Genomic DNA, 72,089 nt, shown 5'->3' on the forward strand with positions numbered 1-72,089 from the left:
ATGATGACCACAGAAAAGGTGGCCAAAGACCATGGAGGGTGAGCTGCAAGTGGACCAAGCCTGCCAATAGGACTTTGGGAACAGGTCCCGTGGATCTGGTACTATGCTGCTTCATTTTCTCCCAAGTGGGTCCGTGTTTGGAGGCTAGAAATAACATGTTTTAACAACTCAAAATTTCTTATTGGGTTGGGGCATTATCAATGCCAGTTACAGTCCATATTCTTTTTATCTGCCCATCCTGTAAAAGGCATCCAAGCTCATGGATTCCTTGTAGTTGTCTGAACATTTCCGTGGTCAGAGTTCCTTCTTTACTCCAAAAGATCCTTTACAATTAGAAATATATGCCATTCTCTTGGGACCTCTTAATGGCTATTATCTAAAATTCTCTTGATGATACAGTTACACACTTGAATATTGGAATAGCACAAACATTTTTCAGACTAGAGTTTCTAGTCTGTACTTCTGGACAATGAGCAGCCAGATTAGACTCCTAATTCCTAAGCCTACCACTGGGCAGGATGGCAAGTGGTCACTATCAGAGAAGCACAGCAGCACCACACCAGATACAGAATAACTGAAGATCAAAACTCAAATGAGTAATTAAGTTGCCTCAGTTTGCCAGTAAATCTGAGAACAGACCAACTTTGATGAGATATAGATTAGAGCAGGTAGAAACTGATTTTGTCACACTCTGGCAGCTTAAGCCCCTGATCTTTCCCTCAACTTCCGCCCCATATCAGGGAGCTAGTCATGCCATTGGGCGTTTCATGCCAGTATTTCTCAAACTAGGGCCTGTGGACATTTTCTCTGGGTTCATGAGATTCTGATATCGTTTTTTTAATTTGTTTTCATATTGATAAAAATATAATCAATATTTATCTTGCGGGTCAACGGAATGACCAACTCAACCCACAGAATTTCTATGTCCACATGTAGATTTGTGTTTATGACAGCATAAGGGTCAAATAGAATTGCTTTAATTCTCCCAGACTAGTGAAAACTGAGTGTGATGGACCTCAACACGATCATTGACAAGTGAAGAACAAATGACCTCACAGCATCCTGTAGAAATAAAGGTGTCATGATATTTAGGATAGAGGAAGATAGCAGACACACTAAGTCATCATGTGGCATGCAGCACATTCAGCAGAGCCATGGCCAACTCACACGAACCTGTGCCATAGCCCCAGGACCATATCCACATGGCAAGAAATGATTTTGTTTTAGCAAACCAACATCACTGGTCATATTAATCTGAATTCTATTGATTTTGTGGATTTGTTTGTATTTTATAAATTCATGAAAGCTTGTCTAAGCTTTTATGTTAAATGTTAATGTTTATATAGTTTTGCTTATACTTAAATTTATACGTGTGTTATGTTTTTAAGATTATACTTAGTTTAGCATCTGTGTATATTTAAGTTAATTATGATAATAAAATTATTTGTCAGCATTGTTTTCTTTTAAAAAGAGAATATACATCATTCAAGCCGGAAACACTATTTATTATTCTCTGAATATTACATCATTAATTTCTCTAACACAGTGGCACTTGCCCCCTGTTGGTGAATGGGTGTGTTTAATGTATTCTAATGGTTAGACTAACTTCTTTACTTTGCTATGGCCTCCTTGTTCGTAATCCATGCTCCTGAAGAATGCTGAAATGATTAGTAGTGTTAAATAGGAATAGAACATAAAGTCCTAGAAGGTTCTGAAGGCAAGTCCTCAAGGGCTAGCATTTTGTCAGAAGGAAGAAGCAGAAACCCAGCATCAGATCTGGGGAAGACTTAGTTGTACCCAGGCAGCAGGACAGTCCAATGCTCATCCCTGGGGTATCTTGATCTCCTCCCACCATTACCATTAAAAACAGGCCTGGAGGACTCAGCCTGCAGCTGAAAATCCACTGGCCCCAGGTGTGAAGTGGCAAAGGCTGAGAGGCAGGACCCAGACTGCTGAATTCACAGATTGATTGCTGGCCACAGAGTAAACAAATTATTTTAGATATAATTAAGTGTAGACAATAAAACACCGAGGCCATCCCAATAAAACATCACATTACGTCTGACTTGGGCTATACAAAAGAAGAGAAGCAAGATCCCATTAGAAGAAATAGTTGACATATTAGAGATTTACCCTTAAGCCCCATCCATGGCCCTTTAAATGTGGCCAGTCTGCACATGGACAGCACTGGGATCTGAGGAGGGGATGCCACCTGGGACAGAGTGACTATCAAGGTCAGTAATGCTCGCTCTGGGCCACTGCCTAGAACAGTTCCTGCCTATCCTGAAGCAAATACCCACAAAAATCCAAGAGGGCTATATGAACGAAGGAGGTAGAGAAGCTTTTACATGCAGACACAGTTGGTTTATATTAAATACATACACATACTTTTTAATCCCACAAAGAAATATGCTTTCTGCCATTTTTCTTGAAACACACAACCCCTTTGGGGCTATCTTTCATGTGTTTTCATTGTTACTGAAGACATGGATACAGACAAATACTTTTCTATCATAAGAGAAACAATAGTGCAAGGGTGCTGCAAAGGATAAGGGACACACAGTTTAAAGTCAACAGATGGTGTGCTGAACTCAACAGCACTCGCTCTGAAAATCCCAGGCCCTGCTCAGGCCTGCTGAAGCCACTGTATATGCCTTGCTAAGGCAAACATCAGTTCAGCTCAGCATTAATTCCAGGCAACTACAAAGGGAGCAGAGAATGAAATGATGTTCAAAGGCCATTTATCCTTCAGATTTGGGCCAACCATTCTCCAGTGTAACCAGTTTGCTGCTGGGCATCTTTTTCTGTAATACATTAGTTAACAACCTATATCAGATAATAGAAGTAGATTCCCAATGCAGAATACCATTACGTGTCTGGGTATGCATAATGAGGCCATTTCCACATCTTGGCCAACAGCCCACACTAACACAGCTCTGCTGACGTGAGTATAACAAATTCTATTAAATGAAAAACCCAACATAATGGCAGCTATTAATACCTTCTAATATTAATAGGCAGCATGAATCTCATGTAATAGAATGTGTCCATTTACCAAGCACTTTGTTTCACAGCTCTTCCCAATTTCTTCAAGTGCCCTCCCACCACCCTGATCACTATCTGCTGGACACTTTCTATTTGTCATAATTACCAAGGTGGGGGCTGGAGGGGCCACCAATGCACTAACAGTACATAAAAAGTAACTTCAATTGGGACTCTAAAGCTCTCTTATTCTCTCAGCTATATCCACCCCAAGAGGAGAATGAACACAGGAGACATCCTCTTTAGTATAACACACTCTTGTTATCCTTCAGATCTCAGCTTTGGTAGCACTTCCATCAGGAAGACTGATCTGCCTGTCTCCTCCACCTCAGTAACAACAACAACAACCAGATTAAGTGTGCTCCAACAAGGTTCTCCAGGACTGTTGGTTTTTCCGTATTTGCCATCACCTCTTGCGGTCTTCTTGTTAGCGGGGTCCTGGCATCTCTCCAACCAAAGCATAGAAAACATTCAATAAATATTGAGTAAGTGGACAAATGATTGAATAGATTTTTAGATGGATTAATGCATAGGTAGATGGGAGGATGGGTGGATGGGTGGATGGGTGGATGGGTGGATGGATGGATGGATGGATGGATCGATGGATGGGTGGGTGGGTGGGTGGGAGAGTGGGTGGGTGGATGGATGGATGGATAGATGGGTAGATGAATGTTCTTTGCTTTTGTTAGAGGTTCTATCTAAGGAAAGGAGTGTTCTCAGGTATGATGGTTTAAGGGCAATCTTGCCACAAGATGGCGCTCATAATTTTCTTAACATGGGTTTTATAGACAATTTTCACGTCAAATTTTAAATTGTCTTAGAATCATTATATATGTTTCACAGCTAATGTAACTTATTTAGTATACTGTCCATGTTTCATGTTCCAACACATTTCACACAGTAACCAACATGTACTTTCCTCCTGGAACATCAAAATGACCCTGCAGCATTTTGCTGTGATGTTGGGTGGGTTGCTTTGGGGCTCTGTGCAGAGTGCAGAGAACAACGTTAGTCCCTTGATAGTACAGGGAATCAAGGCATTGTTCTTCCACCACACCATCTCCAACAACAGAGTCAGCAGAAAAGTAAAACCTCGACTTGAGATAGCCATTAACCTTTGAAAACATGAATCTTGCCTTGATAAAATAATAATCTCTTACATTTACACAGTGTTTTATGCCACACAAAGCAATTTTGCATCACCAAAAAACAGTTTTTGAGTACTTGAGAACATGCCAGTCACTTTGGATTTATTAACCACATTTAACCTTCATGCCAACCCTATGAATTATGTCTTAATATCTCCCATCTTACAGATAATAAAGTGAAGGTTCAGAGAAGGGATGTGACTCACTAGAATTACCTAGGTGGTAAGTGGCAGAGGTATAGTTCGGACTCACGTTTTATTTTTAACTCTACATTAATTTGCTTCCCATTATTTGCAGTGACTTAAACTATTTCAGTGTCAAGGAGACAGTGTTAGACAATAAGGAGGAAAGGAAACTTCCACGTATAACTTCCTGTGTTTATGTGCATATATTTATGTGCACATGCATATATATACACACACACACACACACACTCATCAGCTCTATAAAGGGAGTAATAATTACCATTTTCAAGTAATCACAACATGCTAGGCACAATGCCAAAAGGTTCTTTTACACATCATTTCATTTTATCCCTACCTACTTCTGTGAGAAAGATCATTATCCCCATTTTACAGATGTGAAAATTATAGCACAGAGAGATTAAATGGCTTACATTATGTCACCGAGGAGCTAAGCACCAGGGCTGAAATTCAAGTTCAACTCCACCTGACTTCAAAGCTTCAGTCCTTTCTGTGGCACCACAAGATGTTGCCAGAGGCCACCTGAGTATGGGTAAGGGGTAACAGGAATTCTGGGAAGGATTCCTGGAGCTGCTCTCTTTCTGCTCTTATCAAACTGCCTATAATCACCAAACCTTCCTCTGAGCCCTCACATGTTCTGCTCCTCTGCTGGAAATGCCCTTCCCTACAGGGTCTGCCTGGAAAGCGCCTACCACCTTTGAGCCCCAGCTCAAGTGCCACTTCTCCTATGGTGCCTCCGCTGATAGCCCCCCACCAAATGTACACATACATCCTCATGCCATATCCATTGTCCTTCCTCTAAATCTCACCCTCTTCCCCTATACACACACATACACTCATCTTGTCAGTCTTTATAGAATCCTAAATATCCCAATGCATGGTGTCAACCATGAACGGCCTGAGATTTTTATCTGTCTGTAAGCTAACAAATTGGCCTGCCACAGAATCACAGGTCCTCACAGAAGGTGCAGATGACGTCTTCACTCTCTATCTCTGGCACCTTTAACGATGGCCTGCTCATAGGAGGGGCTCTGTCCATGATTGCTGAGTAACTGAGGGAGTGAGTTCAAAGGAAGTCCAAATGGTTGATGGTACATAGCTATGGATAGACAGGCTGTTGGCAGATCTGTGTGGAGTGAAGGAAAGAGCTGTGAAAACAAAGGCATGAGCAGTGGCAGCAGGTGGAGTCTGGGAGGAGGCAGGTTCCCCTCCATGGACTAGCTATTAAGGCTGTGTCTATTTGTAAGTACTTAAGTCTCAAGCTAGAAAATTTGAGAATTAAGTCTAGCACAGTGGCACATACCTGTAATGCTAATTACTTGGGAGACTGAGGCAGGAGGATCCCTTGAGCCCAGGAGCTTGAGACAAGGCTAGGCAACATAGTAAGACAGATAAAAGAAAGAAAGAAAAGAAAAAGAAAGAACAAAGGGGAAGGGAGAAGGGGGAAGGGGGAAGGGGGAAAGGGAAAGGGGGAAGGGGGAAGGGGGAAAGGGGAAGGGGAAAGGGGAAAGGGGAAGGGAAAGGAAATGGAAAAGGAAAGAAAAGAAAATTCAGTAATCTCTCTCTCTCTCTCTCTCTCTCTCTCTCTCTCTCTCTCGCTCTCGCTCTCGCTCTCGCTCTCGCTCTCGCTTTCGCTGTCTCTCTCTCTTGCCCGGACTGCAGTGCTGTGGTGTTATCACGGTGCACTGGAGCCTCAAATTCCTGGGCTCAAGCAGTCCTTCCACTTCAGCCTCCCAAGTAGCTGAGACTACAAGTGTGTGCCACGACACCAGCCTAGTTTTTATATTATTTGTAGAGACAGTTTTGCTATGTTGCCCAGGCTGGTCTCAAACTCCAGGTTTCAAGCAATCCTCCCACCTTGGCCTCCCAAAGCACTGGGATTACAGGCATGAGCCACTGTACCTGCCTCTCTTTTTTCTTTTATTTTATTAACAAACACTTACACGTGGCACTTACTTTGTGCCAAGCACTGGCTTGAAAAACTTTACGTATATTAACATATATGTTACATCTATGTTCATCTTCCCAGCCTCTGTGACTGCTGCAGGGAACTGAGTTGAACGTGGCAAGAACGACACCCCCTGACTTCAGGGTAAACACCTTGACTAGTCTGAAGCAGGCTGCAGAAAGTCCACATAGAGAGAGAGGGCTGTCTCTTGTTCTGGCCCCCAGCTGCTTGAGTGTTCCCAGGCCTGGGCCAGACTGACAGGAAGGCTGCAAGATGACCCCAGCCCCCATTAAAACCAAGAGAGGGCCTAACCGAACCATCTACTCCTAGGTTTGAGAGAAAAGTAACTGTTTGGAAGCCACCGCTCTGGTGTGACTTGCTATGCTGCACTAGATGACTGATACAGGCTTGGGTTCCCTTTGAGATGAGTGCTGTTCTCAGCCCCAGAGTCCAAGTCCCTAACCACTACACTAAGGTGCCTCTAGTTAAGCCCATAAAATGAAACCAACTAGATAATCCCATCACACACCAGATCTCCAAGTTGCAACCACCTCTACTAATGATTCCTGCGTGTTTCAAAAATGTCTGCTAATCTTTTGTTGTTTTGTTCATTGTGCTTGGCTCCAGTTAACAATAACTCTAGGGTTGCAGCACTTTCAGGTCTTCCAAAGTGTGCACACAAACAAGCTTAAGTGAAGCCTGGAAAGACCTCTAATGCCCACAGCAAAACAAAAATGAAAACAGACGAGGGCCCGCTCTTCAGCTATTTACCTTGACCAGTGGTAAGAAGTCTAAACAACAAAAATGCTATTTGTTAATGTGGAGTACAGCTATACCACAGAACTTTATTTAAAACATAATTTGGGCCAGGCGCAGTGGCTCACACCTGTAATCCCAGCACTTTGGGAGGCCGAGGTGGGTGGATCACTTGAGGTCAGGAGTTCAAGACCAGCCTGGCCAACATGGTAAATGCCTGTCTCCACTGAAAATGCAAAAATTAGCTGGGTGTGGTGGCGCACACCTGTAGTCCCAGCTACTCGGGAGGCTGAGGCAGGAGAATGGCTTGAACCTGGGAGGTGGAGGTTGCTGTGAGCCGAGATCGCACCACTGCACTCCAGCCTGGGCGATAGAGTAAGACTCAATCTCAATAAAATAAAATTAAAATTAAAACAAAAAATAAAACACACTTCGGAGGGAAAGAAATATACCTGACAAGTAGTTTCTCTAGATCAGGGGTGAGCAAACTATGGCCTATGGGCCAAATCCAACTGGCCACTTGAGTTTGTAAATAAAGCCTTATTAGAACACAGCTATATCCACTCACTCATATGTTGCCAGTGGCAACAGCAGAGTTGAGTCGTTGTGAGAGGCTGTGTAGGCCACAAACCCAAAAAGATTTACTCTTTACAGAAAAAACTTTGTCAAATCCTGCTTTAGGTAGAGAAATTTTGCTCCTTTTTAATGTTTTAAATGTCTCTCAAATCATTCACCCCTTTCCCTCATTCTTGTTTTTAAATGTTTAATTATGAGATATTTCAAACATACAGAAAATACAACTAAATAGTAAATACCTTGCTTATGTACCCATCACTGACATTAAACGGATGTTAACACTTGCCATATTTGTTTCAACTCAACTTTTAAAAAAATGAAAAATATACAGCTAAAGTATCCCCATCTCTTTTTCTTCCCTGTTTCTCCAGAGGTTATCATTTCTTAAAGTTGGAGTGTTTCCTTCCTATTCATGTTTTTGCACATCACTACAAACCTATACAATTTGCTATAGGCTTGTACAGTTTTTCTATAAATACTATCATATCACATGTGTCTTTTGGCCACATTTTTCCACTCAGTATTATGTTTTTGAGATTTATAATTTTTGACACATGTATATCTAGTTCATTCACTTTCATTTCACATGACATTGCATTTTATGAATAAACCACAGCTTACATTAACAGTTATGTAACAACATGATGAGAGACAATTTGGTTATTTCCACCTTTTCTCTATTATCCACAGTGCTACATTCAACATCTTTGTGTACATCTCCTCGTGCACAAATATATGAGTTTCTCTAGGGCATGTTCCTTTGAGGACTAGCTGGTCAACAGGTGGGAATATGATAAATTATCTTCCATTTACCCTTCCAGAGTCCACTTTCCACTCATTCCCATCTGGCTCTGGGCCCCTAGAGTGGAATAGTGTGGGCTAACCAGCCGGCTCCCTTGCCTTCTGTCCCTTTGTGTTGAGCCAATGCAAAAGACCAATGCTAAGCTGGAAGTGGAGGAAAGTGTGATCAGGGTACTTATTTCCCCAGTTCCCTCCCCATGGGATCAGCACAGGCTGGCGAGGCCCCACTACTGAGGGTCACAGCCCTCTCTGTCTCCAGGTTCCAGGAACTGCTCCGGCAGTTTTGCCCTTCAGGCCTAAGGATGGTCAGGTCCCACTGATACTAATTTCTGGGTACTGCCCCATCCCTTGTGCTTTTCCTGTACCTTGTCCATATCTTTCTAAATAGTCCTATTATTAAACTGCCTTCAAATTATCAAATTTGAGGGTGCCATCTGATTCTGTCAGAGCCCTAGCTGACACGACGCGCATCCTTAACTTTATAGTCTTTGTAAACTGCTCCCCAAAAGACCTGTATCAACCTGTACCCCCACACATTTGTATATGAGTTCCTATTTCTTCACATTTTCTCCAAAACTTGGTGTGATTTGATTTATAACTTTTTCCAATGAGGCTGGGCAGGAGCATCTTTTAATATATTTATTGTTCGTTTGTAAATTGCTCATATTGTTTGCCTGATTTTCAGGCTTTTTCTTTTTCTTCATAATGTAAATGAGTCCTTTAGGTATACTGAACTCTCATTCTTGTTTGACTGGAAAGAAATCTCCTAATCTGGGTCTGGTCATTTCCCTTGATTTATGGTGGTGGCTTTCAATTTGAAGGTTGTCAACATTGTCAATCTTTCGCTGATTTTGCTTTTTATAACTTAAAGTCTTTCCTAACTTATTGCCATAAACATAATCTCTTATACTTTCTTCCAAAAGTTGCATAGTTTTGCTTTTCATCTTTAGCCTATCTGGAATATATTTTATTCCAGGTATTAGGTGAAAGGTAGGAATATAATTTTATTTTTTCCATACAGATAGCCATTAGATTATTGATTAGCCCTCCCTATCTTCACTAATTCATAAGGCCCCTTTGCCATATTTTAAGACTCCATATATACAACGGGGTTGTTTCTGGGCTCTGTTATTTTGTTCTATTAGTCTACTTGTCTATCCCTCTCCCAGTCACACTGCCTTTATGAAAAGACTGGAAGTATCCCATCGCTTTCCCCCAAATCTGCTTCTTCTTCAAAATTATCTTAGGTGTACTTTCTCATGTGCATTTTAGGTTGTAGATGTGTGGTGTTATTTCTGAGGTCTATGTTCTGCTCCATCATCTCAGTCCCAAAACTCCTCAAACTTACAAGCAACTTCAGCAAAGTCTCAGGATACAAAATCAATATGCAAAATCACAAGCATTCCTTTACACCAACAGTGGACAAGCAGAGAGTCAAATCATGAATGAACTCCCATTTATAATCTCTACAAAGAGAATTAAATACCTAGGAATACAGCTCTAGCATGCCACCATTATGGTTTTGCACAGATTCATCTAAGCCACATAGGCAAAGCGTGACCACAGTCTAACCTAAATCCACAGTCTAACCTAAATCTTTGCAGAGCACCCTGCCATCCTCCCAAGAACATAGCATGGCAGACAAATACTCCCTATTTTGCAAGAGGTTGTCATGAGTCAGTTTCTTATCTGCCTGCCTAGTTCTGGGGAAGCATGAGCTTTCAACTTTAATCATCCCCCACCCTGCTAGAGAACAGCCACACGTTATAAAACTGCTTATCTATAGTCTAGAAGTGGTTCCCCCATAACAGAGCAACCTACTGCTCACATCATCTGTCATCGGGACCCTTTCATTTTGGTGTCATCTTGGGGACAAGGTACATAGGGAGCTGACACCATACTGATTGTGCTTTTGCTATCTATGTCAGTAGTAAACTGTAGGTTTGTTTTGTCTTTATCCACCAAATCTATGACTGGGTGATAAACCCTCATAACTACTGCAGTAGTCAATAATGCTTAGAAGCTGCTTGACTCATTGGAATGATGTTGCTAATAATATTCTTCATGATTTTTAAAGTTAAAATCCCATTTTCCTTCTAAAATATATTTGAGACTTAGCTCTTGTTTTTCTAATAAAAATCTTATTAGAGGTACATCTATCTGATTAGCTTTTTCAAATAACCAGCTTTAGTTTTATAGATATTCTCTTTGTTTGTTTACAATACATTTTCAGGTCTTTATTATGTGGTTTTTTTTTAGATTTATTTAGTTCATTTTCAAATTTCTAGGAGTGGACACTTAACTCATTACTTTTCAATCTTCCTCTCTCTAATATTTGGTAAATTTTATTTCCTCTAAGTACTGTTTCACTTGCATCTCATACGTCTAGTGAGTTGTAGAGTTTTGTTTTGTTGTTTATTTTGTTTTGGTCATTCAGTTCTAAAAACATTTCTCATCTCAATAATTATTTTTTCTTTGAGTCATAAATTATTTGGAATTTCTTAAGTTTACATATGCATGGAGGATTGGCTGGTTATCTTTTCATTAAAGATGCCTAACTTTATTAAATTGGAGACAGACAATATAGCTATTTGATCATGAGTCTTCACTTTGTGGCTTAGTGTGTGGTCACATTTTAGAACTGTTCCAGTTATTCTTGAAAAGAATTTGTATTCTTAAATTATTATGTTTAAAGTTCTGTATATTTCCATTGAATTAAGCTCGTTAATTTTGTTCTTCAAATCTCCTATATCCATATTAAATTTTGCCTATTTGGTCTACCAATACTGAGAAGAATGTTAGCCTCCCATTATGATTACAAGCTTGTCAATTCTGTCCTATGATTCTACTAGTGTTGCTCTGTGTATTTTAAGGCTGCATAAAAATTCATAATTATTTTAGCTTCCTGCTTTATTTTTTTTATCATTTAATAACCCTATTTTTACTTAACAAAAATAAAACCTGTATTATCTTACTAACATATCTATACTATAGTTTTCTTACAGTTGGTATTTTCATTGTATATATTTTCTTTTTTTAATTTTCCATTTTCATTTTTTTCTTTATTTTCATCATTCTCAGTTCCTATGCTTTTGGCTTTTGAAATAACTTCCCTAAACAGTATTTTGTTTTGTAGCCAGCTTGAGAGCTCCTGGTGTGTTTTTTTGTGGGGTTTTTTTTTTTTTTTTTTTTTTTTTTTTTGAGACAAAGTCTTGCTCTGTCACCCAGGCTGGAGTTCTGTAGCAGGATCTCAGCTCACTACGACCTCTGCCTCACGGATTCAAGCAATTCTCCCTGCCTCGGCCTCCTGAGTAGCTGGGATTATAGGTGTGTGCCATCACACCCAGCTAATTTTTGTATTTTTAGTAGAGACAGGGTTTCACCATGTTGGCCAGGCTGGTCTCGAACTCCTGACCTCAGGTGATCCACCCACCTCAGCCTCCCAAAGTGCTGGGATTAGACATGAGCCACCGTGCCCAGCCAAGAGCTTCTGTTTTTTAAGTGGTGAGTTTGTTTCATTTGTAATTATTTCATTTATTGATATATTTGTGTTTGTTTCTACCTTCTTATTTTATGACTTCTACTTACGATAGTTTTTCTTGTTTTCTTTTTTCCTGCCTGCCATTGGATTGAGTTTTATTTATTCCCTTTCTTTCTACCCTCTATTGATTTGTAAGGCCTACCATCTATCAGTTCTTACAGTGGTTACACTTAATTTTTGAACATGCATACTTATTTTTAACAATATCTAAGTTATATATATATATATTTATATCTATATAGTTTTCTGCTCTTACTAATAACAGTATATTTTGATTTTACTTTTGCTCATTATTTATGTTATTACTGTTCAGTATTATTTGTATACCTTAGGAATTAGTTGTTATTTTTCTTATTTTATACAGTAAGGAGGGATGTATCCTTTGTATATACCCAAAACTGTAATGATTTATTTGCTTATTGTCATTTTTCTGCAGCCCATTTCTTCCTTTTAGGTTTGTTTTCATTTTTTTCTGAAATGTGCTCTTGACTAGTTCTTTAAGGAAGGGTCAGTTAGTGGTAATTTATAGTCTTCATCTAAAAATGCTTTTACTTAACCTTCACTCTTGAGTGATAATGGAACAGAATTCTCAGTTGACAGTTATTTTCCCTCAGCTCTTGAAAATAGTCTTTCATTGTCTTCTAGAATCTATTGTTGCAGTTAAGAAGACTGTCGTCAATCTAGTGTCCTTTTATTAGCAATTTGTCTTTTTTCTCTCGTTGCTGTTATGATTTTCTTTTTGTTCTCGGAGCTCTGCAGCCCCTCTAATATAAGGCTTTTTTGCAGTAAGTTTCAGGATTCATGGCATTTCTGAATCTGCAGTTCCTTGCCTTTTGTCAGCTCTAGAAAAGTATCAGCTAATACCTCTTTAACTCTTTAAATATTGTCTCTACCCCGTTCTCTGTATTCTGTGCATTTGAATTTGGAACTTCATACACACAAACATACATGCACACACACATGCATGTGCATACACACAGGCATGTTTATATGAAACTCATATGTTTACTCTCTGGTATATGTGCGCACGCACACGCACACACATATTTTTCCATACTTCTGTCTCTCTGTCCTGCTTTTTGGGAATTTCCTCAGATCTTGCTTCCATTTCACTGATTTGGTCTTCAACTGTATTTGCTGTTTAACAAATTCAATGAGTTTTTAAATTTCCAATGATTATAGTTTTATCTAAACATTATATTTGTTGGCCGGGTGAGGTGGCTCACGCCTGTAATCCCAGCACTTTGGGAGGCTGAGGTGGGCGGATCACAAGGTCAAGAGATCAAGACTATCCTGGCTAACATGGTGAAACCCCGTCTCTACTAAAAATACATAAATTAGCTGGGCATGGTGGCGCATGCCTGTAGTACCAGCTACTCAGGAGGCTGAGGCAGGAGAATCACTGGAACCCAGGAGGCGGAGGCTGCGGTGAGCTGAGATTGCTCTGCTGCATGCCAGATTTGCTAATAGAATTGAGTCCTAACTATTCCTGCAGCACTATTCTATGCTCTATTCTATTAGATTTGCTAATAGAATGAGACTCCATCTCAAACACAAAACAAAAAAATTATATTTGTTATTTTAAATTTGCTCATTCTTTTATCTTGATAATGTTAAAAATCCTTATTATATATTCTTTTTCATATTGATTTTTGGTGTCTTAAACTCTTAGATATCTAATTATCCCTTTTATTACATCTCCTGACTTTTATTCAGGATGGATCATTTCTTTGTTTATTTTGTAATTTTTATGGTGAGATAACATATTGTTTCATGCCAGGGTCTCAATTCTGGCAAGGTCTCAATTCTAACAGTCTGCCTTAAGCAAGGTCAAGACTGTCCTCTCAGCCTACTGTGGATGTTATAACCAAAATTAGCAAGACTAGTAACACATGCACATGCACACGCACACACACCCCAGGTACAACCTCAGCTCTGTATTTACTGCTTTTGTTTGCGGTTCCCTCTTCACTTTGGGCCTCTAGGGGATCTCCTTTTTCTTGAAAACTCAGCTATTCATTCTGAGTGGTTATTATTATACCTTACCTAGCATGTCTAGGTGTTTTTATGTGGAAAGTTGTATGCATTCTTAATCTACCATCTTGCTGGAACCAGAGGTCATACTGAACTTACTGACATGTCACATGTAATATTTTTTAACTATTGTGAAGTCAAAATTGGGTCATTAATGAGCAGATAAATGGTGGGGATACATCAGTGTATAAGTCATGAAATTACACATGTGAACTTCAGCATGGTTTCACAGAAATATCGTAGCCCTTCAAGTTCCATAGACATTGCTTTGAATTTTAGCTCTGCAAAATGTAATACCTATGTGGTCTTAGGTAACTTAGGATCTCTAAAACTCAATATTTTCACTGCAAAATTGATCACTAGTGATGCCAAACCTAAAAACATGTATTGAGATCTATTTGGAATAAAAATATTTCAAAATTGTATTACACACTTACACGCCTTCTTCCAAAGAATAAAAATTACTTTAGCTTGTCTTAGACACTCAGTCATTGCTTCCAGCCTGAGCAACCATGCTGAGAAGGGAAGAGAGGAACATGTGTCAGGACCAGTGTGGTCTGTTGGTCTTCTACCCATACACAGGATGCCACCAATACAAAAGGGCTAGATGACAAGTGACATGAGTCTGCCATGCTATGTGCCAGGGCAGACTCGCAGTTAGCATCTCCTCTCAAGATCCTCATACTTAGAAAAAAAGTCAACCATGGAAATATAAGAACAAGTACAAAGCAGGTTCTGCCAAGACCTTTCTATATATCCTCTCAAGAATTTTCACAACAGTCCTGAGAAAATTATATTATGCCCATTTTACATATTAGGAAACTGAGTTTCACTAAAAGTTATATGATCACAATAATCAAGGAAGCCAAAAATGAGATCTTCTTAACCATTCCACCACCCCTCCTCCTTCAGCCAATTAGGCTCTCCCTCCTTTGCACTCCCAGAACGCTTTGTGTTTGCCCGATGTAGCACTTACCACACTCAACTCAGTTTTTGGTTTACAGTCTATCCCTGCCCTTAGAGCTTCTTGAGGGCACTAACTGTCTTGTATTCATCGTTTAATCCCAAGCCTCTGGACAAGCTGACTCTAACAAAGATTTGCTAAATGAAACTCAGACCTCCCATCTCCAAATCCAGTATTCTTCCCTCTGTCCCACACTACTTCCTGGTCATTATCACAGAAAGCACCAGAGCCCACCTGGAATAGCCTCATGCCCATTTGCATCTGAATCCATGACTCTCTCCCAAGGTCAGGAAATAGACAAGGCTTTTTCCCTGGGTAGCAGGAACTAAAGCCAGATCCATTGCTGCATCCGTCTCCAGGCTGGGCACAGAGTCTGGCATGGGGCTGGGCACCTCTTAGGGGATCAGAAAGCCTGGGTGATTGAAATTGATTGGACTTTTGATTTGAGGAGCCTCAGACACAGAACAGTGCTGACTCGGGGAATCACAGCTCCCGCAATGACTCATATATCAGGACCTCTTTAATGGGAAATTATGGAAATGTGCTGCCTGGAGCTGTCTTAATTAAGAACGACCTGATCTTGATTGCAGCGTCTGAGTGAACTCCCTTCCCCTCTCCTTTTCTCCTTGATACCAAGAAGCAGAATTTGGCTGCCTTTGACAAGGCTTTCCTTCTCCCAGTCATGCTGCTGACAGGCTGTGGTTGGTGACAGTTGAGCTAGTTGGGGGTGGCAGCCCTTCAGCCAGCATGAGGCTCCCTAATGGACAACATCAATCAGTGAGTAATAGAGATCTCACAGCCTCTGTCCTGTCCCAGGTCTCAGGAAAGGCTGGGGCTAAGTCTGGGAACAGGCAAAAGGTAATCGGGTTGGATGTTTTTCTGGCATCCATTCTCCCCACCTCTGTCCCAAAACTAGTTTATCCTGGAGACTATATTCCAACTAGAAAATAAAGATAGACTCCCTTTACCGCCTATCACCTCTGAGCTCCAGCCCCCAACCTAAGGGCAAGCTGGGCCTGAGCCCCCAAGGGAAGGAAGGGTATAGCCATTCTCTCTCCATGCTCATGGGCATCCTATTAACCCATTAATGCCAAAGGTTGCAATTTTTTTGAAGTACAGACATGTGTGAAAAATCAGACCTTGGCAATGACCTTGAGCAGTAGGATATAAATAACTCCCACATGTTTAGCTTTCCAATAATGGAACACCAGGCATAAATGGGTTTAATATACTCAGGATCCAAAAAGATGACTGGGCTCCAGAAAGGTTTAGCTTCTCAAGTCAAGATTCTAAACCCCAGCCCAGAGCCAGATACAACCTGACAATTTCCTGTCAGCCCAGATTCCCTCATTCAGACCATCCCTGGATTCCCCATCACCATACTCTATCCACGTGCCACAGCCTCATTCAGCAACCATTTGCTCATGTGTGTGAGGTCCTGACGCTCTGTGGCTCCATGTCCTTCTCCCCTCCCTCTCCAAACACATACACACACTTATAATTTTGAAGTCGAGTATTTATTGAACTGATAAAAGAGTTTTCAAAGAAGCTTTACCACCATGTGTGACTCATTTTTAGTTGGTGGCTTTAGGTTTCTCTTGTCCCCAGCTTCGTAATTAATAAAGCACAAACAAACATTTAAATCATTTGGGAGCTCACTATTTAAATGCTCTAAGAGTGAGCGTCATGTAATGATACAACCATTCCTTAAATCATCTGTGAGCAAAATCTCCTTAAACAGGAAGACCCTGGGACAGATGTCCCGTTTGAATGAATAGAGCTGTTAAACCTCACCTGACAGGACACGATGGGGGATAGTGTGTATCTACTCTCCTTTATATAGCAGCTGCCCTAACTGGCTCACAAGGGCTATCAGAAACTTTAATCCTAGAAAACACCCCTTTTACCTGAGGCTTGGTTCTGCTTCTCCTACCTAACCCTTTCCACTGGCTTCGTGTTACCCAGGTAAGTAATTATCAGAGTGGTTCCCAAACCAGCATCATCAGCATCACTGGGAACATAAAAGAAAGGCAAAATCTCAAGCCTCACCCAAGACCTACAAACCAGAAACCCTAAAAGTAAGGAGGGCCGGCAATCTGTGTTTTAAGCAGCCTTCCGAGAGACTCTAATGAGAAAAGCTTGAGAACCACTCTCCTACAGAGATGCAGCTTCACAAGACCTGCAAGGCCCTCCACAAAGACGCTGCTAGCCCACAGGAGCCCTTGTGTAAATTACAGAGTCTCCTCTGGGAGGATGTGACCACAAGCACACACTTGTCACACAGAGTCAGAGCTGTATTTTAGCCCCACTCGCCCCCTTGGCTGGGCACCCTCATAAAGTAAACAGCCCACACAGTGAGACATAGCAGCCCTGCCCCTAGGAACAGACTCTCTGACCCAAGCCTTCACCACTGGCCTCCTCATCCCCTATGTTCCAGCCACTGCAGACATTTTGCAGTTTCCTGCACACATCATGGTACTTCCTGCCTCTTGCATGCTTTTGCCCAAGCTAGTCTCTCTACCTAGAATTCTCTCTCCCTTCCCCATTTTTCTACCTAGAAAACTCCTGCAACCTTTAAGACTCAGCTTGGTTGTCTCCTCTTCCAAGAAATAATTGCTGACTGCAGGAGAGTCTGATTCCACTCCTCTCAGCTCCCTCACTGCGCTGTGTTCGCCTCTCACATTGCCCTTACCTTGCTGCATTTTAATTGTTTGTTTCCTTGCCTCTGTCCTCCTCAAGGGCAGGATCTGTGTCTGATTCACCTTTTATCACAGTATCAACACAGTGCCTGGCATATTCACACCGTGACAAAATCTACTGAATGTCAGTTCTGTACCAGGCTCTCTGTACCAGAAATACAGTGAAGATCACACCAGACAGATCGACCTCATGGAGGTAATTCACAGTTAAGGGAATGGTGGAAAGGGAGGGAAGGAAGAAACGAAGAAGCAAGACCTGTGCAGAAGTGGCAGGACATAATTGCTTTTCTGGTGATTTGGAATGATTTAGAAGCTGCCTCAAAAATTTGATAACTTCCTCCAGCTCTGGGAGGATGAATTCATTTTCTGTAAGGTCCTCTCCAGATACAGTCACAAAGCCAAAAGAATCAAGACCAGTCCAAAGTAGAAAAAAATTCTCTAATCAGGAGGCCTGTCCTCCTATGGAGCCTGGCTGAGTACCAGCTATTGAAGGGCCACCTTGCCATCCAGAGTGTTCGGTGCCTTCCCACAGGGGCTACCGCCAGGATAGTGAAGAGGGACAAGACCAGATTTGAAGTCTTGATGCCTCACCTCCTGCAATTAAAGCTCAACTCACTTTGTCAAGACTCAAATCAGATTGTCATGACCCTCCTCGATTGGCAGCTAATCTAATAATAAGGCGTGAATTGCAAGTTTCTGTTCACTGCAGTAATGTAATAATGGGGGCTCTAGTTGAAGCCATTTGACTTCTAGACTAATTTCTACATCCAGTGAGCAATGGCAATTAATAAAATAGGCATTCAGTTTATACACAGGAAAGATGACTTTTCTCAAAAATAAAAGAGCAGGTTTGGAGGTGGGAGGAAAAGTGATAGGGAACAGGCTGTTGCAATCACCCAGGAGAGAGATGATGAAGCCTGCACAAGGGGAGAGGCAGTGGATGGAGAGGTCATTCTAGAAGGACATAGATGTTTGGGATATAGAACTGTTTGTAGGAGAAAGAGAATAAGAGGAAACAGGAGGGAGGTGAAGGGGTCTGGTCTGGATTCTGAAGGTGCTACAGGAATAGCTAGGACAGATTTGCTATTAGAATCAATTTTTGAGCACACTCCCCAGTCTAAGCCCCGGTTTACATGCACACACACAGACAGAGGCCTACTAACCCACAGACTCACATACAAACCCAGAGAAGGCATAAAATTGCACATACAAACTCATCCCAGGACAAATGGGGACTCATTGACAGATGTGCATAAACATATTCACTCACTTAAAACTAGAGTTTTGAAATAATTATTCAGAAAATGAACACAAAAATACTTTAGTGTCAATTATAGGCATAGTTTATTTTATTGGGCTTTGCTTTAGTTACTTGACATATATTGTGATTTTACAAATCAAAGGTCTGTGGCAAGTCTATTGGTGCCATTTCTCTAACAGCATGTGTTCACTTCATGTCTCTGTGCCACATTTGGGTAATTCTTGTAATATTTCAAATGTTTTCATTATGATTATGTCTGTTATGGTGATCTGTGATCCGTGATCTTCGATGTTACTGTAATTGTTTGGGGACACTATGAACCATGCCCATATAAGATGATGAACTTAATTGGTAAATGTCATGTGGGTTCTGACTGCTCCACTAACCAATTGTTTTCCTGTCTCTCTCCCTCTCCTTGGTCCTTCCTATTCCCTGAAACACAACAATATTGATATTAAGCCAATTAGTAATCCTACAATGGACTCTATGTGTTCAAGTGAAAAGAAGAGTTGCATGTCTCTCACTTTAAATCAAAAGCTAGAAACGATTAAGCTTAGTGAGGAAGGCATGTTGAAATTTGAGATAGGCCGAAAGCTGGGCCTCTTCTGCCAAACAGGTAGCAACATTGTAAATACAAAGGATACATTCTTAAAGGAAATTGAAAGTGCTACTCCAGTGAACACACAAATGATAAGAAAGCCTTATTGCTGATATAGAAAAGTTTGAGTGGTCTGGATAGAAAATCAAACTAGCCACCACATACCCTGCAGCCAAAGCCAAATCCAGAGCAAAGCCCTAACTCTCCTCAATTCTATGAAGGCTGAGAGAAGTAAGGAAGCTACGGAAGAAAAGTTTGAAGCTAGCAGAGCTAGCTTCACATGTCTCTTGAGGTTTAAGGAAAGAAGCCATCTCCATAACATGAAAGTACAAAGTGAAGCAGCACGTGCTGATGGCAAAGGTGAAGCAAGTTACCCAGAAGATCTAGCTAAACAACAGGTTTTCAATGTAGATGAAACAGACAGGAAAAGATGCCATCTAGGACTTTCATGGCTAGAGACAGTCAATGCCTGGCTTCAAAGCTTAAAAGGACAGGCCAGCTCTCTTATTAGGGACTAATGCAGCTGTTAACTTTAAGTTGAAGCCAAAGCTCATTTACCATTCTGAAAATCCTAGTGCCCTTAGGAATTATGCTAAATCCTCATAGATGTAAAAAAGTAGAACTCTGTTTATTAGACACTGGGAAGAACAGGGAGGAAGGGAGGATATAGAGAGGCTGGTTAATGGATATGAAATTACAGCTAGATAGGAGGAGTTCTAGTGTCTATAGCACTGTAGTGTAAATATGGTTAACAATAATTTAGTGTATATGTTCAAATGCTAGAAGAGAGGATTTTGAATGTTCACAACACAAAGAAATGACAGATGTTTGAGGTGGTGGATATGCTAATTACCCTGATTTGGTCACTGCACATTGTGTGCATGTATCAAAATATCACTTTGTGTCCTATAAATATTTACAAGTATCATGTGTCAATTAAAAAAAAAAAAGAAACCGTTCATGAAAAAAAAGTTATGCTGAATCTATTCTGCCTGTGCTCTATAAATGGAAAAACAGAGCCTGATGATAGCATATCTATTTATGGCACGATTTACTGAATATTTTAAGCCCACTGTTGAGACCTACTACACAGAAGAAAAGATCTCTTTGAAAATATTCCTGCTCATTAACAATACACCTGACTACCCAAGAGCTCTGAGGGAGATGTACAAAAAGAAAGAGATGAACATTATTTTCATGCCTGCTAACACATTCATTCTGCAGCCCATGGATCAAGGAGTATTTTTTTCTTTTTTTTTTTTTTTTGACAGAGTTTCACTCTTGTTGCCCAGGCTGGAGTGCAATGGCATGATCTCAGCTCACTACAACCTCCACTTCCCAGGTTCAAGTGATTCTCCTGCCTCAGCCTCCTGAGAGGCTGAGATTACAAGCATCTGCCACTATGTCTAGCTAATTTTTTTTGTATTTTTAGTAGAGATGGGGTTTCACCAGGCTGATCTCAAACTCCTGACCTCAGGTGATTCACCTGCCTCAGGCTCCCAAAGTGCTGGGATTATAGGCATGAGCCACCGTGCCTGACCTCATGGAGTAATTTTGACTTTCAAGTCTTATAATTTAAGAAACACATTTCATAAGGCTATAGCTGCCATACATAGTGATTTCTCTGATGGAGCTGGGCAAAGTCAATTGAAAACCTTCTGGAAAGGATTCACCATTCTAGATGCCATTAAGAACATTTATGATTCATGGGAGGAAGCCAAGATATCAACATTACTAAGAGTTTGGAAGGAGCTGATTCCAACCTTCAGGGATGACTCTGTGGCGTTCAAGACTTCAGTGGAGGAAGGAACCACACAGGTGGTAGAAAGAGCAAAAGAACTAGAATTGGAAGTGAGGCCTGTAGATGTGACCAAATTGCTGCAATCTCATAATAAAACTTTAATGGATAATTAGTTGCTCCCTGTGGATGAGCAAAGAAAGAGGTCTTTTCAGATGGAAGTTACTCCTGGTGAACATTGTTGAAATGACAAAAAAGGATTTAGAATATTACATAAACTTAGTTGATAAAGCAGCAAGGCTTGGGAGGATTGACTCCAATTTTGAAAGAAGTTCTACTGTGGGTAAAATGCTATCAAACAGCATCACATGGTACTGGGAAATCTTTCAATGTTGTCTTAGTTCAAGAAATTGCCCCAGTTACCCCAGCCTTCAGCAACCACCACCCTGATTAGTCAACTGATATCAGCATCAAGTCAAGATACCCCCACCACCAGCAAAAAGACTGAAACTCACTGGGAGGCTCAGGTGATAGCATGTGTTAGCAAAAAAAGTTTTTCATTTGTTTGTGTTTTGGGGAAGGTTTTTCGTAGTTTTTTGTGGGGAGAGGGTGTTTTTGTTGTTGTTTGACACAGCCTTTCTCTGTCACCCAGGCTGGAGTGCAGTGGCATGATCATGGCTCACTACAGCCTGGAATTCCTGGGCTCAGGGAATCCTCCTGCCTCAGTCTCCTGAGTAACTGGAACTACAGGCATGTACCACCATACATGGCTAAAAATATATTTTTAAATTAAGGTACATACACTGCTTTTTAGACATAATGCTGTTGCATACTTCATGGACTATAGTATAATGTAAACATAATGTTTAAATGTGCTAGGAAACCAAAAAAAAAAGAAACAATTGTGTGACTCATTTTATCAAAATATCCACTTTATTGCAGTGATCTGGAACTGAACCTGCAATAGCTCTGGAGCGTGCCAGTGTCTGGATTTTTTTTCATAAATAATGAATTGTTTTATTAAAATGTTCTATGATTATAAAGCCTCTCCATCTATAAAACATCTTGTATATGCATGGCACAGTTTGCTTTTCAAAGAAAATTCATAAATGTTATCCCCTTAAAACCTCCAAATGCATTATGTGCTGTGTACTGACTGTTAGCACTTTCAGCACTTTTGCCAGCTCTTTTTAGCTCTTCTGTGTCACCAGGAGCTGGAAACCAAAAGACTACATTTTCCCAGATCCGTCTGCCAGCAAGGTCCTGATTTTTATTCCACCAATAAGAAGCATTATCATGAGATTTGGAAGGTGGAAGAGGAGCAAGCCATTATTAGTACTCAGACATTGGAGGGCAGAAGATTTTACAATTCCTAGGAGGAATCACCTACATCAGTACTTCAGGCAGCTGAAATCATCGGTGGAGAGTTTTTTTAGCAACTTTTTGATTTTCTGAGGCCATCAGCAGTTTTTCCTGATCTTCACTCTTCCAGCTCTTTCAAATATTTTCTAAACATCAAGTTTTCTGTATCAATTTCTTCCTGCATGTAATGCCTTAAGCAGGTAAACATTAATAATTATTTTTCCACTATCAGGGTAAACAGCATCTTCAAAAACAATAAACTAACAGTACCATTTTACTTTTCTATAGGCTATGAGATTTAGGTGTTTGCTTATGCTATCTGTATTAATTTGCTAGGAGTGCTGTAACAAAGTACCATAAACTGAATGGTGTAAACAACAGAAATGTGTTGTCTCAGTTCTGGAGGCTGGAAGTCCCAGATCACAGTGTTGCCAGGGCTGGTTCCTTCTGAAGGCTGTGAGGAGAAATCTGTTCCAGACCTCTCTCCTAGCTTCTGGTGGTTTGCTGACAATTTTTGGCATTCTTTGGATCCTGCCACATCATCCAATATCTGCTTTCATATTCTATGATGTGTGTGTGTGTCTGTGTGTGTGTCCGTGTTCAAATTTCCCCTTTTTTATAAGAATACCAGACATACTGGATTAGGGTGCACCTTAATAATCTTTTTATAACTTGATTGCTTCTGTAAAGACCTATTTCTGAATGAAGTCACATTCTGAGGTACTGAGAGGTAGAATGCAACGTATTTTGGGGGAAAATGATACAACCCACAACACTATTCAATTCCAGGTGGAAACTCCCAGCAGCAAAGATGTATAGCTTAGGAAGTTAGGGAAGATGTAGGCTAGAGATACAGAATTGGGAGTATTAGCAAAAAGTGGCTGTTGAAGTCACTGGGAAATTTAATCTGAGAGAATAAATAGAAGAAGAGATCTATAAGCAGAATCTGGAGAATAGTGACATGTAAGTGAGGGGTAGGTAAATGCGAGGCTAAAAAAGAGGGAGAAGAAAGGCAAAGACAAGGAAGTATCCCAAAGCCAAAGGAGGGGCAAGGTGAGGCATGAGGAGAGAGAAGTAGAGGATGGGGCAGGTTGGACTCTGGGCGGCACAGAGCTTCAGATAAGTGCTGTTCCTAGAAACTAGCAATTGAGACTCCACGTGCTAGGCAGCTCAACTCCGTGCACTGGGAAGCTCTACCTCATGCACTGGGAAGCTCTACCTCATGCACTGGGAAGCTCTACCTCATGCACTGGGAAGCTCTACCCCATGCACCGGGAAGCTCTACCTCATGCACCGGGAAGCTCTACCCCATGCACCAGAAATCTCTACCCCATGCACTGGGAAGCTCTATCCCATGTACGGGGCAGCTCTACCCCATGCACTGGGAAGCTCTACCCCATGTACTAGGCAGCCCTACCCCATGCACTGGGAAGCTCTACCTCATGCACTAGGAAGCTCTACCTCATGTACCAGGCAGCTCTATCCCATGGACCAGGAAGCTCTACCTCATGTACTGGGCAGCTATACCCTATGCACTGGGAAGCTCTACCCCATGTACTAGGCAGCCCTACCCCAGGCACTGGGAAGCTCTAACCCATGCACCAGGCAGTTCAACCCCATGCACTGGGCAGTAGCTCGACTCCAGACCCCTCACTCCCAAATCCCACTAGCCCTCTTCAGTGGGCCCTGCTAGAGTAAGAGAGGCAGCAGTTTCCCCACTGAAGTCATCAGGAATCTTTCAGAAGTGTTTAGAAGTTGAGAAGTGACAAAACTTAAACTCAAAAGACCTTTAACAAAAAATGAGAATATATTGCTGGAGTGGCTCAGAGAACTGAAGGGGAAGATGAAGAAGCAGAGCAGCTTCGGGAACCCCAGAACAGGCTGGTTCCCAGGAAGAAACCTCCCAGATGAACATTCCTTTGGAGGAAGTTAGCTCATTAAGGAGAGCCTGTGGAAAGGAAGGAAGCAGCGCGTTAGGCCAAGGGAGAACTTGAGATGTGAAACTGCATCACTTGGCAGAGGCCCCACCTACCCCAGGGGAGTTCTGAAGCTGGGGTGATGGTGCCAAGTTTTCATCTCCCCATGTTGGTCGGTTGCCCTGAGTTGAGGCAGGGATGCCAGGTCTGTATATCCCACACCATAAAGGAGGGTGTGACCTTAGACAAGGCAGCTCTCCTCAGCTGAGTTACCACAGGAGACAGGCAGCTCAGGGCTTCCTGCCAGCAGCTCCCAGCAGCTTGAAGTAAATAGCCCTTCATCCCGTTACAGACTGAAAGTTTCTGTCCTCCACCACCCCACCCCAAGTCATATGTTGAAGCCCTAACTCCCACCGTGACTCAATTTGGAGATAGAGTCTGTGAGGTAGTAAAGATTAAATAAGGTCATGAGATTGGTGCCCTAATCCAAGAAAGCTGGTGTCCTTATATGGGGCAGAAAAGACATCAGAGCCCTCTCTCTCCACCATGTGAGGACACAGAGAGAAGGCAGTTGTCTGCAACCCAGGAAGAGAGCCCTCACCAGAAACCAACCATGCTGGCACCCTGATCTTAGGCTTTTCAGTCTCCAGAATTGTGAGAAAATAAATGTCTGTTGTTTAAGCCACCCAGTCTATGATATTTTGTTATTATGGCAGCCCTAGCTGACTCATACAATTTCAAAGGACAGTGTCTGCAGCATATTCCAGGGGCCAGCACAGGAGCTGAACCAGGGACCCAGTTACTTAGGACTCTCTCTCTCTCTCACTCACTCACTCCACCTCTGCTCTTTTCCCTAAATTGTGAGAGACAACATGACCATCTACAGCCCCTCCTCTGAAACCATGATCCAAGCAAGAGGACCACTCTCCCTCGGGCTTCAATCTGAAAGATCCCAAGAAGGACTCTAATTTGCCCAGTTTATACCATGTGCACCCTCCTGGGCCAAGCCCGAGTCAGTAGCATGGGGTGCTATGATTGACTTTGCCTTTGATCAAATAGTTTAGATTTGCTATCAACAGGCAAAGGAGCAAGGGGCAGATGCTGAGCAGAAACAGGAAATAGATATGACACCCATTATTTTGCCAATCATTTGCTCAGTCAAATGTCAGTAACTTGGCCGGGAGCAGTGGCTCCCACCTCTAATTCCAGTACTTTGGGAGGCCAAGGTGGGCAGATCGCTTGAGCCCAGGAGTTCAAGACCAGCCTCGGCAACATAGTGAAACCCAGTCCCTATATAAAAAAAAAAAAAATACAAAAATTAGCTGGGCTGGTGGCGTGTACCTCTAGCCCCAGCTACTTGGGAGGCTGAGGTGGGAGGAGCCCTTGAACCTGGGAGTTTGAGGCTACAGTGAGCCATGATCACACCACTGCACTCCAGTCTAGGTGAAAGAGTAAGAACCTGTCTCAAAAAAAAAAAGAAAAAAATTAGTAGCTCACCAATCATGTGACATCAAGCATATCAGTGCCTCTTTGAGCTTTCTCCTCCTCTGTCAAGTGGTGATGACCATGGTCATCGTGAGAATAAATGAGATAATGCATATAATAACCCTGCCTGGCACAGGGTTGGCACATAGTAAATGTCCAATAGAAGATAACATCTATTACTTTTATTATCTGAATACTGCTATAAGAAAATAAAATTTTGCATCTCAAGCTTCTGAGCCAATTTTCAAAGCATGGATGATAAGAAAAATCCAATTATATTTGCCCGAGGTCCAAAAACTCATAAAGTTACCTGGAATATGCATTTTTCAAATAAGGAAACTGAAACCCAGAGAAGTTAATAACTATCCCAAGATCCAAAAGAGAAGAGACAGGGCTGGAATCAACAACCCTGAACTCTAATAGCGTCCCCAGATACTCCCAAACCAGCTGCCACTCCACCCTGCCATTGTCTCCATGGACACCCACAACCAGACTCCAACCCGTCCTAGCCCAGAGATGCAGCCTTGTCTTTTTGTTCCCAGACACCCAAGCTACATGATCAAGCCCAGGGCTGCTCAGTAAGCATTGCTGTGATGGAATTGAAACCCTATAGGATATCTAGAAAGCAAGTGGGATATTTGGAAGTAATAAACTTCTGACTGCTTGTTCATTTGGAACCCAGTAGGGGTAGCACAGATTCTTCTCATCTCTCTTCCTTAAGAATCAATAAAAATGTAGTGATGCATTTAGCAGAGATTAAATAAATGAAATAGCCTTTTATGGGACTGATACTTTGGTTACATTCCCAAAAGTCACTTGGGGTTAATTTGATATATCATTTGGTAATTGAAGTACAAATTTTAAAAACTGAATCTTTGTGTCCTGAGAAGAAAAAGGAGTGCTTGATTGGCCAGGGGATGTGGGAGCAATAAGTAGAAAGTAGCATTTTTAGTTAAGCATTGAAGGATAACTAAGTAGGGTTGGGAATTCCAGGCAGGAAAAAACAGTGTGAGCAAAGATACAGAAGTAAGAAATGGGGAATGTGTTTGGGACTGGCAGGATCCGATGGGAGTTCAGAGGTGTTTTGGTGAGCACTGGAGGCTGACCTGGAGTCAGGGTGAGGCTGACTGCAATGGCCCCTGCACTGCCCATGGGCTAAGCAGAGGCGTGAAGTTGCAGAGGAGGGTGTGCAGACAAAGGCATGCAGACTTCAAAGCAATAGAATTTGGGGACAAATTTGTCTTTTCTGATCCTAACTTAGGAGTGTGGTAGGAAGACAGACCTGAGTTCAAATCCCACTTCTGCCATTTCTGTGATATGAGGTTTTATTCAAGAGGTTCACCCCTGGTGAACAACTATTTTTTCGGGTGCTAGAGACAATAATAATGCTCCCCTTAGAGTATGTAAACCCAATGCCTGTAGGTGCCAGGAAAGTAAGGTAAATAACATTGCCTGGCTATAATATAACAAGCACTAGTGACTGCATTAAATTCTAATCCTAAAAGTAGTCAGACTCAAACATTTAAAAATATTGTGCAGACTAAATGAAATGCACTTGGGCAGCATATAGCCAGCATGTGAATTGTTGCCTATCTCATAAGGTTGTTGCAAGAATTAAGTGAGATAATGAATATAAAGTGCTTTGCACAGTAGAGGAGCCAGACAAAAAGAGTTCATATACTTATGATTCATTTATATGAAGTTCAAGAACAGGCAAAGTAGTCTACGGGGAAAGAAATGAGAAAAGTGTTTACCTGGGAGGAGGAAGGGAGCTTGGCAGTGAGGGGGTATACAGGAACCTTATGGTGTATTGCAAATGTCCTATGTCTGGCTCTGGTTTTGTTTACATGTTTTAAAAATACATAAAAATTCATTGAGATGTACACTTAAGTTTTGTGAGCTTTATTGAAACAAGTTATACTTCAATCAAAAGGGAAATTTTAAAACAAGTCCTTCACAGAGTAATAAGAGCTTAATGAATGGTTGTTGTAGTTATTGTTATCATTACTACTTTTACTACCACTTTCATTATGATTAAGCCGCAAAGTCAGTAAAACAACAAATGAGCAACAAGCAATCATCAAAGACCCGCTAGATGGTGGGTGCTGAGTGTTTATGTCAGATTACATTTCCCAAAAATGACTATATATAGATACTTAGCCCTCCATATCCATAGGTTCCACATATCTTTTCTTGTCATTATTTCCTAAACAATATGGAATAACAACTATTTATATAGCATTTATATTATATTAGATATTATAGGTAATCAGAGATTATTTAAAGTACATGGGAGGATGTGTGTGTTACATGGAAATTCTCAAGAGATCTTATTTTTAACAATGCAGATGTACAAAAAGGACGTATCATCATTTATTGAGGAATTTTCCATGTTTTTACATTGAGAATCAGGGCAGCCAGCTGTGTTACTCTCTGACTGAGACCAAAAGCCTTGGGATCTGGGTAAAACCTGGTGTTAAGTCCTGGAGTCCGAAGGCTGGTGAACCTGGAGTTCTGATGTCCAAGGCAGCAGAAGAAAAACCTGTCACACCTCTCAGAGAGAGACCAATTCACCTTCTGTATTTGTTTTTTCTGGGCCCCCAGATGATTAAATGGTGCTCACCACTATTGAGGGCAGATCTTCCCCACCTAGTCCACCCAGACTCACACACTAACCTCCTCTAGAAACACCATCACAGACATACCCAAAGTAATGCTTCACCAAGTTTGTAGGTATTCCTTATTCCAGTCAAGCTGACACCTCAAATTAAGTCCATAACTCTACCCCTTGCCAACTTGGCACACACACATACCTCTTTTAATCTCCTTAAATAAAGACAATAACAAGGTAATAGTTCCGCCTAACATGACGCAACTATCCTGTGTATGACCAAAAACACAGTAATTCCTCCCCCAGAATTTGGCTTTCAGGATTTCAACATTCTAGATTTTAATCTTTCCGGATTGTGATTTATAGGATTTTAGACTCTGGGGATTTTGATCTTTAGGGATTTTGATCTTTTAATATTTCAACATTCAGATACATGGCACTTGGAATTGTGTCTTTTGGGGTTATAACCAGCACTGCAAGAAGGCTATCCATGAGTACTTAATGGAAAGTAAGAAAGGTGATATTAGAAAATAGAGGAAAGGGAATCTTTATAATATGGTCTATCAGTCTGCTTGAACTGCCATAACAAAATACCATCAACTGGGTGGCTTAAACCACAAAATTCATTTTTCACAGTTCTGGAGGCTGGGAATCCAAGATCAAGGTTCTGACTGATTTGATTCCTTGTGAGGGCTCTCTTCCTGGCTTGCAGATGGCTGTCTTACTGTTGTGTCTTCACCTGGAAGAGGAAGAGCTCTGATGTCTCTTTCTCTTCTTTTTTTCTTTTTTATTTTTTTATTTTTTATTTTTGAGACAGGGTCTTGCTCTGTTGCCTAGGCTGGAGTGCAGTGGCACAATCTTGTCATGTTGCAACCTCCCGAGTAGCTAGGACTACAGGCACACACCACCACACCCAGCTAATTTTTTGTATTTGTAGAGACAGGGTTTTACCATGTTGCCCAAGCTGGTCTTGAACTCTTGAGCTCAAGTGATCTGCCTGCCTCAGCCTCCTAAAGTGCTGGGATTACAGGTGTGAGCCATGGCACCCAGCCCTCTTCCTCTTCTTTAAGGGCCCTGGCCTGATGGAATTAGTGCCCCACCCTTAGTGACCTCATTTAACCTTTATCACTTCCTCACTGACTCTGTCTCCAAATACAGTCACATTAGGGGTTAGGCCTTCACCACATGAATATGTGAGAGGACATAAACGTTCAATCCGTAGTATACAGTGAGGGAAAATTCAGCAATACCATCTTCTACAGTAAAATGGAAAGTAGAAAATGTACCTAATGAATTGGATGATCTAGCAAAGGAGATTTCCAGGCAGAGTGTTGAAGGTACCACCTGGCTTCTGAATGCTTATAATAAAAACGTGAAAAGTGACAAGATGTGTTAAAGAAAGAACCATTGAACATAAAGGGGCCAGGACTTGCTGAGTTTGAAAATAAAAATGTCTTATTGCTAAATTCTCCAGATAGGAAATGATACTGAAATTTTAAAATGTCCTCCAGGCAAAGATCAAATTCAGTGTCCCAGTAGGAAAAATGGTCTAAAGATGAAACTGACAGACTGAATGCAAAGCCCTTTATTAAGACCTCAGAAATATGTAAGGTGGTGCTTCAAACAGAGGAAAAAAGAGGTCCCTCACCCATTAACAATAGGGCTTCTGGCAATCTTAATTGCAGTATCCCATAGCAGCCTTACAGGAAACTCAAGATGCAAAGTAGCCTATCACATTGATACTTGTGGTTGTGACTTTTAACTAATGGAGTGAATGCCAATAGGATTTATAGAGTCTTATTCATAGATTACAAGGTTATTACATTGTGTGAAACATTGTCTGCATGGATTAAAAGGGACAGTGACTGTATACAATGAAAATGGGTCTTTGCAGGAGGTGGAGGTTGCAGTGAGCAGATATCACACCATTGCGCTCCAGCCTGGGCAACAAGAGCAAAACTCCATCTCAAAAAAAAGAAGAAAAGAAAAGAAAAGAAAATAGGTCTTTGGACCTTTAAATCACTATAAGAAAGCAGGCTGAGAAAACTACTTAGCTGCAAACACTGGCTGTTTTTTATGGAAAAGAGAAGATGACTCAGCTTCTGCCTCTGAGCCCGGAGATTGGAGCCAAGAGCCATAGAGAACCATTCTCAGGCAGTAGGACTGAGTTCTAACCAAGAAACTGCCCATGTTCCCAGCAGAATTTCAGAATTGCTGAGGCCCCCTGTGTACCTCCCATTTTCCTTTCTTCTTCCTTTTTACAGGATGATCTATAATGGTTATCCTATGCCTGCCCTACCACTGTATATTACGTAGAGGGAAGATAATAGGTTTCTTTTATCATGGGTCTATAGATCAAGAGGAACTGTGCAGGAGGTACTATATTTTAGAAATTTACCCAAGGAGCCTCATTTGAACCTGGACCCAATTAGATGACAAGACCTGGGAGTTCAAACTGATACTATAATATGATGAGACTTTTGTGGGCCTTGGAAGGGACAAGTGTATGTTCAATGGGAAAGCTATAAATCATCAGGAGTCAGAGGTAGATGGAGGTAGCCAGCCTCCTATGATCCTTGCCTCCTGATATCCTTGCCCTCATGTAATCCCCTCCCACACTGAATCACAGCTAGCCCTGAGTGACCAATACAATACAAAAGAAATGAGGCTGGGTCATAAAAGGCCTTGCAGCTTCTGCCTTGGACCCTCAGAACTCTTACTACAAAGGAAGCCAGCTGCCATGATGTGAAACATCCATGGTGCCCTATGAAGAGTAACCGAGGCCCCCTCCAATGGCCAGCACTAACTCACCTGCCAGTGAGTGATCTACCTTAAGAGTAGATCCTCCTCTCTCAGCCCCAGTCAAGCCTTCAAATGACTGCAGCCCTGACTGACATTGGAGGCAAGCTCATGAGAGACCTTGAGCTAGAACCACCCAGTGATGCTGCTCCAGAATTTCTGTCCCAAACAAACTATGAGAGGGAAAAAATAATTATTGTTATTTAAAGTCATTAAGTTTTGGGGTGATTTGTTACACAGCAGTAGATAACTAAAACAACTCTATAGAACATGCAGAGAACTTGCAATAGAGTGAGAAGAAAATGTATAGACACTGAAGCAGATACAGTTTAGGGCAGCATGAGATTCACTTGACCAACTTGTTAAAGGACAATTTCTCTCTCCTGCTGGGGTGTTGGCAGAAATGAGGAGCCTGGGGGTGGTGAGATTTTGGGAGACAGTTTCAAGAGGTGAGTTGGCACCTTAGAGAGAAGGTTCTCCTTTCAGCATTAAATTCTATCAGGTCCTGGCTTTGTTGTTGCAAAAGAGATCTTTCCATTTACAGAGCTTGTTTTCATTAACTCTGTCACTGTGGGACAGAGGCAGGTCAGGGATTATCTTGCCTATAAAACAGAGGATAAAACTGAGGGTCCCACTGGGTAATTGGCTTGTCTGAGCCCTGGGTACTTTCTTTTTCCATAACAGCCCTCAGCAGCACAGAGCTGCCTTTGGCTGACAAAAGAATCAGAATTCAAAATGCCAAGGCTAGCTGGGCATGGTGGCTCATGCCTGTAATCCAAGCACTGTGGGAGGCTGAGGCGGGTGGATCACAAGGTCAGGAGTTCAAGACCAGCCTGGCCAACATGGTGAAACCCCATCTATACTAAAAATACAAAAAAAAAAAAAAAATTAGCTAGGCATGGTGGCACGTGCCTGTAATCCCAGCTACTCAGGAGGCTGAGGCAGGAGAATTGCTTGAACCCAGGAGGCAGAGGTTGCAGTGAATCAAGATCGCGTCACTGCACTCCGCCTGGGCGACAGGGCAAGACTCCATCTCACAAAAAAAAAAAAAAAAAAAAAAAAAAAAATGCCAAGGCTGGGCCATAAACACACATTAAGAAACAGCAGGGAGGGAAAATGCAGGCCAATTGCTCTGAGACCCTCAACAAGTAATAACATACTTTGACTGTCTTAAAATAATCTTTCATACCTATTAAAATCTCTCCCTCAGGGTGCTAAAGCTGAACTAATATCACACCCAGGATTATGCCTCTCTTTGCCACGTGACCTCAGGCCTTTCTGAGTCTCTGAGCCTGATCAACGTTATGTGGAATTAGACTGTCTGGTCTCTAAGGCTTCATGTGGTTCTGATGTCGTAGGATTCATAAGGAATTTGTGAGCCCTTCAACATGGAAGCTGGGATAATAATACCAGGCAGTTTCCATCTTGAGTCTCCAATCTACAAGATCAATTGCCAAACAGGAAATTGCAGGCAGTAATTTATTCTGAATTCTCTCACCATGGGACTTGTTTATATACATTGCTACATGGACTCTAATAAAACATTAAACAGACAAAGAAGGTTTCTGCCAGCTTGCCCAGCCCCCTGACGTATGCTCCCTTTTCTGCCAACGCCCCCTGGAGAGAGGACCTCCCAGGGACTACAGCTGCGATTCAGAAAAACTGCAGAGAGCCAGGCAGGAGGTCGGTTGCAAAAACAACCAAGCCCATAAAATAAAATGACATGAGAATAAAACATTATTAAAAAAATAAAATGACCAAGCTAGATCAATATCAGAGGACCCTCTGATCAATACTCACCTTTGGTCTGTATGTCTAAAGGAGGAGAGACACAAATTGGAGTCTCTGCCTGCCTAGCCCTGCCCAATTGACTTTGCCCTATTGTATTAGTCTGGGTTCTCCAGAGAAGCAGTATCAATAAAGTAGGTAGATAGATACAGATATATGGATAAATAATAAAGAGATTTACTATCAGGAATTAGCTCACACAAGTGTGGAGGCTGGGAGGTCCAAGATCTGTAGCCAGCAAGATAAAGACCTAGAAGAGCCAATGGTGTAGTTCCAGTCTGAGTGTAAAGGTCTGAGAACCAGAAGAGTCAACGGTATAAATTCCAGTCTGAGTCCAAGTCCAAAGGCAGAAGACTGATATCCCAGCTCAAAGACAGTCAGAGAGAAAGAATTCTTTCTTAGTCTTTTTTTCTCTTTAGGCCTTCAATGGATTGCATGAGGCTCACCAACACTGAGGAGGGCAATCTGCTTTACTCAGTCTTCCAAATCAAATGTTAACCTCATCCAGAAACATCTCACATACAAATAATGTTAAACATTATTTCTGGGCACCATGTGGCCCGGTCAAGTTGACTCATAATATTAGCTATCCCATCCACTCAGGCGCTGGAGGAATAAGAATTTGCCAGAATGACACCCTGGCAAAACAGTAAGATAAAGTGAGGTCTGGAAACTGACCGCTGTTGATCCTGGGGCCTGGTCTATTGGGCTTGTCTCTGGGAGCCCAAGTGAGAACTGAGCTGACACTGTGTTTTATAGTAGCCATTGTCATTTCGTATGAGAGAATAGCGTACCTCCAATCTTTCCCCGTTACATCAATCTGTGCAGTAGCACATAGGATTAGAAATAGCTAGAAACGCAGGAATGAAAACTCCATTAACTTGAAGACTAAATTTTGATCCCCTAAAGCAGGAATGCCTGAGAGTTTGGGGAGAGTGAAGTGTTCACTCTGAACAAGGAAATGACCAGTGTGGGGCTGTACAGGTTGTGGGCCACAAGGGAAGCAGAAATGATTCAACAGAATATGCAGAATCAGGACAAAGTAGATGACAGGGAACTGAATGGTGATTAAAGTTGCTTCTGTCTTGAGGTCAGTGCTACCCCAGGAAGGCAGGGTTGGCAGTCATCACACAGCCCATTCTGAAATGGTGCCTCATATTGTTTATGGCTGATGTTAAATACAATTAACAACTAGGTTAACTATTGAGTAAGTGAAATACGATAAGCTCACTTCTTTTCTAATCTTTTTGGTGTATATACAAACTCCTGAATAAAAGGTGACTTTTAATACTTAAGGAAGACTAGCTAAATTGCAAGGGCATAGTCAGTGTGTACAGTGGCCACCATAATACTCAACAGGGACAGACTCAGGAAGCAGGTCCCCTTTTCGTCCTGCCCCAAGATGGAAGAGAGAGAACTTTTTGCTAATGTGTGGGAACCTCTCTTAACACTTTAAACTCCCTTATCACTTGGTAAGAGGTAGACCCAAGACAAGGTCTCCCATGTCTTGACTCCCAGTCCATTGCTCTCCCTGCTTGGCTGTGAAGAAGCAAAACTCAGAGCCTGGGCTCAGAAACAAACACCAATTTGCTATCAAGTAAAAGTGGGACATCAAATACCAGCAGCCCCATCTCCTGTCTTGGCTTACATTTCTTCTAATTCCTCCTACTCTGGAGCACCTCACACATATGCATGCATGCACACACGCAAACTTCCCACTGCTGGACATCAGCACCCAGTGTGGATGTGATGGAGTGAAGATGGGAGAACAGAGCTACTTGATTGGCCCAGGTTCCAGGAAACTCAGAAGCAGAAGCTGCAGGGGTATGAAGCCTGTGCCTTGGACTGGTTGCAGGATGGTGGAGTAGACACTTCACTCTCTCAGTGATGCAGGCTACTCACCCCTAACACCACTTCCCTCCTGGCCCACAGTGGCTGTTGCAGCCCATAACTAGCCTTTCTTATCACTAACTTGTTCCCTTTCTGAACTCAGTATCTGCCACCCACCCCCTCCCTGCCATTCTCCAACCCTGGAGACTTTGTCTGTGCAAGGACTCACTGGCATCACAGCCTCACCTCTCCCCTGCGAACCATGACTTAGCTCATCCTGAAGACCACAGGGCATGTAGTACCCCTTTCCTGCTCCATCTCTGAAGATACCAACCCAACCAAATCACAGCCTCTTGGTCAGTGGCTATGCATGCCCACATGCCCTAGGCAGGGCAATGACAGACAACAGGACACTCCCTCTGTTCCAATCCTGTACCCAGGGGACTAGGAGGCTACCATCTGAATAGACATCTCCAAAGAAGACATACATATGGCCAATAAGCCCATGAAAAGATGCTCAATATCACTAGCCATTAAGGAAATGCAAATCAAAACCACAATAAGATAACACTTCACACCCACTAAGATGGCTACTATCAAAAAAAAAAAAGAGCAAGTATTATTAAGGATGTGGAGAAATTAGGAATGTAAACTGGTATGGTTACTGTAGAAAAAAAGTTTGCTGGCCTCTCAAAAAGTTAAACATGGAATTACAATATGATCCAGCAATTCCACTCCAAGGTACCCAAAATAATTAAAAGCAAGAACTCAAACAGATACTTACACACCAATGTTCTAACAGTAATATTCACAATAGCCAAGAGGGGAGAGCAGCTTAAGTGTCCACTGACAGATGAACAAGATAAAACGTAGGATAGACATGCAATAGGATACTGTTTAGCCCGAAGAAGAAATGAAATTCTGATACATGCTACAACATGGATGAGCCTTGAAAACATGCTATGTAAAATAAGCCAAACACAAAAGTACAGCTATTATATAATTCCACTTATATGAGGTACCTAGAATAGCCAGATTCATAGAGATAGAAAGTAGAATAGTGGTTGTTAGGTGCTGGGAGGAAAGAGGGTATGGGGAGTTATTGTTTGATGGGTAGAGAGCCATCTGTTTGGGATGATGAAAAATTCTGGAAATGGATTGTGGGGATGGTTGCACAGCATTGTGAAGGTACTCAGTGCCACTGATTTATACACTTTAAAATGATTAAAATGGTAAATTTTATGGTATACACATTTTACCACAACAGAAAAAAACTGAAATAAAAAAATTAGTTGATGTACTTCACCATTTCAATGGAATATAGGAGAAAACATAGGTTGACTTCCTTTTGCCACGCCCTGCATGAAAGGTTTTAAGGAGGACAAACACTGGAGGCCCATTCTGCCCCCAGGAATTCCCAGGGCAGGACAAAGTCTCCAGGAGAAAATCATGGCCAAGTTATTGCCCTCATCTAGGTGGAGACCAGGTCCACAGACAGGACAGGCCAAGCTGCTTTTAGGATGGGATAGGGGTAAGAGAAGCAACAGAGCTCACTATATCTTTAAATGCACTTTTAAATAAACTTTCTGTAAGTTTCTCTGTGATAGGTATTGGACTCCAAATTTCCAGTGCACTGTTAAAGCTGAAGAAGCAAATAAGCTTCCCTTGCTTGCCAGGGCAAGGCAGTGGTGCGTGCAGGAGGAGCTCAAGTTTCGGCATCAGATGGACCAGAGTTCAAGTCCTAATGCTTACTGAGTACATGACCTTGGACAAGTAATTTAACCTTTAAGAGACTCAGATTCTCCACTATAAGATAGAGACAGTAATACTTATCTCCCAGGATTGATGCAAAGCTAATAACTGAACACCTATTACATGCCGGATATAGTTCTCTCAAGGACCCTACAAAGTAAATACTATTAGTCCTCATTTATTGATGAAGAAACTAAGGCACGGAGAAGCAAATTAACTTCATTATTCATTCATCACACTTTTTTTTTCAGGGTCAGGGTCTCTCTGTCACCCAGGCTGGAGCTCTGTGGCACAATCATGGCTCACTGCAGTCTCAAACTCCTGGCCTCAAGCAATCCCCCTACCCCACCCTCCCAAGTCCTCACATATATTTTGAATGTCTTCCACAATTCTAGGCCCTAGGGAAATAGCAGTGAACCAGACAGACAAAAACTGTCCTTACGCAGCACCTACCTGAGCAAAGAAGACAGGCAATGGGCCAGGTGATTTCAGTGTGTTTCCTGGGTGCAAGGACCAGGACACGCAGAGGGCTTTGGGGACAGCAAACAAGGTCAGGCCTAATCTGGATCATCAGGAAGAGCATCCCAGAGGCAGTAATAATAAAGCTGAGACCTGAAGACCAAGAGGAATGGGAGGACAGTGAAGAGAAGAAGCGGGAACAGGAGAAAGGGAACCAGCAGTTTCTGGGCTAGTAGGCAGGTACAGAGGGAATGAGGAGAACTAGGTACAGCTGTGAGGGGCATATAGCAGACACAGATGAAGTTATCTCTGCCCTCTGTCAAATTACAGCACAAACAAAGAACACTGGGTTGCAGTTCAAAGACATAGTATCCAGTCCCAGCTCTGGCGCTCCTTGAGCAAGTCACACCCCCAATCTGAATCTCGGTCTCCCAACTGCCTGTTGTCACCCACACTGTAACAGACGGTGTGCCATTACTTCTAATTGATATTTACCTCTCTCCATCACTTGGAAACCCATTTCAGCCCCAATTGTTCTCTGTGCCTCTAAAAAATACAAAAAAAAAAAAAAAATTTTAATCACTAGGCTCCTAACTGAACAATAACTATCATGGCATTACAAGGCCAACCAGGCCCCTTACCCTAGCCCATTATCTCTCTCCTGTTTTCAACTTAGGGAAAATAAAAGAATCAATGCAACAAAGTCATTTATTCTCCACTTTATAGGCTGCAGAGCAAATGGTTTTCAAGGTTTTGTAACAGACAGTGTGGGTGACAAAAGGAGTTGGGAGACAGATTCAGAGTGGGGATGATAACATACCTGTTGTCACCCACACTGTCATCCCAACTGTGAAGAAGCACATTGGAATGTTTGACCTCTGAAGACTGGTCCTACCTCATTAATTCATTCAGCCAACATTTATCAAGAGCCTTTTATGTCCCAGCCCTTTTCCAAAAGGTAGGAATCTAACAGTGAACAAAACAGACAACAACTCTTACCCTAACAGAGCTTACATTCTCGAGGAGGGAAGACACGCAATAAATAAAATAAATATGTAATAAATAAACAAATAATATAATTTTTTCAGAAAGGTCTAGGTGCTATAGAAAAAAGAAAAAAGTAGAACAGGGCAGCCTAGACACAGGCTTGGAGTATGGTCCTCACACAGGCCACATACCCAGGGATCTCCTGCCCCACCCCATCCCTCTACAGCAGCAGTCCCCAACCTTTTTGGCACCAGGGACTGTTTTCATGGAAGACAATTTTTCCACAGATGGGAGGGGGGTGGGGGATGGTTTTGGGATGAAACTATTCTACCTCAGATCATCAGGCATTAGTTAGATTCTCATAAGGAGCACGCAACCTAGATCCCTCACATGCGCCTTTCACAACAGGGTTCGTGCTCCTGAGAATCTCATGCTGCAGCTGATCTAACAAGAGGCAGAGCTCAGGTGGTAATGCTCACTCACCTGCTGCTCACCTCCTGCGGTGCAGCCGGTTCCTAACAGGCCACCAACTAGCAGCCAGGGGTTGGAGACTCCTTGTCTACAGGGCTCACTCTCTCCCTGTACTCAGCTTTTCTCCTCATTGCTGGGCATAAAGGAGTCAGGAAGGAAGGCACTGGGTTTCAGGTTGTAGAGGAATTTTTTTCTAGCCAATGCCATTACTGCTAATTGATGTTTATCTCTCTCCATCACTTACAAACCCATTTCAGCCCCAATTGCTCTTTCTGCCTCTGAAAAGTTAAAAAAAAAAAAAAATCACTAGGCTCCTAACTAAACAATAATTATCTTGGCATTGCAAGGCCAGCCAGGCCCCTTATCCTAGCCCATTACCACTCTCTTGTTTTCAACTTAGGAAAAATATATGAATCAATGCCACTTTATAGGCTGCACAGCAAATAGTTTGTCAACATCTTTTAAAAACCACTTTCTTCCCTCACATTGTACTCAGGAAGTTGCTTTGTCTTTCCCTCAGCTATTGATTTTTGCATCTTGTTAGGGTTGTTCTCTGCTCCTAAGAAATTAATAACAAATTAGTCAAAGTCCATGAGCTGCAGCTCGGCCTGCTGGGCTTACCTGGACAGCCAGCCTGGGCTCTGCTTCCCTTCTACTTCATTCCTGGAGGATAAGAATATCTCCAAGGACGGAGACTTGGCATTCTTGGTCTTACTCTGTATTGCCAAGGAGAACTGGAACTGCCCTGGGCTTGATCTTGGAGTCCTGAGGATTGAGTGTAGACTTTTGGGGAGAATGGGGGAAGCCACAGGGAATAGTTGAAAAGATGTGGTTTTGGAGACAGACCTCAGTTTGAATCCAAACCTAACTACTCGCTGACTGTGTGGCTTTGGGCAGGTGCCCTAGTTTTGGGGGCTATGGGGGCCCCAAGGGTGTCACAGCTGTGAGCACCAGGCTGCAAGTCATGCTGGGTCTCAGTAACAGGAAGGGGCTGAGGAGGGTTGATGGAGGAAGCTGAGAAAGTGCAGGTCTGGAGTTGGACCTATAGTCTGCCTGGAGAACAGATTCTTGAATGGGAAAATCTAGAATCCAGATCTCAGTGTCCAGATGGGGTCACTGAATATTCAGGTTCAAGCATCAGTGTCTAAATTCCACCTAGGCCCTTGCGTTCAAGAAGGAGGCTAACTGGGACACTGTACCCTATGTGAAACAAGAAACAGAGCATGGTGGTCAGGAACATGAACCAGGAAACAGACTCCCTGGGTCCAAATCCTTACTTTGCCACTTACCAGCTGGCAAAGTGTTTAACCTTTTGTGACTCAGTTTTCTCATCTGTAAAATGAGGCAAGTCGTTGTACCCATGATAGTCAAGGATTTATTGTTAAGATTAACGACTTAATATACATAAAGGGCTTAGAAAAGTGTTTGGCAGCTAGGACATGCTACACAGGGAGAGTTTTAAAAACAAAATTAAAACAAGTTCTCCTATTACAGAATTACTATTACTATTATTATAACTTTAGAGATGAGGGTCTCATCGTGTTGCCCAGGCTGGAGTGGCTCAAGCAATCCTCCCACTTCAGCCTCCTGAGTAGCTGGGACTATAGGCACATGCCACCATTCCCACTTCCTTTCACAGAAAACTTAATTGCCTTTTCCTTTCCTATTCACTTGTATGAGTAAAAATTATACATGGCTTTACAAACCCAGGCCTCATCTTTAATGCTTCTGTCTCTGCACCCCACCAACCCAATCAACCACCCAGTTTTCCTGCCCCTTCCACCACTGCCCATCTGTGCCTCCATTGTGCCTTTCCTGGACGAGGCTTCGGCTTACCTCCTAAATGCCTTCTGGTCTCCCTAGCTCTAGATTCACCTTATCTAATCCATTCATCACACTTCCAGCAAAGCAGTCGTTATAAATCACAATCTGATCCCATTGTCTATTTTAAACCATTCCATTGGGCTTCTCCTATTGTCTACAGGAGTCATTAAAACTCCTTGGTACACAAGGTCCTACAGTGTCCCCTACAAATTCCTGCAGCTTTATTTACTATCTCCTGCCCCCACTCTTGACACTCCAGGAACACTAACTTTCCTGTTGTCACCCATATCATACACACAGGTGCACACACACACAGACCACTCCTTCTCTCTCTCTCTCTCTCTCTCACACACACACACACACACACACTCCATGCTTCATTTGTTCATTTGCCTGAAATATCCTCCCAGTTTCTCCCATCTCCCTCCACCTGCCCCTCATCTCAACACTATCACTACCCCCATCATTGCTTGCCAGCTCCTGGACCCAGCTAGCACCTAAGACCCAGGTATCACTTCTTCCTGGAATCCTTCCCTGAAGCCACCCATTGGATTAGACATTTGTGTCCATTAGGATAATCTTAGATAACACGTTCGTAAATTTCAGTGGTTGGATGCAATAGAGGTTTGTCATTCCAGCATAGTCTAAAGTAGGCATCCCTGTTTGGCAAGCAGCTTTCCTTCATGCAGAAATTAGAGATGCATCTTTTGGCTCCATAACCCCTAGGGTCTCAGAGTTGTCTACATCCAGCTGATGAAAGGGGTAAGAGGGACTGGAAGAGGCACACCCACTTCTTAAGATTTCTGGCCAGAGTGGTAACCTCACTCCCACCCACATCCCATTGGTGGGAACGAGTCATAAGGTCATGCCTGGCTGCAAGGAGGCCTGGGAAGTGTAGTCCAGGAGCTTTTCAGCTCCACCCTGTTGTCAAGGGTGCATCCCATTTGGTGGGCTGTTGGTTCTTGCAGTCACAGGGCCTCTTCTTGTCTCTATGTCCACCTCAGAGTTTTTACAATGTGTGGCTATAATGTTTTCATGCCCATCTCTCCCACCAGATTGTGAGCTCCTTGAGGGCAAAGGCCTCGCTCTTTTCATCTCTGTCATGTCTGGCACTGGTGCTTGGGACTGTTGGATGAATGGATCACCTGAGTAAGGACCAGCTCAGCACCTAGGTGGGTCTGATCCTGCAGGCAGATGGTCCTCCCTGCAAGCAACTGAGCCAGACTGGGGAAAGCAGGGATGCCAGGACAGGTCATGAAGGCCGATCTACCCAGAAAAACACAGAAGACAGGGAGAATGATTTGGCTCCTGTGAAAGGCTTGCATCTCCATCTCCATGGGATTCTCAGGCCAAGAAGGGCTCAAACCCTGAGAGCTCTGAAACACATATTCTTCATAGCTAACACTTACATGTAGCCCATGCCATATGTCAAGCGCTATGCACCAAGCCTCAAAACAACCCCATTTTGCAGATGAGGAAATCAAGACTTGGAAAGGTTAAATGAACATGATACTGCCTCTATCCAAGGGCTTTTTTTCTTTTTCTTTTTCTTTTTTTAATTTTATTTATTATTATTATACTTTAAGTTGTAGGGTACATGTGCATAACGTGCAGGTTTGTTACATATGTATACTTGTGCCATGTTGGTGTGCTGCACCCATCAACTCGTCATTTACATCAGGTATAACTCCCAATGCAATCCCTCCCCCCTCCCCCCTCCCCATGATAGGCCCCGGTGTGTGATGTTCCCCTTCCTGAGTCCAAGTGATCTCATTGTTCAGTTCCCACCTATGAGTGAGAACATGCGGTATTTGGTTTTCTGTTCTTGTGATAGTTTGCTAAGAATGATGGTTTCCAGCTGCATCCATGTCCCTACAAAGGACACAAACTCATCCTTTTTTATGGCTGCATAGTATTCCATGGTGTATATGTGCCACATTTTCTTAATCCAGTCTGTCACTGATGGACATTTGGGTTGATTCCAAGTCTTTGCTATTGTGAATAGTGCCGCAATAAACATACGTGTGCATGTGTCTTTATAGCAGCATGATTTATAATCCTTTGGGTATATACCCAGTAATGGGATGGCTGGGTCATATGGTACATCTAGTTCTAGATCCTTGAGGAATTGCCATACTGTTTTCCATAATGGTTGAACTAGTTTACAATCCCACCAACAGTGTAAAAGTGTTCCTATTTCTCCACATCCTCTCCAGCACCTGTTGTTTCCTGACTTTTTAATGATCGCCATTCTAACTGGTGTGAGATGGTATCTCATTGTGGTTTTGATTTGCATTTCTCTGATGGCCAGTGATGATGAGCATTTTTTCATGTGTCTGTTGGCTGTATGAATGTCTTCTTTTGAGAAATGTCTGTTCATATCCTTTGCCCACTTTTTGATGGGGTTGTTTGTTTTTTTCTTGTAAATTTGTTTGAGTTCTTTGTAGGTTCTGGATATTAGCCCTTTGTCAGATGAGTAGATTGCAAAAATTTTCTCCCATTCTGTAGGTTGCCTGTTCACTCTGATGGTAGTTTCTTTTGCTGTGCAGAAGCTCTTTAGTTTAATGAGATCCCATTTGTCAATTTTGGCTTTTGCTGCCGTTGCTTTTGGTGTTTTAGACATGAAGTCTTTGCCCATGCCTATGTCCTGAATGGTACTACCTAGGTTTTCCTCTAGGATTTTTATGGTATTAGGTCTAACATTTAAGTCTCTAATCCATCTTGAATTAATTTGCGTATAAGGAGTAAGGAAAGGGTCCAGTTTCAGCTTTCTACTTATGGCTAGCCAATTTTCCCAGCACCATTTATTAAATAGGGAATCCTTTCCCCATTTCTTGTTTCTCTCAGGTTTGTCAAAGATCAGATGGCTGTAGATGTGTGGTATTATTTCTGAGGACTCTGTTCTGTTCCATTGGTCTATATCTCTGTTTTGGTACCAGTACCATGCTGTTTTGGTTACTGTAGCCTTGTAGTATAGTTTGAAGTCAGGTAGCGTGATGCCTCCGGCTTTGTTCTTTTGACTTAGGATTGTCTTGGAGATGCGGGCTCTTTTTTGGTTCCATATGAACTTTAAAGCAGTTTTTTCCAATTCTGTGAAGAAACTCATTGGTAGCTTGATGGGGATGGCATTGAATCTATAAATTACCTTGGGCAGTACGGCCATTTTCACGATATTGATTCTTCCTATCCATGAGCATGGTATGTTCTTCCATTTGTTTGTGTCCTCTTTTATTTCACTGAGCAGTGGTTTGTAGTTCTCCTTGAAGAGGTCCTTTACATCCCTTGTAAGTTGGATTCCTAGGTATTTTATTCTCTTTGAAGCAATTGTGAATGGAAGTTCATTCCTGATTTGGCTCTCTGTTTGTCTGTTACTGGTGTATAAGAATGCTTGTGATTTTTGCACATTCATTTTGTATCCTGAGACTTTGCTGAAGTTGCTTATCAGCTTAAGGAGATTTTGGGCTGAGACAATGGGGTTTTCTAAATATACAATCATGTCATCTGCAAACAGGGACAATTTGACTTCTTCTTTTCCTAACTGAATACCCTTGATTTCTTTCTCTTGCCTAATTGCCCTAGCCAGAACTTCCAACACTATGTTGAATAGGAGTGGTGAGAGAGGGCATCCCTGTCTTGTGCCAGTTTTCAAAGGGAATTTTTCCAGTTTTTGCCCATTCAGTATGATATTGGCTGTGGGTTTGTCATAAATAGCTCTTATTATTTTGAGGTACGTTCCATCAATACCGAATTTATTGAGCGTTTTTAGCATGAAGGGCTGTTGAATTTTGTCAAAAGCCTTTTCTGCATCTATTGATATAATCATGTGGTTCTTGTCTTTGGTTCTGTTTATATGCTGGATTATGTTTATTGATTTGCGAATGTTGAACCAGCCTTGCATCCCAGGGATGAAGCCCACTTGATCATGGTGGATAAGCTTTTTGATGTGTTGCTGAATCCGGTTTGCCAGTATTTTATTGAGGATTTTTGCATTGATGTTCATCAGGGATATTGGTCTGAAATTCTCTTTTTTTGTTGTGTCTCTGCCAGGCTTTGGTATCAGGATGATGTTGGCCTCATAAAATGAGTTAGGGAGGATTCCCTCTTTTTCTATTGATTGGAATAGTTTCAGAAGGAATGGTACCAACTCCTCCTTGTACCTCTGGTAGAATTCAGCTGTGAATCCATCTGGTCCTGGACTTTTTTTGGTTGGTAGGCTATTAATTATTGCCTCAATTTCAGAGCCTGCTATTGGTCTATTCAGGGATTCAACTTCTTCCTGGTTTAGTCTTGGAAGAGTGTAAGTGTCCAGGAAATTATCCATTTCTTCTAGATTTTCCAGTTTATTTGCGTAGAGGTGTTTATAGTATTCTCTGATGGTAGTTTGTATTTCTGTGGGGTCGGTGGTGATATCCCCTTTATCATTTTTAATTGCATCGATTTGATTCTTCTCTCTTTTCTTCTTTATTAGTCTTGCTAGTGGTCTGTCAATTTTGTTGATCTTTTCAAAAAACCGACTCCTGGATTCATTGATTTTTTGGAGAGTTTTTTGTGTCTCTATCTCCTTCAGTTCTGCTCTGATCTTAGTTATTTCTTGTCTTCTGCTAGCTTTCGAATGTGTTTGCTCTTGCTTCTCTAGTTCTTTTAATTGTGATGTTAGAGTGTCAATTTTAGATCTTTCCTGCTTTCTCTTGTGGGCATTTAGTGCTATAAATTTCCCTCTACACACTGCTTTAAATGTGTCCCAGAGATTCTGGTATGTTGTATCTTTGTTCTCATTGGTTTCAAAGAACATCTTTATTTCTGCCTTCATTTCGTTATGTACCCAGTAGTCATTCAGGAGCAGGTTGTGCAGTTTCCATGTAGTTGAGCGGTTTTGATTGAGTTTCTTAGTCCTGAGTTCTAGTTTGATTGCACTGTGGTCTGAGAGACAGTTTGTTATAATTTCTGTTCTTGTACATTTGCTGAGGAGTGCTTTACTTCCAATTACGTGGTCGATTTTGGAGTAAGTACGATGTGGTGCTGAGAAGAATGTATATTCTGTTGATTTGGGGTGGAGAGTTCTATAGATGTCTATTAGGTCTGCTTGCTGCAGAGATGAGTTCAATTCCTGGATATCCTTGTTAACTTTCTGTCTCGTTGATCTGTCTAATGTTGACAGTGGAATGTTGAAGTCTCCCATTATTATTGTATGGGAGTCTAAGTCTCTTTGTAAGTCTCTAAGGACTTGCTTTATGAATCTGGGCGCTCCTGTATTGGGTGCATATATATTTAGGATAGTTAGCTCTTCCTGTTGAATTGATCCCTTTACCATTATGTAACGGCCTTCTTTGTCTCTTTTGATCTTTGATGGTTTAAAGTCTGTTTTATCAGAGACTAGTATTGCAACCCCCGCTTTTTTTTGTTCTCCATTGGCTTGGTAAATCTTCCTCCATCCCTTTATTTTGAGCCTATGTATGTCTCTGCATGTGAGATGGGTCTCCTGAATACAGCAGACTGATGGGTCTTGACTCTTTATCCAGTTTGCCAGTCTGTGTCTTTTAATTGGAGCATTTAGTCCATTTACATTTAAGGTTAAGATTGTTATGTGTGAACTTGATCCTGCCATTATGATATTAACTGGTCATTTTGCTCGTTAGTTGATGCAGTTTCTTCCTAGCCTCGATGGTCTTTACATTTTGGCATGTTTTTGCAATGGCTGGTACCGGTTGTTCCTTTCCATGTTGAGTGCTTCCTTCAGGGTCTCTTGTAAGGCAGGCCTAGTGGTGACAAAATCTCTAAGCATTTGCTTATCTGTAAAGGATTTTATTTCTCCTTCACTTATGAAACTTAGTTTGGCTAGATATGAAATTCTGGGTTTAAAATTCTTTTCTTTAAGAATGTTGAATATTGGCCCCCACTCTCTTCTGGCTTGTAGAGTTTCTGCCAAGAGATCTGGTGTTAATCTGATGGGCTTCCCTTTGTGGATAACCCGACCTTTCTCTCTGGCTGCCCTTAAGATTCTTTCCTTCATTTCAACTTTGGTGAATCCGGCAATTATGTGTCTTGGAGTTGCTCTTCTCGAGGAGTATCTTTGTGGCGTTCTCTGTATTTCCTGGATTTGAATGTTGGCCTGCCCTACTAGGTTGAGGAAGTTCTCCTGGATGATATCCTGAAGAGTGTTTTCCAACTTGGTTCCATTTTCCCCCTCACTTTCAGGCACCCCAATCAGACATAGATTTGGTCTTTTTACATAATCCCATACTTCTTGCAGGCTTTGTTCATTTCTTTTTCTTCTTTTTTCTTTTGGTTTCCCTTCTCGCTTCATTTCATTCATTTGATTCTCACTCGCTGATACTCTTTCTTCCAGTTGATCGAGTCGGTTACTGAAGCTTGTGCATTTGTCACGTATTTCTCGTGTCATGGTTTTCATCTCTTTCATTTCGTTTATGACCTTCTCTGCATTAATTACTCTAGCTATCAATTCTTCCACTTTTTTTTCAAGATTTTTAGTTTCTTTGCGCTGGGTACGTAATTCCTCCTTTAGTTCTGAGAAGTTTGATGGACTGAAGCCTTCTTCTCTCATCTCGTCAAAGTCATTCTCCGTCCAGCTTTGATCCATCGCTGGCGATGAGCTGCGCTCCTTTGCCCGGGGAGATGTGCTCTTAGTTTTTGAATTTCCAGCTTTTCTGCCCTGCTTTTTCCCCATCTTTGTGGTTTTATCTGCCTCTGGTCTTTCATGATGGTGACGTACTGATGGGGTTTTGGTGTAGGTGTCCTTCCTGTTTGATAGTTTTCCTTCTAACAGTCAGGACCCTCAGCTGTAGGTCTGTTGGAGATTGCTTGAGGTCCACTCCAGACCCTGTTTGCCTGGGTATCAGCAGCAGAGGCTGCAGAAGATAGAATATTGCTGAACAGCGAGTGTACCTGTTTGATTCTTGCTTTGGAAGCTTCCTCTCAGGGGTGTACTCCACCCTGTGAGGTGTGGGGTGTCAGACTGCCCCTAGTGGGCGATGTCTCCCAGTTAGGCTACTCAGGGGTCAGGGACCCACTTGAACAGGCAGTCTGTCCCTTCTCAGATCTCAACTTCTGTGTTGGGAGAACCACTGCTCTCTTCAAGCTGTCAGACAGAGTCGTTTGCGTCTGCAGAGGTTTCTGCTGCTTTTGCTGTTGTTTAGTTGTGCCTTGTCCCCAGAGGAGTCTACGGAGACAGGCAGGTTTCCTTGAGCTGCTGTGAGCTCCACCCAGTTCGAGCTTCCCAGCGGCTTTGTTTACCTACTTAAGCCTCAGCAATGGCGGGCGCCCCTCCCCCAGCCTCACTGCTGCTTTGCCGGTAGATCAAAGAGTGCTGTGCTAGCAATGAGGGAGGCTCCGTGGGTGTGGGACCCTCCCGGCCAGGTGTGGGATATGATCTCCTGGTGTGCCTGTTTGCTTAAAGCGCAGTATTGGAGTGGGAGTTACCCTTTTTCCAGGTGTTGTGTGTCTCAGTTCCCCTGGCTAGGAAAAGGGATTCCCTTCCCCCTTGCGCTTCCCAGGTGAGGCAATGCCTCGCCCTGCTTCAGCTCTCGCTGGTCGGGCTGCAGCAGCTGACCAGCACCGATCGTCCGGCACTCCCCAGTGAGATGAACCCAGTACCTCAGTTGAAAATGCAGAAATCACCGGTCTTCCGTGTCACTCGCGCTGGGAGTTGGAGACTGGAGCTGTTCCTATTCGGCCATCTTGCTCCGCCCCTCCAAGGGCTTTTTTTCTTCTGTGGAGCCCCAACAAGCCCTAGGACAAGGATGGCTTCAGCCTATCTTCTAGAATTTCTGTCATTGAGGATTAAGTTTTGGAGGACAGCAGATGTTTGACTTCCTGGAGAGGACAAAGCAGAAAAGCAGACACTTTGAACTTTCTTACCCATGTTTGAACATCAGTGCTCAGGTAACAGGCCAGTGACTGGAGAGCAAGCTTCCAAGATGAATCTTCACTGTGAATTCTCAGCATTTTCCAAGCAAAGGACAGCTGGACCTTCCACTGATGTTTATATCTGACAACGTCTTTTGGTCAAATTGAAAAACAGTAGAGACTGAAGCCGAATAACAAACTACAAGGCTCCCAGCTCATCTCAACATGACACTCATGCAGAATTAACAGTGATAATGTTATGACAGGAGCCTGATCCTCTCTCTGCATTCAACGTTAGGGCCGAATACCCAGAAGCCAGTGTTGCAGAAACACAGCTTCATTCAGCCATGCTTCACATCCCCTATGCCAGCATTTCCATAATCTTAACTGGATAACAACCACGGCCCCTCCTGGGAAATCACGGCCTCGGAAATGTTTTCACACTGATGACAAGAGAAACAACTGTAATTTGTCGTTATAGAAATATCCAATTATCAGGCCACTGAGTGATGTCTGCAGCCTCCTGTCCTCACTACATTCAGTCTGGGCTCTGAGCTACACACCTGTTAGGGCCAGGGCCTGTCAGGTGACACCCACAGAAGAGCCTGGCTTTCCTCTCCCATCACCTCCTGGGGGATCCAGCAGCCCCTGCCTCTGGCAGAAGTGTCTCCAAGGTCTCCTCCTGACACCACCTTTTAATGCAGGAAGAGGAGATTATGAGTGACTCAGCTCCTGGCTGAACCACCACCTCCTCTGACAGGGCCATTCTCTATACCCTGGCAGAAGTTGCTCTTTCTCCTCAGTTTTTCTGCAGCAGGATAGAGTAGTCTGTGATAAGTTTAAGTGAGCAGACTGTGAAATCAGGCAGGCCCGGGTTCAATTTGTGTTCCCAGGACATCCCTGCTACATGACCTGTGAGGTACACTTGTGACAGAATCCTCCCTTAGTGGAATACACTAGGGAAAAAGCAAATGGAAGAAAAACAACTTAATTTGGGCTACTCTGGGTACACTGCCTGTGGGTTAGAACTGCTCTACAAGGAACAGAAAAAAAAAATAAAAAGAAGGAGGGAAGGAAGAAGGGAGGGAGGAAGGGAAAGAAAGAGAGAGAGCGGAAAGAAACAAAAGAAAAAAGGAAGAGAGAGAAAGGGAAAAGAGAATAGGAACAGAGAAAAGAAAAGAAAAGAAAGACAACTAAATCTGGTGCAATAGTAATAACCAACATTTACAGGTACTTAGTGCTATGTATGTATTAACTCATTTCATCCTCACAACAACCTTGCAAAGTGGGTATGATTCTATTTGTTTTATAGATGAGGAAACTAAGGCAAAGAAATATTAAGGAACTCGACCCAGGACACCTGGTTGTTGACAGATGTGGGATTTACACAGGCATTCTTGTTCAAGGGTTGTCCTAGTAACATGTTATACTCCTTTTAACAAGTATTATTGTTGTCTATGCACCAGGCATTGTATTAAGTTCTTTCTACACCTTACCTCATTTAATCCTGACAGTACATTATCTCCAGTGTACAGATAAATAAACTGAGGCACAGAAAGTTTAAGTAACTTGTCCAAGTTCTCAGAGCTTCTAAGTCACTGCCAGGACTCAGATCCAGGTGTTCTGGCACAGTCTGCATACTGAGCCACTGTCTATATATACTATGCTATAGTTCCTTGACTACTTTATATGCACTCTTGCATTTAATTTACTTTCCCAACAACCCCTGAGAAAAGTACTATTATTACCCCCATTTTCTCAACTGGGAAACTGAGGATTATAGAATCTAAGCAAATTACAGTCAGTAATCAAGGACCCAGGATTCAAATGCAGGCATTATCTGGAACCCCCTATTTAAACCCCTATGCTATAGCAACTTTGTATCCCAACCCAATGCCTGCTTATTCACAGAACATGTGAATTTGAATTTAACTGAACTGAAACATCAATGGTCTTCTCAGAAACTGGTTCAGACACCACCTCCTACCAGATGGCCTCTCTTAATTTGTTGACAGAAGTCATCTCTTTTTCCTCTGTTTAATCTCTGAGCTGGCCTTGGTACTCAAAATGGCTCTTGATCACTTCCATAGACAGTCCCACTGCAATTGGGTAAAACTCCCTGTGCCAAGGAGTTGAAGGTGCTATAGCCTGCCCCGGACCTCAGTGTGATGACACTAGAGAGCAGGCAGTGGTGGGAAGAGGGAAAGCAGTCACAGGAGAGCAAGAGTTAGCTACCCAGGGTCAGAGACCTCATAAAAAACAAAAACAACAAGGGCAGGGAACGTAGGGAAGAGACCACAACAACAAAATCTGGAGAAATGGTAAGCAATTGGTTAAATGGTCACTGACTTGGTAGAGCTGAAGCTCAATCTTAAGCTGACAGTGGAGAAAGCTGAGAATTAACACAATAATAAAAAGCATGGAGATGAGCAGCACTGATGCCTCTGGATCTGGGGATGGAGAAGGTAAAACAAGTTAGATTGGTTAAGAATTATTTAAGAAGCAATTAGAGCTTATTTCCCTGCCTGTATGCCCCCAGGTGACTACCCTTCCCCCTTCTCAAGAATACAGGAGGTTTATTCTCTGTAGAGCACAAAATAAAAGGTGTCTGGACTAAAGAACAACAGAATCAGTTGAAGGCCAAGATACCACATTAAATTAAGTGAACATACACATATGAAGTGTTGAGACTCCCATCTTGCTACCCGCACTGGGCTCCTAGAACATCAGCAACCAGGCCTTTGCCTTCCAGTCAGCAGAGTGGTAGGGTCTATAAAAGGTATCTGGCTGGTTCAAGAGAAAATAGTTTTTTAAAATTGGCATTGGGGTTTTCCACAGCAAATGGCATAGCTGGATAACCCTACAGAAAAGTTTCCAGTGTACAAACATCCTCTAAGATTTTTAGTCCCTGGCTCCTAAGCATGAGCAGATATCTGAGAATTACCAGGCAGCTTAGGAAAGTCTCCAACATGAAGGACAGAGACAAAAAGAAATAGGACAGGGGGTGGGAGTGGGGAGGAAACAGGCCATACAAGGAAAACATTTAAAAATAACTTTAATATGCTCACAGAACTAAAAGAATATATCTATGAAACAAGAATAGGACGCTATAAAAGGGGAGTGGCACATTCAAAGAACAAGGAAGAGCTCTAGGAAATTAAAAACACAAGAGTGAAAATGAGAAACTCAACAGAAGGACTGAAGAGCTAAGGAAACTACCCAGACTGATGGAAAAGGAAGAATATAAGGTAAGATAGTTAAAGAGCCAATTCGGTAGCTCCAATATCTCCATAATAGGAATTCCAGAAACAGAAGACCCTCTAACACCAATTAAAGATTTCCCAGATGTATAGGCAATGAGTTTCCAGACTGAAAGGGAGTGCCCTGAAAAAATAATTAAAAATACCCAAACCAAGGCACATCAATGTGAACTTTCAAAACACAGGAGACAAAGAAGAGCCTACACATTTCCAGAAGGAAAAAAAATAGGTCATATATAACAAATATGTAGTCTAAAAATCTTAGCCAAACTATCAATCAAGAGTGAAATTCCAAACATAAATTTTCAGATAGGCAAGGTCTCAAAAAATGTATCTCCCACTTCCCCTTTCTCAAGAAGCTACTGAGGATGTACTTCACCCAAATTAGAGGTTAAACCAAAAAAGAGGAAGAATAGAATACAGGAAATAGGAGTCCCAAAGGGAAGAGATGCAAAGGGAATCCCTAAATTGATGATGAAAGGATGTCTCAGGATAATAGCTTTGTACCAACTAGGGAAACCAATCAGCAGTTCAGAAGGCTATGGAAAAAACTACTTTAAGAAGATGAATTGAAAGGATATCTGATGTGAATGAAAGGAAATTTAGACAATCTTTGGAGAGTTTAGGGCCGAATTGGTGATAAGTACATGAAATAGCCAACATACACATGAGCAAAAGGCATGTGTGATAATTCCAGAGAAACCAAAAAGTTATTTACTATAATGGCTTAGACCTGAATAGCATACATGGCCATAATATTTTAAACATTGAATATTGATCTAACCAAAATTATAATTATGTTGAGAGGATGGGAAAATGGGAAGGGTGCATGTGTTTGGTGGGACAAGAGGAAAAAAACAGAGCTAAATCTTCAATTTCCATAGTGAGAGGTCAATATATGATGCCTGAAACAAACGAAAAATCAGGAAGCATCAATACAGATATATTGTTGAAGGTAACGTGGTAAGGATCAAAATATAACTAGAAAAGGTGAAAGTGGTTGCTTCTGTGGAAGGGGAAATAGGTGAGGTGGCTGGGGGTTGCTTTTTGTATTAAGTAAACCGGGTAGGACTAATTGAGATTTTATGTGCATGTACAATTCTGACAAAAATTTAAACTATTTTTTTTTTACTTTTATTTTAGGTTCTGAGGTACATATGCAGGTTTGTTATACAACTTCATGTCATGGTGGTTTGTTGCACAGATTATTTCATCACCCAGTACTAAGCCTAGTACCCAATAGATGCCTATTTTTCTGATCCTCTTTCTCCTCTCTACCTCTACCCTCAGGTATACCCAGGTGTCTGTTGTTATCTTCTATGTGTCCATGAGTTCTCACGATTTAGCTCCCACTTCTAAGTGAGAACATGTGGTATTTGGTTTTCTGTGTTAGTTTGCTAAGGAAAATGGCCTCCAGTTCCATCCATATTCCTGCAAAAATCTCGTTCTTTTTTATGGCCACATAGTGTTCCATGGTGTATAGGTACATTTTCTTTATCCAATCTGTCATTGATGGGCATTTAGGTTGATTCCATGTCTTTGCTATTGTGAACAGTGCTGCAATGAACATATGAATGTATGTGTCCTTGTGGTAGAATGATTTATATTTCTTTGGGTATATACCCTATAATGCAATTGCTGGATCAAATGGTAGTTCTGTTTTTTAGCTCTTTGAGGAACTGCCATACTGCTTTTTACAATGGTTGAACTAACTTATACACCCACAGGCAGTGTATAAATGTTCCCTTTTCTCTGCAACCACATCAGCATCTGTTATTTTTTGACTTTTTAATAACAGCCATTCTAACTGGTGTGAGATCGTATCTCATTGTAATTTTGATTTGCATTTCTCTAATTATCAGTGATATTTAGCTTTTTTTCATATGCTTGTTGGTCACATGTATATCTTCTTTTGAAAAGTGTCTGTTCATGTCCTTTGCCCACATTTTAATGAGGTGGTTTGTCGTTTTCTCATAAATTTGTATAAGTTCCTTATAGACGCTGGATATTAGGCCTTTGCCAGATGCGTAGGTTGCAAATATTTTCTCCCATTCTGTAGGTTGTCTATTTACTCTTTTGATAGTTTCTTTTGCTGTGAAGAAGCTCTTAAGTTTACTTAGATCCCACTTTTCAGGTTTTGCTTTTGTTGCGATTGCTTTTGGAGTCTTTGTCATGAAATCTTTTCCTATTCCTATGTCCAGAATGGTATTGCCTAGGTTGTCTTCCAGGATTTTTATAGTTTGGGGCTTTACATTTAAGTATTTAATCCATCTTGAGTTGATTTTTGTATATAGTGTAAGAAAGGGGTCCAGTTTCAACCTTCTGCATATGGCTAGCCAATTATCCCAGCACCAGTTACTGAATAGGGAGTCCTTTCCCTTTTACCTGTTTTTGTCATCTTTATTGAAGATCAGATGATCGTAGGTGTGCAGCCTTATTTCTGGGCTCTCTAATCTGTTCCGTTGGTCTATGTGTCTGTTTTTGTACCAGCACCATGTTGTTTTGACTACTATAGCCCTGTGGTATAGTTTCAAGTCGGATAATGTAATGCCTCCAGCTTTGTTGTTTGGTTGGTTGGTTTTTGGTTTTGGCTTAGGATTGCCTTGGCTATTTGGGCTCTTTCTTTGTTCCATGTGAATTTTAAAATATCTTTTTCTAGTTCTGTGAAGAATGTCATTGGTGGTTTGATAGGAATAGCATTAAATCTGTAAATTGCTTTGGGCAGTATGGCCATTTTAATGATATTCTTTCTATCCATGAACATGGAAAGCTTTTCCATTTGTTTGTGTCATCTCTGATTTCTTTGAGCAGTGTCTCATAATTCTCCCTGTAGAGATCTTTCACCTCCCTGGTTAGCTGTATTCTTAGGTAAAAAATTTAAACTTTAAAAAGAAGTTTTCTCCTCATTAATATAGTAGTGAGGAAGAAGGAGAAGGAAGAAAGAAGAAAGGAAGAAGAAAGAAGGAAAAGAAAAGAAGGCAGGAAGGCAGGAAGGCAGGAAGGCAGGAAGGAAGGAAGGAAGGAAGGAAGGAAGGAAGGAAGGAAGGAAGGAGAGGAGAGGAGAGGAGAGGAGGAGGAGGAGGAAGAGGAGGAGGAGGAGGAGGAAAATAATAATTTTCTCTCGCTTTGGAATGTAAACTGAAGAGAACAGGATGGTGTTCTCTGACAGAACCCAGACCTTTCATGCTTTGACATGAGGATTACGGCAATGAAATGAATACCTGTAATCATATTGCTGTACCTTTGTACCACCTTAGAGTTTATTCATTTATTCAACAAATATTGATCAACAGCCCACTATGTGAAGGCGATTTCATATCTATTATCTCTAGCCATCTGGCTTTTAGAAATTAGAGACAGGTAACGTGGGTCAGTGACTCCTTCTCTTGTCACGTTTACACAGGGGCTACTGACTCCTCTGGGAGAAGAGGGTAGATTCTGGTTCTGTGATGCCTGAGGGTAGAAGAAACAGGCAGGTCTTCCCCTCTGGGCTGCAGTGGATGTTCCTGTACTATGTCTAAAATCAGACATCTCACAACCCAAGGAGAAGTTTCCTTCCAGACTAATTCTCTCCCACAAGATAAACCCCTACTTCCCCTACTAATGAAGTACACAAGAGAATGGAGAAATGAGAAAAAAAAAAAAAAATGTCTGTTCTCCCTCTTGTGGAATATTTGTGGTCTAGAGAAGTATATAGTTTAAGTGCTACCCAGTCACTACCCAATGTGTGAGGAAGAATCCACATAGCACACAGAGTCTAACATATGGAGTATGCTCTTCCTGAGACTGTCCTGCTTGCTATAAGTTACCCTATAAGTCACCAGAAGTTTGGGGGTGGGGCGCTATCCTGTCTCCTCTGCAAGGAGTCTGCATCACCCTTCTACTTAGGAAGCAATTCTGACTTCCTTGGCAATGTAATCTTCCATGTGAGAGGTATCTGAGCTATATTCCAAGGGAACAACTGAGACTGCTCTAGGATCAAGGTTCATGATGTCAAGGCCAATGACATCCATCTACTCAATGGGGTCAGCTATTCTACCATGGAAAGGAGAGGGGAAGGAAGGAAGAGAGGGAAAGAGCCAGGGCCAAAGTGGACACCATTAGGAGCTATCTCTCAAAGTCTATTTAATATCACACTTGGCTATCTATCACTTCTCTTCACTATAGACTCCCTGAATCACAGCCAAGACAGAGGGGGCTAGTCGGTACTAAGGTTGTTTGTTGCACTTCCCTGTCATAAAAGCTACATTTCAGAGCCAAAAGATAAGCTAATATTCTGCTTCAATGTCAGTAGTAAAAAGCAAATAACTTTGGGCATGAGAACCAAGAAATAAGAAGGGAGCTTTAATGCTTGCATAGAGAAGCAAATATTTGCACTTATTAATATCCTGAAACCCATGTTGCCATGAATAGTTCCTTCCCCTTTTATCCCATGCCTTTTGTCTAACACAGTGATATATTGCCACCCTTTCAAAATCTTGACACAGATGACATTGAAGCAAATTATGTACCTCGGCCAGATTTCTCAGTTGAAATGGAGATAGCTGATGTGTACATTTTTCCATCTAATTAACATTCCACAGTTTGAATAGCTGTTATCATGCCCTGGGTCCCATATGAATGGATGAATAGATAGAAAGATCCATAAACAGCTTGGCTTGCACAGAATGAGATTTTTCTCTAGACAAAGAGAAAATGGAATGAATCATTGTTATCTGGATGGTGGCAGTCATCAGAGACTCATGCAAGCACATGCTCCCCTGTGTTCAGAACACAAATGTGTTGCCTAGCACCAGCAGCCATCTCAAGAGGACTTTTGTCCACTCCACATCTCCGCATTTAGCCATATAATTTTTTCCACCTAGGTCTTTGTTTATGCTGTGTGATGATTTAAAAAATATGTCCCATATTTTTTATACGCCTCCACTCGAGAGGTGCAGATTAACTTTTCTCCCCTTGTACTTAGTGACTCACTCTTAACAAACAGAATATGGAGAAGTGATGGTGTGTAACTTCAGACTCTAGGTAAAAAAATGCATTGCACTCTTTTGCACGCTCTCTCTCTATCTCTCAATCTCTCCATCTCTCAATTTCTCTCTCCAAGCAGTCACTGTGGGTAAAATGAGTTGCCATTTCATGAAGCCATGCATACAGTCCTATAGAGAGGAACTGAGGCATCCTGCCTGCCAATAGCCATAGGAGTGAGCCATTTTGAAAGTAGATCCTTCAGCTCCAGTCAAGCTTTCAGATGAGACGATTGCCAACATCATGACTACAATCTCATGAGAGACCTTGAGCTAGAACCACCCAGCTAAGCTGCTCCTGCATTCCTGATTCTCAGAAACTGTGTGATATAACAAATGTTTGTTGTTTTAAGCAGTTAAAGTTTGGGGTGATCTACTGTGCAGCAATAGATAATGAATACACACTGTGACTTCTTTTGACTCTGATCACTGTATTTATGGAAATAATTTATTTTTTCTCCCAGATAGTCAAAGGCCAAAATGAACACTGCCTCCACGGCAAGGCTCTAGAGACACTGAAAAGTGAGCGTGACAGTCTCAGGAAGCTGGTAAGGCCTTCAACAAGCTCACCAACCCTGGCCATGGCATGCAGTGTCAAAAGTCGTTTGGTACTTTTAAAGCAAGCTGGACATGGAAACCCCCATAAGTGGAATAACTACAAGTTAGCAGGGTGCTTAAAGGTCTCTGTTTTAAAGCTAGACAGAAATGGGTTTCATTCCAGAATCCACTGTTGATTATCTGAATAACAGTGGACAAGTTAAATAATTAATCCTTCAGTTCTTCGTCTGTGAAATGGCAGATAATACTACCTACGTTAATAGGATTACATTAAATCTAAACGTAGATTTTTAAATGTAAATCTAAATCTCATCTTACATTAAATCTAAATTAAATCTTGGTACAGGGCCTGACACTTTACTCAATAAATGTTGCTGTTAATAGGAGTAGATAGGTTATAATCACAAGTTGATAATTCCTTTCTAGCCCTGTGTAGTTCCTTCATTCCATCTCATTGTAAATTCTGGTGAGTCCTCATACTGGCAAGGCCTGGCCTCCTGTGGCATGTGTGGGGGTATTTTTCCTGCTATTGTGCCTGTTCTCTGGTTTCTGTCAGCTCTGGTCCTGCCTCCTGGCTCCTGCCCTCACTCCCAGCCCACTCACAGGCTCTGATCATGCTCTTCCCTTGCTGCCATCTACCTACATTCACCCTTGATCTCGCCCTGGCTGACCCCAGCTGTTCTGTGGGATCTGAAGAGGAGCCCATCACCCTACCATGACATGTTCCTATGCATCTTCAAAAGGCTTCCTATCTGTTTTTGACGTTGGGAGAAAAGAGAGAACCTAGTCACCTCCTTGCACGCAGAGAACTGCCTATTCTGGGGAAAACCAGCTGAGGTAATTTATACACCCTGCTTAATTACTTCACGACCAGACTCCCAGCTAAGTTGCCCTAGCAACACCTAGCAACCGGCCACTTTCACCAGCTGCTTCTATAAGAGAGTTCCTCTAACTGTTTTATAAACAGTTTTTGTTTGGTGGCTTTGATGTGGAAAAGAGTAAGTTAAATAGGACTCTGAACAATATGTAACTGGTTTCATGCCATCCTTCTTCTTGGCTTTGCCTCCATTTTCCTGTGTAGGCCTAGTGGCATTTCTCCAGGGCTGGGGCAGTAATGGGTACTGTTTCAGAGCACATCTTTGTAGGCAGATAGACAATCTAGCTGTGTGACACTGAGAATATTATTTAACCTTACCATGCCTCAATTTCTTTATCTGTAAAATGGAGGTGATAATATCCCCTTTACAGGGTTGACATGAGGATGAATTAATATATTGCATAGTGCGTGGCATAAAGGGCATATTCTATGCTGGCTGCTATAATTATGAATAATCTAAAAACAGAAAACAACAGCCATATTTCCAAATGATACTGCAGCAGAGCCAGTCAGACTGGTCATTCATGTGATTGTGAAATGTGGAGAGTCTGCCTCTGGGATTATACAAATTATACCCTTCACCCTCCTTCCTGGTGCCCTGAGCTGCCCCCACTCTTGTGTTCTATTCCCATTCTCACCACAATGTAAGAAGCTCCATGAGGACAAGAGTTTTTGTCTATTTTCTTCACTACTGTATCCCAACACCTAGAACAATGCTTGACACATAACAGGTGTTCAATAAGCATTTGTTGGATGAATGGATGTTGGCAGCATATTGTCTTATGCATAAGGTTCCCTTGGGAATTTCAAGTGCTGGGATATGAGAATCTCTGGATCACTAGCCTTATACATCTACTAACACACCACCCAGTTCCCATGGTGTGTCTTTGCATAAAACCAAGACTAACCGAAACCCCAAATGTAATATCTCAGACCATCCTATGTGGTCATTTCATTGACAATTTATGATTACAAGGTATAAACTAAAATGAAATCTAAATCCTCAAGACCTGGTGTGAACTAAAAGGCTGAAGTGGAAGGAGGCATTCTTAGGACTGCCATTCTCAGTTTGTTTCTCTCTCAGACCCAGTGAATCTGTCCTAACCAGGAAGTCCAACAGGAAAGGGAGAAGAAATGTCCAAACCAAGAGGAGAGAACTTGTTTGAGGGGTGAAGACGATATAATGTCACATCAGGGGTGTGAAATCCAGGGCCAGAAGCAGAGCCTGCCAGCACCTGAAGTCAAGAAACCAGAATTTTAAAGAAGGCCAGAGAATCAAAGTTTGATGTTTAGAGCAAACAGGGAAGAAAGCCAGATAACAGTGCAGATAACAATGTATTCATTGCCAAAGTGATCTGGATAGTGTGAGGCTACCTACTACAGGTTACAAAGCCCAGGCTCTGCCTCCCAAACCTGGCCTTCTGTTATAAATCGGAAGAGTTCTGTGAATGTAGAGGGAGCTTATGCCCACACTAGTGTCAACCTCTTGTGATACAGCTCATGACCTTCCAAACTTTCACTGTGGAAGCAGAGTCAAAAGGACCCCAGGGTGCTACATTAATCCCTAGGGCTGTCAGGGTCTCTGTACCACCTGAGGCTGACCTCCCCAACCTGTGCTAAGAATCACTACATAGCGGGAGAGCTTGCTCTGTTGTTCCCAGTGCCTGCTTCCCTCGAATGTGGCCTGGAAACCAGTCTCTCCCTGCTGAGGCAAAACAAAGGCCCAGCCACTAGAGTCATAGCAGAGGTGGATGAGGCTGAGCCAAGTATCAAAGGCCCAGCAGCTAACGGTATCCTGGCTTTTCAGGCCCATCCTAATTTACGAAATTGTGAAACTGAGATTCAGAAGGAGAAATGACTTCCATATCACACATCAAATCCATGGGCAAGGTGGGACTGGAAACCAGGACCCTTCACTCTTGGTCCTAGGCTTTCTTTCCACTGCTTCTGGACCGCACCCCCACTAATTCTTCCAGCACCAAACAATGAACCCCTTGCTCTGAGTAACCAGGAATGTATTTGATACCCCTAACCTCTCATCTCCAGTCCCCCCAGGGAAACTAGTACAATGGGTAAATCTTGAGATTAAATGTCCAAAGGGCTGATCTAGTGCCCGGCACCACCTCTCACTACCTGTATGACGTAGGTAACTCACTTAACCTCTCTGACCTGTAGTAGGGATACCTGTAAAGTAGGAACAACACTAACGGCCATACCTCATGAAATTGCTTGAAGGACTCAATAGAATATGTGTGAAAACACTGTGTATACTCAAAAGTGATAAACATATGATTGTTATTTTCTTCCCCGTGGTTTTCTGTATTTTCCAAATGTTCTACTATATTGATTTTAAAAGAAAGAAAGAACAAATTACACTTAATTTTTCAAAAGGAAAAACATTTAAGGAAACAGTCCCTTTTACCTATCAAATTGGCAGAGCTTTTATTTCCTACTCTGACATTAAAGAGCGCAGTGAGATGTGCACTCTCATACACAGCTAGTGGAAGGAAAAATTAGAACTAACTTTCTGGAAAATTACTTGGCAATAGGCATCAAGTTATTTTTAAATGTTTATGCTTCTTAACCCAGTAATTCTCAGAATGTATGTAAAGAAAATGTTATTGATGCAGTTCAACATAATTAATAAGGCACTTGTAGAAGAATTTTTTCTTAAATATACCTAAAAACTAGAAGCAACATAAATGTCCCCAAGTGAGAAAATGAATAACTTATAGCACATCTTACAATGAAATATCATAAAACCTCTAAAAGTTAACTGTTCAAAGAATATTTAATGGAGTAAATATTCATAATATAATGCAATAGAATATTGAACAGTATTTTTTAAAATATAGAGAGATGCACAGAGAAAGAAAAATTCATAAAAACATTAATAGTGTTGCCTTTGGATGATGAGACTATGGGGTTTTCTCTCTTCTTTATAATTTTTCTGCATTTTAAAATTAATAACAATGAGCTTATGTTCTTTTACAACCTGAATATGCTATTAAAAATAACTAGGTAAATACTTAAAGGTGTATGCCTTTTGCATTGCATTTTATTGCCTATAGTAGCATTATTTTTTCTTTATTGAAGTATAATTTGTAGGGAAAAGAAAGAGAGATCAGACTGTTACTGTGTCTATGCAGAAAGGGAAGACATAGAAATTCCATTTTGACCTGTACCTTGAACAATTGCTTTGCTGAGATGCTGTTAATTTGTAACTTTGCCCCAGCCACTTTGCCCCAACTTTGAGCTCACAAAAACATGTGTTGTATGGAATCAAGGTTTAAGGGATCTAGGGCTGTGCAGGATGTGCCTACAAAAATTACAAAAATAAAAATAAAAAAATTAGCCAGGCATGCTGGAGGGCGCCTATAGTCCCAGCTACTCGGGAGGCTGAGACAGGAGAATCACTTGAACCCGGGAGGCAGAGTTTGCAGTGAGCTGAGATAGTGCCACTACACTCCAGCCTGGTGACAGAGAGACTCTGTCTCAAAAAAAAAAAAAAAAAAAAAAAAAAAAAAGACTTTATAACCTTTGGCCAATATGTCCCCATTCTCTCACCACTCCCCACCTCCATTCCCTGGCAACCACCATTCTTTTTTTTTTTTTTTTTTTTTTTTTTTTTTTTTTTTTTTTTTTTTTGAGACGGAGTCTCGCTCTGTCACCCAGGCTGGAGTGCAGTGGCCGGATCTCAGCTCACTGCAAGCTCCTCCTCTCGGGTTCACGCCATTCTCCTGCCTCAGCCTCCCGAGTAGCTGGGACTACAGGCACCCGCCACTTCGCCCGGCTAGTTTTTTGTATTTTTTAGTAGAGACGGGGTTTCACCGTATTAGCCAGGATGGTCTCGATCTCCTGACCTCATGATCCGCCCATCTCGGCCTCCCAAAGTGCTGAGATTACAGGCTTGAGCCACCGCGCCCGGCTGGCAACCACCATTCTACTCTGTTTTTACAAGTTCAACTTTTTCAGATTCCACACGTAAGTGAGACCATGTAGTATTTGTCTTTCTGTGCCTGGCTTATTTCACTTAACATTATGTTCTCCAGATTCATCCATGTTGTCAAAAATGAAAGAATTTCCTTCTTTTTTAATGCTGAATAATATTCCATTGTGTGTGTGCGTGTGTGTGTGTGTATAGTCATGCACTGCACAATGACATTTCAGTCAATGATGAACTACATGTATTAAACTGGTCTCATAAGATTATAATGAAGTTGAAAAATCCCTATTGTCTTATTACATTGTAGCCCTCATAATGGTGTAGTGCAGTGCATTACTCATTATTCACATGTTTGTGGTGATGCTAGTATAAAGAAACCTACTCTACTGCTAGCGGTATAAAAGCATAGCACATACAATTATGTACAGTAATACTTGATAATGATAATAAACAACTATATTACTGGTTTATGTATTTACTATACTATACTTTTTATTTTTCAGATGGAGTTTCACTCTTGTCGCCCAGGCTAGGGTGCAATGGCGTGATCTCCACTCACTGCAACCTCCACCTCCTGGGTTCAAGCGGTTCTCCAGCCTCAGCCTCCCGAGTAGCTGGGATTACAGGCACGCCACAACCAAGCCTGGCTAACTTTTGTATTTTGAGTAGAGACGGGGTTTCACCATGTTGGCCAGGCTGCTCTCGAACTCCTGACCTCAGGTGATCCTCCCGCCTCAGCCTCCCAAAGTTCTGGGATTACAGCCATGAGCCACTGTGCCCGGCCTATACTATACTTTTTATCATTATTTTAGAGTGTACTCCTTCTACTTATTTTTTTTAAAAAGTTAACTTTAAAACAGCCTCAGGCAAGTTTTTCAGGAGGTATTGCAGAAGAAGACGTTATCACAGAAGATGACACCTCTATGCGTGTTATTGCCCCAAAAGACTCTCCAGTGAGAGAAGATGTGAAGTTGGAAGACAGTGATATTGATGACCCTGACCCTGTGTAGCCTGGGCTAATGTGTGTGTTTATGTCTTCATTTTTAACAAAAACATTAAAAGTCAAAAGAGAAAATAAAAAATTTAGAAATGGAGAAAAGCTTATAGAAGAAAATAAAGAAAGAAAATGTTTTCATACAGCTGTACAATGTGTTTGTGTGTTTTTTTTTTTTTTTTTTTTTTTTGAGACGGAGTCTCGCTCTGTCGCCCAGGCTGGAGTGCAGTGGCGCGATCTCGGCTCACTGCAAGCTCCGCCTCCCGGGTTCAAGCCATTCTCCTGCCTCAGCCTCCCGAGTAGCTGGGACTACAGGCACCCACAACCGCGCCCGGCTAATTTTTTGTATTTTTAGTAGAGACGGGGTTTCACCGTGGTCTCGATCTCCTGACCTTGTGATCCGCCCGCCTCGGCCTCCCAAAGTGCTGGGATTACAGGCGTGAGCCACCGCGCCCGGCGTGTTTGTGGTTTAAGCTAAGTTTTACAAGAGTCACTAAGTTTTAAAATATTGAAAAGTATATAAAGTTAAAACATCACAATAAGCTAAGGTTAATTTATTATTGAGGAAAGAAAAAATCTTTTTATAAATTTGGTGTAGGCCAAGTGTCCAGTGTTTATAAAGTCTACAGTAGTGTACAGAAATGTTCTAGGCCTTCACATTCACTCACCACTCACTCACAGACTCACCCAGAGCAACTTCCAGTCCTGCAAGCTCAGTTATGGTAACTGCCCTATACAGGTGTACCATTTTTATCTTTTATACCATATTTTTATTGTACTTTTTCTATGTTTAGCTACACAAATACGTACCATTATGTTACAATTATCTGCAGTATTCAGTGTAGTCACATGCTACAGGTTTGCAGCCTAGGAGCAATAGGCAATATGTATAGTCTGGATGTGTAGTGAGCTATACCTTCCGGGTTTATGTAAATATACTCTATGATGTCCACACAACAACAAGATCACCTAAAAACACATTTCCCAGAATATATCTCCATCATTAAGTGACACATGACTGTATAACATTTTCTTTTATTTATTCATCTGTTGATGGACACTTAGTTTGATTCTGTATTTTGGCTATTGTGAATAATCCTGCAATGAATATGGGAGTGTGGCTATCCCTCTTACATACTGACTTCATTTCCTTTGGATACATATTCAGAAGTGAGATTGCTGGATCATATGACAGTTGTGTTTATAACTTTTTTGAGGAAACTCCATACTGTTTTCATAACGGCTTTACCAATTTACGTTCCCACCAGCAGTATACAAAAGTTCCCTTTTCTCAGCTGGGTGTGGTGGCTCACACCTGTAATCCCAGCACTTTGGGAGGCCAAGGTGGGTGGATCACTTGAGGTCAGGAGTTTGAGACCAGTCTGGCCAACATGGGGAAAACTTGTCTCTACTAAAAATACAAAAAAAATAGCCAGGTGTGGTGGCGTGCGCCTGTAATCCCAGCTACTTGGGAGGCTGAGGCAGGGGAATTGCTTGAACCAGGGAGGTGGAGGTTGCAGTGAGCTGAGATTGCGCCACTGCACTCCAGCCTGGGTGACAAAACAAGACACCATCTCAAAAAAAAAAAAAATCCCTTTTCTCCACGTTCCCACCAACACTTGTTATCTTTTGTCTTTTTAGTTACAGGTGTCTAACAAGTGCAAGGTGATATCTCATTGTGGTTTTATTTTATATATCTCTAATGATTACTGATGCTGAGTATTTTGATATGTTGGCCATTTGCATGTCTTCTTTTAATAAATGTCTATTCAGTTCCTTTGCCTACTTTTCTATTGCCTGATTGCCCTGGCCAGAACTTCTAACACTATGTTGAATAGGAGTGGTGAGAGAGGGTATCCTTGTCTTGTGCCGGTTTTCAAAGGGAATGCTTCCAGTTTTTGCCCATTCAGTATGATATTGGCTGTGGGTTTGTCATAAATAACTCTTATCATTTTGAGATATGTTCCATCAATACCTAGTTTATTGAGAGTTTTTAGCATGAAGGGCTGTTGAATTTTGTCAAAGGCCTTTTCTGCATCTATTGAGATAATCATGTGGTTTTTGTCGTTGGTTCTGTTTATGTGATGGATTACTTTGGTGGATTTGTGTATGTTGAACCAGCCTTGCATACCAGAGATGAAGCCAACTTGATCATGGTAGATAAGCTTTTTGATGTGCTGCTGGATTAATTTGGCCAATATTTTATTGAGGATTTTTGCATCAATGTTCATCAGGGATATTGGTCTAAAATTCTCTTTTTTGTTGTTGTTGTGTCTCTGCCAGGCTTTGGTATCAGGGTGATGCTGGCCTCATAAAATGAGTAAAAGAGGATTCCCTCTTTTTCTGTTGATTGGAATAGTTTCAGAAGGAATGATACCAGCTCCTCTTTGTACCTCTGGTAGAATTTGGCTGTGAATCTGTCTGGTCCTGGACCTTTTTTGGTTGATAGCCTATTATCACCTCAATTTCAGAGCCTGTTATTGGTCTTTTCAGAGATTCAACTTCTTCCTGGTTTGGTCTTGGGAGGGTGTATGTGTCAATGAATTTATCTGCTTCTTCTAGATTTTCTATTTTATTTGCATAGAGGTATTTATAGTATTCTCTGATGGTAGTTTGTATTTCTGTGGGATTGGTGGTGATATCCCCTTTATCATTTTTTACAGCATCTATTTGATTCTTCTTTTCTTCTTTATTAGTCTTGTTAGTGGTCTATCAATTTTGTTGATCTTTTCAAAAGACCAACTCCTGGATTCATTGATTTTTTTGAAGGGTTTTTTGTGTCTCCATTGCCTTTAATTCTGCTCTGATCTTAGTTATTTCTTGTCTTCTGCTAGCTTTTGAATGTGTTTGCTCTTGCTTCCCTAGTTCTTTTAATTGTGATGTTAGGGTGTCAATTTTAGATCTTTCCTGCTTTCTCTTGTGGATATCTAGTGCTATAAATTTCCCTCTACACACTGCTTTAAATGTGTCCCAGAGATTCTGGTATGTTGTATCTTTGTTCTCATTGGTTTCAGAGAACATCTTTATTTCTGCCTTCATTTCGTTATGTACCCAGTAGTCATTCAGGAGCAGGTTGTTTAGTTTCCATGTAGTTGTGTGGTTTTAAGTGAGTTTCTTAATCCTGAGTTCTAATTTGATTGCACTGTGGTCTGAGAGATAGTTTGTTATAATTTCTGTTCTTTTCTATTTGCTGAGGAGTGCTTTACTTCCAACTATGTGGTCAATTTTGGAATAAGTGCAATGTGGTGCTGAGAAGAATGTATATTCTGTTGATTTGGGATGGAGAGTTCTGTAGATGCCTATTAAGTCTGCTTGATGCCGAGCTGAGTTCAAGTCCTGAATATCTTTGTGAACCTTCTGTGTCATTGATATGTCTAATATTGACAGTGGGGTGTTAAAATCTCCCATTATTATTGTGTGGGAGTCTAAGTCTCCTTGTAGGTCTCTAAGGACTTGCTTTATGAATCTGGGTGCTCCTGTATTGGGTGCATATATATTCAGGATAGTTAGCTCTTCTTGTTGAATTGATCCCTTTACCGTTGTATAATGGCCTTCTTTGTCTCTTTTGATCTTTGTTGGTTTAAAGTCTGTTTTATCAGAGACTAGGATTGCAACCCCTGCCTTTTTTTTATTATTATTATTTCTGTTTGCTTGGTAGATCTTCCTCTATCCCTTTATTTTGAACCTATGTGTGTCTCTGCACATGAAATGGGTCTCCTGAGTACAGCACACTGATGGGTCTTGACTATTCAATTTGCCAGTCTGTGTCTTTTAACTGGGGCATTTAGCCCATTTACATTTAAGGTTAATATTGTTATGTGTGAATTTGATTCTGTCATTATGATGCTAGCTGGTTATTTTGCCCATTTATTCATAGCATCAATGGTCTTTACAATTTGGCATGTTTTGCAGTGACTGGTACCAGTTGTTCTTTTTCATGTTTAGTGCTTCCTTCAGGAGCTCTTATAAGGCAGGCCTGGTGGTGACAAAATCTCTCAGCATTTGCTTGTCTGTAAAGGATTTTATTTCTCCTTCACTTATGAAGCTTAGTTTGCCTGGATATGAAATTCTGGGTTGAAAATTCTTTTCTTTAAGAATGTAGAATATTGGCCCCCACTCTCCTCTAGCTTGTAAGGTTTCTGCTGAGAAATCTGCTGTTAGTCTGATGGGCTTCCCTTTGTGGGTAACCTGACCTTTCTTTCTGGCTGCCCTTAATGTTTTTTTTTTCCTTCATTTCAACCTTGGTGAATCTGACAATTATGTGTCTTGGGGTTGCTCTTCTCAAGGAGTATCTTTATAGTGTTCTTTGTATTTCCTGAATTTGAATGTTGGCCTGTCTTGCTAGGTTGGGGAAGTTCTCCTGGATAATATCCTGAAGAGTGTTTTCCAACTTGGTTCCATTCTCCTCATCACTTTCAGGTACACCCATCAATTGTAGATTTGGTTTTTTCACATAGTCCCATATTTCTTGGAGACTTTGTTTGTTTCTTTTTACTCTTTTTTCTCTAAACTTTTCACTATGTTTCATTAATTCAATCTTAAATCACTAATATCTTTCTTCCACTTGATCGAATCGGCTATTGAAGCTTGGACATGTGTCACAAACTTCTCGTGCCATGGTTTTCAGCTCCATCAGGTCATTTAAGGTCTTCTGTACACTGTTTATTCTAGTTAGCCATTTGTCTAACTTTTTTTTAAGGTTTTTAGCTTCATTGCAATGGGTTAGAACATGCTTCTTTAGCTCAGAGAAGTTTGTTATTACCGACCTTCTAAAGCCTACTTCTGTCAACTCATCCAAGTCATTCTCCATCCAGCTTTGTTCCATTGCTGGCAAGAGCTGCCATCCTTTGGAGAAGAGGCACTCTGGTTTTTAGAATTTTCAGCTTTTGTGCTCTGGTTTCTCCCCATCTTTGTGGTTTTATCTACCTTTGGTCTTTGATGTTGGTGACCTTCAGGTAGGGTTTGGTGTGGATGTCCTTTTTGTTGATGTTGATGCTATTCCTTTCTGTTTAATAGTTTTCTTTCAAGCAGTCAGGTCCCTCAGCTGCAGATCTGTTGGAGTTTGCTGGAGGTCCACTCCAGACCGTTTGCCTGGGTATCACCAGCAGAGGCTGCAGAACAGCAAATATTGCTGCCTAATCCTTCCTCTGGAAGTTTCATCCCAGTGGGGCACCCACCTTATGAGATGTCTGTTGGCCCCTACTGGGAGGTTACAATTAGGCTACATGGGGGTCAGGGACCCACTTGAGGAGGCAGTCTATCCATTCTCAGAGCTCAAACGCCATGCTGGGAGAACCACTGCTCTCTTTAGAGCTGTCAGGCAGGGACGTTTCTCCTTTGCATATTTTTAAATTGAGTTGTTTCCTTGCTATTGAGTTGTTTGAGTCCCTTAAATATTATGAATAGTAACCCTTTTACAGATGTATGGTTTGCAAATACATACCCCCATCCCATACGAGCATATATTTGCAAACCATACATCTGAAAGAGTTAATAGGAAAAGAAAGGAAGGACATGGGCTATATAACAAAGGAAACAGTCATGTGTAGAAGATTTTTAGTTTGATGCAATCCTGTTTGTCTATTTTTGCTTTTATTGTCTGTACTTTCCAGGGCATATTAAAAAAAAAATCATTGCACAGGATAATGTCATAAAGCATTTTCCTCATATTTTCTTCTAGTTTTTTTGTTTTGTTTTGTTTTACAGTTTCTGGTCTAACGATTAAGGCTGTAATCCATGTTGAGTTGTTTTTGTACACGGTATGAAATAAGAGTCCAACAGAGGTATATGGTATGAAAGAGGGTCCCTGTTTTCTCCATTGGAACATTCAGTTTTCCCAACACTATTTATCGAAGAGCCTGTCCTTTCCCCCTTTTGTGTTTTTGGCACCTTTTGTCAAACATAAATTGACTGTAAGTAAATGTATGGATTGATTTCTGGGCTCTATTCTGTTCCATTGACTTATATGTCTGAGTTTTTTTTTTTCTTTTTTTGAAACAGGGACTCATTCTGTCACACAGCCTAGAGTGCCATGGTGAAATCACAGTTCACTGTACCCTCAACCTCCTCAGGCTCAGGTGATCCTCCCATCTCAGCCTCCCAAGTATCTGGGACTACAGAGGTATACCATCACATCTAGCTAATTTTGGGGTTTGTTTTGTTTTGTAGAGACAGTTTCACCACATTGCCCAGGCTGGTCTCAAACTCCTGGGCTCAAGCAATCCACCCACCTCAGCCTTCTAAAGTGCTGAGATTGCAGGCATAAGCCACCGTGCCCAGCCTATGTTTGTTTATATGCCAGTACCATGCCATTTTGATTACTATAGCTTTACAGTCAATTTTATAATCAGGTAGTATAATGCCTCTAGCTTTGTTATTTTTGCTGAAGATTTCTTTAGCTATTTGGGGTCATTTGTCATTCCATACAAGTTTGGGGATTTTTTTCTATTTCTGTGAAAAACAACATTAGATTTTTTTTTTTTTTTTTTTTTTTTTTTTTTGAGATGGAATTTCGCTCTTATTGCCCAGGCTGGAGTGCAATGGCATAATCTCAGCTCACTGCAACCTCCGCCTCCCAGGTTCAAGCGATTCTCCTGCCTCAGCCTCCCAAGTAGGTGGGAGGACAGGTGCCCACCACTATGCCCAGCTAATTTTTTGTGTTTTTAGCAGAGACAGGGTTTTGCCATATTGGTCAGGCTGGTCTCAAACTCCTAGCCTCAGGTGATCTGCCCACCTCGGCCTCCCAAAGTGCTGGGATTACAGGCATAAGCCACCACACCTGGCCAACATTAGATTTTTGACAGGGATTGCATTGCATCTAGAGATCACTTTGGATAGTATGGACATTTTAACAGTATTAATTATTCCAATCTATAAATATGGGATATCTTTCCATTTATTTGTGTCTCCAAATTATCTTTTTTTTCATGCTTAATTGCTCTGGCTAGCACTTTCAGAACTATGTTGAATAGAAGTGGTGAGAGTGAGCATCCTTTTCTTTTCTTTTCTTTTCTTTTTGAGATGGAGTCTTGCTCTGTTGCCCAGGCTGGAGTGCAGTGGTGCGATCTTGGCTCACTGCAAGCTCCACCTCCCAGGTTCACGCCATTCTCCTGCCTCAGCCTCCTGAGTAGCTGGGACTACAGGTGCCCGCCAACACGCCCGGCTAGTTTTTTTTGTTTTTTTTTTTTTTTGTATTTTTAGTAGAGATGGGGTTTCACTGTGTGAGCCGGGATGGGATGGTCTCGATCTCCTGACCTCATGATCCGCCTGCCTCGGCCTCCCAAAGTGCTGGGATTACAGGCGTGAGCCACTGCACCCGGCCTCATCCTTTTCTTATTTCTGATCTTAGAGGAAAAGCTTATAGCTTTTTACTGTTAAATGTGGTAACTGTGGGCTTGTCATACATGGCATTTATTATATTGAGGTATATTCTTCTTACACCTAATTTGTTGAGAATTTTTATCATAAAAAGATGCTGAATTTGTCTGTTGCTTTTTCTGCCTCTATTGAGATGACCATATGATTTTTCATTCTGTTAATATGCTTTATTAATTTGCATATGTGGATTTATTTTTGCATCTGAGGGAAGACTCCCATTCAATTATTGTATATCACCCTTTGACTATCCTGTTGAGTTCAATTTGCTGGTATTTTGTTGAGAATTTTGTATTTATGTTCACAGTGGATGTTCTTGTGTCATCCTTGTCTGGCTTTAGCATTGGTTAACGCCTACCTCATGGAATAAGTTTGGAAGTTCCTTCTTCAGCTTTTTGGAAAAATTTGAGAAGCACTGGCAATGACTCTTCTTTACACATTTGGCAGAATTCACCAGTGAAGCCATCTGGTCCTGGGCTTTTCCTTATTAGAAGATTTTTTATTAGTAATTCAATCTCCTTGCTCATTACTGGTCTGTTCAGATTTTCTGTCTCTTCATGGTTCAGTCATGGTAGGTTGTATAATATATGTCTAGGAATTTATCTGTTTCTCTCTTTCATTCATAATTTTATTTATTTGAGTCTTCTGTCTTTTGTTCTTACTCTGGCTAATGGTTTGTCAATTTTATCTTTTAAAAAAAAATTCTCAGTTTCATTGATCTTTTCTATTGTTTTTCTAACCTCTACTTCATTTATTTCTGTTCTAATCTTTATTATTTCCTTCCTCTGGTAACTTTGGGCTATTTATTATTTTTCCAGTTCCTTGGAGTATAAAGTTAGATTATCTGAAATTTCTTTATTACTGTAGGTATTTATCACTGTAAACTTCCTTCTTCAAACTGATTTTGCTGCATCTCATAAGTTTTAATAAACTTTGTTTTCACTTTTCGTTTGTTTTAAAATATTTCTGATTTCTTCTTTCACCCATTGGTTTTTCAGGAGTATATTGCTTAATTTACACATATTTGCAAGTTTTCCAATTTTCTACTATTATTGACTTCTAGGTTCATACTAGTGCGGTCAGAAGATATATTCAATATAATTTCAGTCTTCTTAAATGCATTAAGACTCATTTTGTAGCCCAATATATAATGTATTCCAAAGAATATTTTATATGCACTTAAGAAGAATGTGTATTCTGCTGCTTGGGGATGGAATGTTCTACACATGTTGTTAGGTCCATTTGGTCTATAGTGTTGTTCAAGTCCATGTTTCCTTATTGATTACCTGTCTGGATTATCCATCCATTGTTAACATTGGAGTATTTAAGTCCCCTACCATTATTGTATTACTGTCTATTTCTCCCTTCAGTTCTGGTAATATTTGCTTTATATACTTAGGTACTCCAATGATGGTTGCATATATGTTTACAATTATTATATTCTGTTGATGAATTGGCCCCTTCTCATTATATGATCACCTTCTTTATCTCTTGTGACAATTTCTGACTTAAAGTCTGTCTTGTCTGATATAAGTATAGTGACTCCTGCCCTCTTTTGGTTACTATTTGCATGCAATATATTTTTCTATCCCTTCACTTT

At 41.5% G+C, this 72,089-nt stretch overlaps 1 long non-coding RNA gene across 1 annotated transcript; it reads right to left on the reverse strand.

The window, feature by feature from the left end:
• Positions 1–24,094: 24,094 nt before the first annotated feature.
• Positions 24,095–43,080, reverse strand: LOC126935669 (uncharacterized). The gene is made up of 3 exons (XR_007719274.1): positions 38,132–43,080; positions 37,306–37,464; positions 24,095–29,422 (listed from the first exon to the last, which is right to left on the reverse strand). It is a non-coding gene; the product is annotated as an uncharacterized LOC126935669 (long non-coding RNA).
• Positions 43,081–72,089: the final 29,009 nt, after the last annotated feature.

Source organism: Macaca thibetana, chromosome 14 (assembly GCF_024542745.1).
Source record: "Macaca thibetana thibetana isolate TM-01 chromosome 14, ASM2454274v1, whole genome shotgun sequence".
NCBI classification, from domain to species: Eukaryota; Metazoa; Chordata; class Mammalia; order Primates; family Cercopithecidae; genus Macaca; species Macaca thibetana.